At 40.2% G+C, this 71,137-nt stretch overlaps 6 protein-coding genes, 1 long non-coding RNA gene and 1 pseudogene across 10 annotated transcripts in view; 5 read left to right on the top strand and 3 right to left on the bottom strand.

The window, feature by feature from the left end:
• The window catches only part of LOC148722327 (sodium-coupled monocarboxylate transporter 1-like), a 10,328-nt pseudogene extending 5,877 nt beyond the window's left edge, over positions 1–4,451 (top strand). The window contains exons 10-15 of the transcript XR_015992667.1: positions 1,024–1,094; positions 1,883–1,969; positions 2,363–2,568; positions 2,773–2,873; positions 2,997–3,148; positions 3,649–4,451. The product of XR_015992667.1 is annotated as a sodium-coupled monocarboxylate transporter 1-like (transcript). The remainder of the gene's footprint in view (positions 1–1,023; positions 1,095–1,882; positions 1,970–2,362; positions 2,569–2,772; positions 2,874–2,996; positions 3,149–3,648) is intronic.
• Positions 4,452–7,807: 3,356 nt separating this feature from the next.
• Positions 7,808–10,506, top strand: LOC148722326 (uncharacterized). Its single transcript, XM_088736557.1, has 2 exons — positions 7,808–8,048; positions 9,124–10,506. The coding sequence occupies exons 1-2, from the start codon at positions 8,031–8,033 to the stop codon at positions 9,532–9,534; spliced, it is 429 nt and encodes a 142-aa protein (XP_088592683.1). The 5' UTR covers positions 7,808–8,030; the 3' UTR covers positions 9,535–10,506.
• Positions 10,507–26,369: 15,863 nt separating this feature from the next.
• Positions 26,370–27,611, top strand: LOC148722325 (uncharacterized). The gene is made up of 2 exons (XR_015992666.1): positions 26,370–26,503; positions 27,128–27,611. It is a non-coding gene; the product is annotated as an uncharacterized LOC148722325 (long non-coding RNA).
• A 2,100-nt stretch (positions 27,612–29,711) lies between these two features.
• Positions 29,712–39,497, top strand: LOC148722324 (sodium-coupled monocarboxylate transporter 1-like). 3 transcript variants are annotated; one of them, XM_088736321.1, is made up of 15 exons: positions 29,712–30,110; positions 31,405–31,470; positions 31,807–31,858; positions 32,255–32,322; positions 32,448–32,602; positions 33,019–33,159; positions 34,050–34,179; positions 34,636–34,724; positions 35,920–36,029; positions 37,056–37,126; positions 37,575–37,661; positions 38,057–38,262; positions 38,467–38,567; positions 38,690–38,841; positions 39,135–39,497. In XM_088736321.1, exons 1-15 carry the CDS (start codon positions 29,766–29,768, stop codon positions 39,177–39,179), a joined length of 1,818 nt encoding a protein of 605 aa, XP_088592447.1. In that variant the 5' UTR covers positions 29,712–29,765; the 3' UTR covers positions 39,180–39,497. The 3 variants fall into 3 exon arrangements, with proteins under 3 accessions (XP_088592447.1, XP_088592448.1, XP_088592449.1); XM_088736322.1 differs by lacking the exon at positions 31,405–31,470; XM_088736323.1 differs by lacking the exon at positions 33,019–33,159.
• LOC148722323 (ankyrin repeat- and BTB/POZ domain-containing protein 3-like) lies at positions 39,236–45,079 on the bottom strand. The gene is made up of 9 exons (XM_088736324.1): positions 44,996–45,079; positions 44,139–44,317; positions 43,677–43,785; positions 42,571–42,680; positions 42,140–42,226; positions 41,530–41,595; positions 41,336–41,449; positions 40,629–40,745; positions 39,236–40,119 (listed from the first exon to the last, which is right to left on the bottom strand). Exons 1-9 carry the CDS (start codon positions 45,075–45,077, stop codon positions 40,030–40,032), a joined length of 954 nt encoding a protein of 317 aa, XP_088592450.1. The 5' UTR covers positions 45,078–45,079; the 3' UTR covers positions 39,236–40,029.
• A 3,326-nt stretch (positions 45,080–48,405) lies between these two features.
• LOC148722322 (uncharacterized) lies at positions 48,406–51,179 on the bottom strand. Its single transcript, XM_088736742.1, is given in 3 exon segments — positions 48,406–49,818; positions 49,820–50,003; positions 50,869–51,179. Coding segments are annotated over 3 exon segments (633 nt in total). The 5' UTR covers positions 50,931–51,179; the 3' UTR covers positions 48,406–49,431.
• A 114-nt stretch (positions 51,180–51,293) lies between these two features.
• LOC148722321 (uncharacterized) lies at positions 51,294–56,855 on the top strand. Its single transcript, XM_088736743.1, has 3 exons — positions 51,294–51,385; positions 55,058–55,292; positions 56,372–56,855. Exons 2-3 carry the CDS (start codon positions 55,275–55,277, stop codon positions 56,780–56,782), a joined length of 429 nt encoding a protein of 142 aa, XP_088592869.1. The 5' UTR covers positions 51,294–51,385; positions 55,058–55,274; the 3' UTR covers positions 56,783–56,855.
• Positions 56,856–69,878: 13,023 nt separating this feature from the next.
• The window catches only part of LOC148722320 (ankyrin repeat and BTB/POZ domain-containing protein 2-like), a 2,282-nt gene continuing 1,023 nt past the window's right edge, over positions 69,879–71,137 (bottom strand). Inside the window, exon 3 of the mRNA XM_088736325.1 lies at positions 69,879–70,630. Within this exon, the coding sequence (XP_088592451.1) occupies positions 70,541–70,630 (90 nt within the window). The 3' untranslated portion in view covers positions 69,879–70,540. The remainder of the gene's footprint in view (positions 70,631–71,137) is intronic.

The following is a 71,137-nucleotide window of genomic DNA, read 5'->3' as shown; positions in this document are numbered from 1 at the left end:
AGGCACTTTTCTACTCAAATATTGGTTTCGTGATAAACCTTGAGTTGAATTTTCTTCGCTAACTCCTTTTATTTCCTTGAAACCTTCATACAACTCGCGTGATACTGAAGTGAATTTCAACAACAACAACAACCTACTGCTCCCTCTTATATAGTTCCTCACAAACTTTCTAGAAGATTCTACAGGTTTATAACACGACAATTTGCAGTAACACTACATCATAGAAATTTTCAGAATTTAAGGTAAACAAGTCAAGTTTCTATAAATAGACATCACGTATTCATGTCGAAACCACTGACTAGAACTTTTCTAAAGGACTAATCAAGAACGTTCTAGAAATCCTAGAATATTCCATAAATGTGCTGAATATCGTGTCTTCTGTCCAAATATGTCTACCCACATTTATCTAAGGCCCTGTTTACAAGCAAGGAGGGTAACCCTTGTGCTAGGGTTATCCTAGCAGGCGGGTCAAAGATAGCCCGGGTTTACAAGCAAAATTTCACAGGTAGGTTTACCCTACCACCCGGGACAACTTACCTATGCTTGGTAACCGCACGCATTGTTATCAATGTTCAAAGGGTCTTGAAACAAGTAAAAAGTTGTCCCGGGTAGGCGAGTTATCCCCAGTAGAGCGTTTACAAGGCAGCTAGGGTTACTCTGGCGCTAGGGTAACCCTAGCACTCAGCTAAGGTTACCCTGGCGACAAGGTAACCCTAGCGCTCAGCTAAGGTTACCCTAGTGCTAGGGTAACCCTAGCTGCCTTGTAAACACGAAGATGAAAAAAAGAAGAAATGTGGGAGCGTTAGGGTAACCCTCCTGCCGGGGTAACCCTAGCACTAGGGTTACCCTACCTGCTTATAAACAGGGCCTAACTAAGAAGCACATACAAACTTCAATGCTAAGAGTGTCTCAGTTCTTCTAGCAATTCTTCTTTAACTGTTTACTCTTCTCATAAAACCCGGCGGGGCGACCAGCGCGTTGCTTTTGAAATGTTGTTTATTTTCGCGTATTTTCCTCTCTTAGCGGTCTTCTATGGTGTAATTGTGATGGGTGGAGCTTTTGCAGTGAAATATACTGGTGCAATGGTTCTCCAGGTAAGACAGCTTTTTTCACCTGGTTTACCGGCGACATTTTTCAGGTCAGTACAGACTATCTGAGAAGACCACATCCAAGGGGGCAGTGCACTTTAAGTACACCACCCATATCGCCGTCAGCTATGATTGACTGAGTGAGTGTTAGAGAGTAGGCGCGCAAAGCATGCATGAATTTCGAGAAACCGGTTAATGCACTACCTATTTTTTAAAACAGTAATTGAATCCTGATTTTGTTCAAATCCCATCTGGAAACTCGATTATTTAAATTGTTTATTTCATCTTTACATGTTCACTTTGGAGGCTGGTTGGCTGCATGTGATGCTTTAATGCATGTGATGCTTTAATGCATGTGATGCTTTAATGCATGTGATGCTTTAATGCATGTGATGCTCTAATGCATGTGATGCTTTAATGTGACAGCGTGATGCTGTTAGTGAGCTTCTATGCGCTAGCTGATGTTTGGCTGTGTAGCCGCGTGATGCGGTTCCAGTCAATACCCACTAATTGACCCTTGCTCACCATAGAGTCTCCTGTAGCTCAGTGGTTAGAGTATCCGACTAGATCACGGAGGGTCGTGGGTTCAAATCCCATCTGGAAACTCGATTTTTTAAATAGTAATTGAATCAGTTTTTAAATCCAAACAATCTTGACCGAGTCACGCTAGTTTTTGTTCGCTTCAAGCAGCTTTCAACCCCGTGCTTGGAATCCCATCTGGAAACTCGATTTTTCTCTTATATTAAAAATTGATTATTTCATCTTTATTGCTTTTTAATTTTTATATTTTATAGCTTGCTTACAGTATCACTGGTATCGCTGGTGGAGCACTGTTTGCAGCTGTCACACTCGGAATGTTTTTTCCAAGGATGAACTCAAAGGTGAGTGCTACCGAGCAGTGGCGACGTGCATAAGGTCCTAAACTTGAAATTCTTGTTCGTAGGCGAAATCCGAATCCGATACCACTTTGGGAATAGTACTAGTTGACTTTGAGAGCTTTCTGTCCTTTCGAAGGAGAAAGCATTTTAAGAGAGAAACGAATATTTAAAGGACACTATCTTTGGAAGGGAATCTTTTTTTAAAGTTAACTCTGTTAGAAGGAACCTTTTTTTCAAGGAACTAGGGAGCATACGTTCTAGACACATTTTCCACAAAACAATTTTTCCTTGAGGGAAAGCATTTTTTTCGGTGGGAAACGCACGTGATATTGGCTTAGGTCATAGGTAACGGGACTTAAATACTAATTCTTACAGTGGCTTGGCCCTTGTTTGTAGGGTATCTACCTTGGAGTTCTAACAGGTGTTGCGTTGTCAGCATGGGTGTTCATTGGTTCTGTTTTCTACCCACCTGATACCAACCCAGGCTTACGCTCGGTTGAAGGGTGTTCATTTTACCAAGAGGCTCTGATAAACGACACACAAGGGATTCTATCCAAATACAACAACGGAACCATTAAACACCGTTTCAAACCACACACGAGGTAAGACCAGATCGCAAATGATTTATTTCTCACTTTACGCTCAGTTATTTCAAACTTGCTGGTTCTGCAAGGTACAAAAAAAATTTAAAAATTGTGATAGAAAGCTTTGTGTTCAAGTACATTACTTTCGACGTGGTTTGTTCAGCTGAAACTGTACTCATAAGTTATATCAATCCGCTTCTTTTATCTTTTTCTCATTTCCAGCACCCCGCTGGCTGATTTATACAGCTTATCTTATTTGTGGATTTCTGGTGTGTCATTTGGTGCAGCATTCATTGTTAGATTGATCGCGAGTTTTGCCCTTGGTAATTACAATTAAATTATCTTGGCTTCAAGATAACGTTCATAGATCGGTAACCAATATACAACTGTGGTGGCTAACCCTAATCACTTTGCGTTTCACTCGGAGTTCTCTTTGTTTCACTTAGAAACTGAAGCAGACAGGCGTAAGCAAGTGGATTCCAAGTTGCTATTCCCAAGAAAAGCTCGGTTGAGCGGCTTTCTGCCTGGTAACAAATTCACATGGGAAGAAGAAGAAGAAATGGTGTATCTTAGCCACGAAAAAGAGGTCCAAAAGAAGGTAAAGTTGTATTTCCTTCTCCACAGAAGTGTATGTCTTTAGTCATTGCTATTTAAATTTCAAAAACTGCAATTCAGAGGTCCAAACCAGTAACAGTTCCAATTCTGGATAAATACTTAAGTCAAAAGTTTTAGACCCTGATTACAGATCTTTGCCAACGACCTCAGGTAAGGAAGTCAAGGACACCAGTGACCAAAATCGTATCGGAGTGTAAAATTAATCTTCTGATTTACGATTTAGTTAACATTTCTTCTGTCGTGACTTTGTCTCTAACTTTGTTTGTTTCAAAATCAAGAGAACGATCTCGTGAAAAATGAGGATACTAAATTGTAGTCAGACGTGATCATATGATAGTTGCGTCAAAAGATGATCCAGTCAAGCCAGTAATATCCATATAGTTCTCGCGATATTGCATTTAGCCCATCGCAGCTGAAAAAGTGGACATTCAATGGCCATTTTGAGCAGTGGCCAAAAATGACCACTATCTTGATTTCTTTTAGAGGCTGACGGTCAAAACAACACGACAGCATTGAGGCAAGTTCCTTCGACAGAGTAAGGTCCTAAAATCAAAACGGTGCCATCGATTTAAGCTGGGTGATAAGCTTGTCATTGTAGACGAAACCACAGTAAACAGAACCACAATATGAGGACTATCTATATTAGATACGATGAATATATGAATATATTGGTAGAGCGCTGCACTAGCATCGCAGAGGTCAGTGGTTCGAATGCCGTACACGCCTGATTTTTCTTTTCAGGTCTGATTAGCGCTATTGCATAAATAGCGCTCTCTACTGCGAGGATCGTGCATCATACGTATCTATCTATATTCTTCAAGAAGCATGAAAATATATCGATTGTTTTGCCACCAGGTAATGAGGTCTCTCGATCACTGATTCACTGTTTATGTTACCTAGCATTCCTTCAAGATATTGAACAGGATGCCAAGTCCGTCCTCACAGAAGTTACTAGCGTACTAACTAGTCGGCATTGACTGAAAGTCACGCAACAGATATTTGAGGAACGCGTTCCGTCCTTGTTCGTAAGCGTGAGCAACAGTTTGACTCCAACAATGAATGTTCCATGGCACACCTGAGCAGGAAAAATAAATAAAGCAGATGGATTTAGTAAAATACATTTGTTTATAGGGATTTAGAAGTCTTGCTACAACAGGTGTGCACTTGACAATAGACTGACCAATCTGCAATTCTACACTCTGTGATTGGTCCGTAAACTCGCGGCATCCTTCTAGCCAATCAGATACAAACTAAATCGGTTTAATAAATTATATTTTCGTATTATATATATGAGACCGGGGAGGGGTATGGCGCAGCGGTGTGAGCACTCACCTCCCAACGCTGTAGCCCTAGTTCGATTCCCAGAACTGGCGTCACATACAAATTAAGTTTGATAAGAAGTAGCACACAAACTGCAGTTACAAACATGACGGTAAAACGCATGTTGGAAAATAAGATTAGTAAACTTTACTTGAGTTTGTTGTTGATTCTCGTCCTTACTCGGAGCATTTTTCTCCACGCCCTCAGGTTTTCCTCCCTCCCAAAACAACAACATTCCAAAATACAACTCGACCTGGAAACAGCAGACAAGAAAAGCCACCTCGTGGAGTTGTCGGCTGCTAAATTTCTATTCCCAACATTCCCATTATGTATCGCAACATCTCTCTGGCCTTTGAGAAAATTGTTTTAAGCTTTTACGACACCCTGACAAAATACACTTCAGAGGTAATGCATGAACATATAATTCATTCTTACCAAAAATTTTTAACTCCATTGCGATGTCAAGGAACCCATGCTCACAGCTGTGGTACACAGCCTCCTGAAAAGAGCGAAACATGCGCACTTGAACTATTTGATATAGAAAGAAGAGTTTCGCATTAAACCCTCTGATTCGCGCTTACGTAGCGAAGCGTTACTTAAATGTGAAGGTTACAGATGCACAGATAACTGTTTTATTTCTTTACTGGTTGCCAAAGGTAACATCGGCAACAGTCAAACTGCAAAGCAAATGAATGAATTGTGTTTCAAATATGTAATTACACTTGAAGGGCTGAAATATTCGCAGCGAAATATTACTTACAATTCTGTTGGGTAATACGAACATCTTTATACAGCTCTTTACATGTTCTTTTAGCGGATGTGTTTGGTTGATTGTTAGACAAGTATTTAAATTCGTTGCACCTATTTAAATATGAAAAGGCTAATTCGTCCCCAGACTCTTTGCGACTGCATTTTGGCGCCAAAACGGAACCGCTACACAAAAAGTTATTTATTTTAATTATGATTTGAAATTCTTAGTGCACTTTGCGCAAATCACCCTCTAATGACAAAGAGTGACTGGGTTCTAATTCCTCCCCACAGCCTCTCATCTACCAATCAAACATAGAGGTCATTAGAATAAACTGAAAATGATCATACACTCAACAAGCTTCTGACTATCATACAAAATTCTCCTTGTCAGAACCAAAGGAAATACAACAAGATAATTTGAATATATCAACAAAGTTGAAATGGTAAATTGGCCACCGTTACGATTATAAAAGCTGACGTTTCGAGCTTTAGCCCTTCCTTTCGCTCCGACGAGGGGCTAACGCGTCAAATTGATTTATGTACAATTACATTTCAATGGAGTACGGTAGCAACACTCGGAACCGGAAACAGAGCAAACAGGAAGTACATTCCTGTAGATACGTTTCGCAGAAACTTGTAACCATGTGTAACCTCTAGACAACTTCCAGCTCTGAGTACAAAAAGACAAAAATTTCACAAAAGATGGAACACGTTCATTTCTGATTCAGGAAATTTGATTATTATTCATAGATCTACCATTGCAACTCTTTCTTAGAATTAAATTCAATCTTCTCTGTAACGGGGCTATTTCACTATATTTGTTAATATATTTTGTTTTGTTTGTTTTTGGGGTGGAAATGGGAATTTGAAATCTCGATTGCTCTCTATCTTTTCTGTGCAAACTAGATCTACGCTCTTTCGACTAACCTAACGTCAAAGTAAAATAAAATAAAAACGCAACCCTCAATAGTTTAATATCCATTCACTGGTAAAGTGAAAGCGGAAGTCATATGTCACAAAACTACGAGGCTAACCTTGGTCCCGGTGTATAAGATTACGTCTGCAAAACACAGAACTTTTGAAAAGGGAATTTCTATCAGTTAAGATTACTCTGCAGATTCGCATGTTTAAATCAGGAAAATATCTTAAGCATTTCACTGTGGAAAGGATTTAAACAATGTACCGTGAACAACATTTCAATGGAGTAGAGAAGTAATGTATTTAAACCGGAAATCACGGAACAGACAGGAAGGACATTCCTGTAAATGCATTTCGTAGAAATGTGTAGCCTAGTCTAACCCCTGAGTAACATCCGGCTTTAAGGACAGAAAAAAGAAAAAAAAACAACTTTCAAGAAAGTTGAAACACGTTCATTTATATTTCAGAAACAGTTTAACTATTATACGTTATACTTTTTTCTTAGGAGCTAACTTATTCTTACTAGTAAATAACAATGACGTTATTTTGTTATTTTTTATTTTTTGAAATTTTTATTCATCCTAAGCTTTTTTCCGTACAAACTAGATCCACACTCTTTTCACCAGTGCAACAAAAGAATAACAAAACATTGAACCTTCAATAGCGAAATGTTCATTCACTGGTACACTGAAATGTCACAAAAATGCAAAACTAATCTTGGTCTCAGTATATCACGTTACGTCTGACGTCTGCAGAAGACAAAACTTTTGAAGCGAGAATTACCTCCGACAAAAACTACTTTTAAAGATTCATATCTATAGCTTCTCACAGTGTATGATGGGATTTGTCATTGTGAGGTTGTGAGGAGATAGAATTATCTATTATTTGTTATGTACTGGAACATACGTGAAATACACATGTACCCGGCGGCATCTAGACAATACAAATCGTTATGAAAAAACACCTTAAGCGCAGAAGTTTGTGATTAGCTATTTAATTTATGCACTTTTCACGTTCGCTTTACTCATTCTATATTTGGAAAGTCGAATATAAACGTTCAAATGTCACTTCATTTCAGACATACACGGATGTAAAGTATTTACTAAAATCTTCGTTTATTAACATTCGAAATGGCAGCAAGTTATTTCTTTCATGTCAAAGCAGCGTTTGCGTGGAAAAGTTCTCAGCATAGCATTAAAAAACGTTTAAGGTATTTTAAGGTAGCACGATTAACAAGGGCCCCCTGCCCGCAAATATTTAGACTTCAATGTTGATATCGTTTGAGCAGGGCAAAGGTGCTATGAAGTAAACAAACCTTTGGGTGTTACAGCAAAAGCGGCAAGCAACACGTGAACGAATTACGGATATTAAACTATTCCTCCCTCACGTTCTGTGTCGTGAGTCCAAAATATCTCTGCAACTAGCACTTCCTTGAAAGAGAGTGAAACATTTCAAGGGAGAACTTGCGAATGTTTTTGCTTAAAATATTATTCAGCAATACCGTAAAATGTAGTCTCAGCAACGGTGCCAAGCAAAATGATGTTTTGGTGGGCAAAGCTGACCATGTCATGAAAAGTTTGTGCACAAAGTGTGCGGTGAAGTATTTGTCTACCATGATTTCCTCCAATGCTGAACTCGTACGCATTACGTGATCTTTCAGCTACTGCAGTTCTATTTAACCGAGGGCCTCAAAGGATCTAAGCATATGAAAAGTTCAACTCTTGGTGAAAAGAACTGAACAGCCCGATCATAATTCACATTCAATAGCCTGAGAAGCCTGCTGATCCAAGGAAACAGCACAGCTGAATACAAAGTTTTCTCCGCCACTTTTGTCAGTAACAATCGTGAACCAGCCTTTCACTAAATCCGAAACTATTATGGTTAAATTAATTCAGGTATGTACGAAATGTGTCAGAAGTATGTGATGCACCCAATTTTTGACGGACTTATATATAAAGAGTTCATGATTTAATTATCTTGTCATTGTGTTTCGAAGCTAAGACATCGATAGAAGAAATGTTTAAATTTATCCCGAAAGACTCCTACATTCTCAATCCCAAACTTGTTACTTCCTTTTAAGCAATCCCAGCTGAGTACGACAAAAATAAAGATAATGATTTATTGTGCTTAAGACCAAATCAGAACCGATTTAAAATACAATTATTGTTATGTTCTTATCAAAAGCCTGGGGCGATAGAGCTTGAGCTCCAGGAATAGGCCTGGTAGCGATTAGAAAAAGAAATTTGGAAAACCCTAGAAAATAGGAACACTGAAATTGAAATTTATGGCTACATTGCCGTTACACTTACTTCAAAAGAGACGAAGTCGAGGGGATTATTCGACAATATTCACTGAACCTGAGGCGAATAATTGTTTTAGTATAATTTCAGAGTTGAACAACAGAGAAATTTCTAAAATCAGAACATTTTAGTAACATTGATTAACATTTTATTTTAACATTTTATATAAACCGCGTGGAGTGGTTTATATAGCGTCATATAAGGAACCGCTCGACCAATCAGATTGCTGGAAACTCTTCGCTCAGCACTGAAATTATACTAAATATATATATATGTCTTTTTACTAAACTTCTGCAATAAAATACCACCATTCTGCTCGCAAACAAATCAACATTACTGTTTTTGTTTTTTTGTTTTAACCAGAACCCTGATAATTTGTAGGTACCGGTAGGTTAGTTTCGATCATCCCTTCATCAGACCCTTTTTGGAAGGAATCTGTCCATACCTTTATTATAGCGCTAAGTACCTCTATACAAATAAACTAAAAGATTATTTTTTGTACGTACCAGTGGTGGAAAAAAGTCGAACATCGAGGGTCAGCCTGTCACGCTAAAAAGAGGGCTACATGGAGATGTACTTCGTCAAAACAATAAAGATACATATCATAGAAAATTCAAGAATAATTCACGTGTCCTCTCATACTTATCGTTTTTATATAAATTATTTATAGATGTTATTCGCCACTTTTATTGTCAATCATTTGGGATTGACTTTTGTTCTTGGAAGATCTCTCCTTGCCGAGAACTCTAAAAAGACCGGACCACTGCGTGACCAGAACACGCGCAGGACTTCAAGCAACCATGAAAGGATGTCACGCGATGTAGTAGCTACCATATTAGACCAGGGAAAGCTCCTAAGGCATCTGCAAAGATTTAAAAGAAACGATCACCCGTGCGTCCAATCCAAGAGGGTAGCCACTTATGGTAAAAGAAGATACGCAGTCGCTTCGTGTTATGCCAGTATTAACACTGGGTGTTTCGCTGCTGCACTGAAATATTCCACCCCTTTGTGTATGGAGATAAGAACGTACCTCGGCGATGTCGGGAAGGCAATTACGACTGGATGTACCTGTAAGATTTAGACTGAAATATTCTCAGTAGTAAATTTCTGTCCTCGAATTAGCATGGAACCATGATGTCAACAAAATTGTACATAGCAGGAAAGTGATTTCCCTTTTTTAAGTAGCCTCGGTCGAAATATCCATAGACAAGCGATCGACGGTCGCCAGAATGAGATCGATAGTTAGCCGATTGTCGACTCACAGTCGGCTAGTGCTCGAACCTGACTCTCGACCGATAGTCTACACCTCAACTAGGAGATTGATCTGAAATGTTGGTTGATTGTGAGTCCACCATCGGCCGACTAATGCTCGACTGTCGCCTGACTACGTTCTGTGTATTGTGTTAGTGAAGTTCGTACGATATTTAATGTAAGCAATGTGAATACAGCTGAACATAGTTTGCACCGGCTTACACATGATGAAAGTTTATTTAATTACTTAGTGTTAGTAGAACAGTGAGCAAATTGTACAAAACATGAAAGATATATTACGGAAGTATAATCGCGAGATTGCAAAATTAATTCTGAGCAATAATAATTACAACACCAACATAATCTTTGAATTTAAACTTTATGCGCCGGCTTAGGTCACTGTACATATGAATTGAGTAAGTAGTGAGAATGGTAGGTAGGTAAGTAGGTAACTTTATTTCAACGCGGGTTTTTGAGGCTGATCAGGCCCCTAGCAATACATGCTAATATGCCGAGCAAAGTATAAAAAAAAATAATAAAAAAAAATACAGGACATTACATAATCAATTAATAACTAACATTCTAAAAATCTTAAGATTATTAAATTACAAATATAACTGTCTTAGAGCATTTTTTAATTCCTTGAGGGTTGCCATTGAACGTAATTCATCCGGTAAAGAGTTCCACACTTTGGCACCAATAAAAGTTGTAGATTTTAAGCCGAAGTTTGTAGTTTTCTTATGTGGGACAACAAGCTTGTTGGTGCCTCTCAAGCACTTCACATTATTACGTACAACGAACAAGTCACGTAAATATCCAGGTAACATATCGTTTATAGCTTTAAAAATTAATGTGGCAATGTGTCTTTGTATCGATGTTTCCAATAATTGTAACTAAGATGTTGTAAATATCGTTCACAGTTTGTATACTTGTACAAAGAGGGATCTTAAAGTTAAAATTTTTAAAGTGTAAGTAAATGAATTAGCTAATTGTTAGAGAGTAAAATTAAACAACCGATGACGCTAAGGCTGTCTTTTACCTTTAATCTCTTGGTAGTCCCATAAAGTTTCAAAATACAATTAGCTTCGTGATGCATGCTAGTGAGTGAATCGTTTCATGCCTTCTAACTTATTTTTCACAATTAATTTGGGAACATGTTGCCTCAATTTTGGACTTAGATCCGTAATTTTTCCCAAAAACCTTACTCCGGCTAACGGGTAAAATTTCGGCTATTAACGGCTAACGGTTATTATTAAAAACTGGATCATTGGATAATGCAATTCAAGACTTTTTATTGGCTTAGCCATTATGGTATATGAGTATATGAGCCAATATACCATAATCTACAAATATGGTGAACGTGCTCGTCGGGTTAAAATTAAAAAGGAGCTAAAAAATTTAAGATTTGGTAAGATTTGTCTGATATCTTGGGGGCGTTTTTAATAAAACAGTTATTCCACTCGCGCTTGTTGGTTATGAGATGATTATAGCCAGCGAGGCGCGTAGCGCCTCGTTGGCTATCCATCATCTCATATCCAACGCGCGCTCGTGGAATAATTGTTAAATATCTTTACATTGTTGTTACCAGAAATTTTTTTTTAAGATTAACTTTTTGTTTACGACCAACAATTTTTACGCCTAACGGCTAATTTTTTTGGCCATTTCACAGCTGTCAGATAGACCAATCTTTCATAAAAAAGCTACAACACGTCCAGAATGCCGCGGCCCGCCTCGCCACACTTACAAAAAACCAAGATCACATTACGCCTGTTCTTTTCAATCTTCATTGGCTTCCCGTCAATCAACGTATTATTTTTAAGATTTTACTTATAACCTACGAGGCACTTAACAACTTGGCACCGTCGTACATTTGTGATTTGCTTACATCTTACACCCCATCGCGTCAACTACGCTCATCATCCAAGCACCTTCTGGTTTCTCCATCCTATAACCTGAAAACATATGGCGCAAGATCCTTCTCTGTAGCAACACCATCATTATAATCTGTGTCTGTTTTTAAAAGTAGATTAAAAACTTTTCTTTTTAGAAAAGCCTTTTATAATTAATATTAGCTGTCTTAAGTGTTAATGTGAAGGTGTAGTATGATCGTCCGGGTGAGTGTAGTCCTGAGAAGGACTGTTGTCGGTGGCAGTGACTGACGTTTCGACAATCTGTGCGGAAGTCATCATCAGAGTCAAGTGAATGATTGTTGTCAGTAGAATGTTCTTATTCCAGTTCGTGTGAAATGATCGGTTGGTTTTGCCGTGATGTTACTGGCTGTAAGACTCAAGTGACGTAAGTCGGTCGTGATTGGTGTGTTTCGGTCTGTCGGTAAAGCTAGGTTGTTCTTTTTCGGTCGTTTGTGATGTTTATGTCGTGAATGAGTCGTTTGTATGGGGCGGGTAGTTGTTGACATCTGTTTAGGGGAGTCTGTTCTAAGTTAGTAAACCAGCTTTCCAGAGTCAGTCGTTGAAAATAGTCAGTGCTGTAGGTTAGGCATTGCACAGAGTCCCAGTCAATGTTGTGGTTGGTAAGTCGATGGTGTCCAGCAATGTGATTGCTGACATCACCTTTCCTCGTCGCCCGTCTGTGTTCAGTCAGTCTTGTTGTGAGGTTTCTTGTTTGTGAGGTTTTTTTTTTTTTTTTAAGTGTTAATGTTAAAGTTTTCTGTAGGCGCCTTTGAACAATAGGATACTGGCGCGGTATAAATCTTTTATTATTATTATTATTATTATTATTATTATTATTATTATTATTATTATCATTATAGGTGGACTCACGGGGGAAGTCCTGGGTAGGAAACTGATATTCTTTATCTTGTTCTAGCAGCACTGTGTATACCTGTGTGTGTCTGTGTGTTTGTGTGTGTGTGTGTGTGTGTGTGTGTGTGTGTGTGTGTGTGTTATCGGGCAGACGGTTTATGAGAAGTTTTTTAAATATATACGGAAATTCAAAGCAAGGGGATACCCAAATGTCTGTAACACCTGTTTTCAGCGAGAGAGTATACCTTCATAAGTCATTAAGAGATATCCTAATAGGAGCTAAACTTTCAGGACAGAAGATTTAAAAGCGCTAACGAATGGCAGGAGTCGCTGAGGCCTATCAACACCTTTTAACGGCCGAGTGCCTTTTGCTTTCCGGTTTACCGGTGTGTCGCCTCACGAAAGGTAGAGTTAGGCCCCATTTATATGGTCTTGGGTACCCGAAACAATCATCCCCCGAGTTATCCTTCTTATCCTGGGAGAGCTGACTTTTCAATTATTTCTTTAAAAAATTAGCAGACCGTTTACGTGAGGTTGTGAACTTGTCTCGAGCTCCATAAAAACGCGAAAAAGAACGAAGTTAATCAGTCCGGCCATTTTGAACGAACAAGCTTGGTCAATACAGAAGGATATCTTATATAGCAAAAAGATTTCGCTTTACTACGAATCAAAAATAATTTGTGACGTTTTTTGTGACTCCATCGCCGACATTCTTGCGGGGAACCTAAGCGGGCAATCCCGAAAAGGCAAGATGGGGCCATCCTGAATACCAGTATTCATATTGGAACCATGCCGCTCAGTTAAAGTAATGAAGTCAAGATGCACGTCATGTAATTGCTTGCCATGTTTGTTCATTGTCGCACTTTTCATCCAGGGAACTGCATTGCGCTTTTTCTCCTAACATCTGTTGCACCAATAAGGCAAATTTCGTCAGCCAAAAACCATTGAAACTAAACTACTGGACATAACCTAAGAATGTACGTGTTCCCTCAACGGATTAATTATTAACGGACAATAGGCAAACTTTGATTGACACTTAGGAACGATTTACACTTTGAATGGTTTTAGTCTCCTGTCTAGTCATAGCACGTTCAGGAAAAATGTGAATCAGCCGTTTATCAGATACAGGAGTTCAAGTTCGCCGATTTCGGTAATTCAAGCCGCAGTTTCAGTTCAGAAGTTCACAGTTTATGGAAATCCGCCACAGAAGTAGGTTTGGCTTGAGTTTTCTACGGTAATTCTTTATTTATTTGTTAGGGATCTCAACGTAGGTGAATACCACAAATAACTGTTGCGAAATCTGTTGATTTCAAATGGAATAGTTATATCAATAAACCGTTGATTATCCGATATATGATCGTTTCCGTAAACTTTTAAAGTTGTCGACTCGTCAGTGGTCCAGTACGATTTAAAATATTTGTTCTTTTCATAGCCGTCCTATGCAAAACAAAAACGGTAACTCGCCTATGATATCGCTGAGTCCGAGAAGGGGACTCCGGATTTTCGACGGCGAATTGCTCACGTTTCTTAATTCGACCTTCCTATGTTATACTAAAGGAGAGATCTAGCACTGTTTGAAACAGCTTAATGAAAATTAACTTTCCTTAAAGCTTGAATCGCGCGGAAAGCTCACATTACGTTTAAAAAGAAGCCCAAAACATTCTTAAAGAACGCAGCGCCGTACAAAAATTGAACTCAGCGATACGACCTTTTTCCCTGTATGGTTTTCGCACAGCGCTCTCTCCCTTAAAAAGTCACATGGGCCACCCCATGCTTAACAATGTACGTGATTACCGATTCTTCCGCATTTAAATAATGTACAATAACATTTCAATAAACAACGGGACCGCAAATGGAGCGGGCAGGAAGGAAATTCCCGTGGATACGTTTCGCAGAAACTTATAGCCCCTTTTAACCCCGAGGTAACTTCCAGTTCTAAGTACAGAGAGACAAAACTTTCACAAAAGATGAAACACGTTCATTTCTGAATCAGGAAATAATGTGATTATTATTCACAGATCTACCCTTGCACGTCTGTGTTAGAATTGACTTCTATCTTTCCTGTAACGGGATCATTTCACTACATTTGTTATTTAATTTTGTTTTTCATCCTTTTTTCGGCTGGATAAGGGAATTTAAAATCTCGATTCCTCTCTAGCTTTTCTTTGACCAACCCAACTTCAAAGGAAGAGAAAATGAACACACAACCCTCAATAGTGTAATATCCATTCGCTGGTAAGGTGAAAGCTGAAGTCATATGTCACAAAACTGCAAAGCTAACCTTGGTCCCGGTGTATAAGATTACGTCTGCAAAGCACAGAACTTTTGAAGCGGGAATTTCTCCGAGATAAAATTACTCTACAGATGTATGTTTAAATTAGGCAAATATCCTAAGCTTTTTACCGTGGACAGGAGGATGTGTAAGGTTGAGAAGATAATATGAAATTTTACTTAGACTTAAAAGGCTGATATCAATTTACTGAAAGCAAGGGTTTTCTTACGGTCCCTCCCCACCCTTGAAATTCCCCTAGTCCTCCCCGCTAAAAAATTCAAGTAGTCCACCCCCTCCCTGGTTGGGAATATACGTGATCTCCAATTCTTCTGTTTTTTGTCAATTGAGCCACGATTTAACCAATATACAGCAACATTTCAACGGAGTAGGGCAGCAGAATATTTCATCCGGAAATGTAACAGGCAGGAAGGACATTCCTGTAAATACGTTTCGTAGAAACTTGCATCCTAAAGGTCTAACCCCTGGGTAACTCCCAGCTCTAAGGACAGGAGAAAAAAAAAAAGAAAAAGAAAGAATATTAAAAAAAGATGAAACACGTTTATCTATGATTCAGGAAACAATTTAAATATTATGTGTATAGATCAACTGTTGCATCTCTTTCCTACAATCTAATTTGATCTTCCTTGTAAATTGTAATGAGGTTGTTTCACTATTTGTTATTTTGTTTGGTTGTTTTTTACTGGAAAGGGAAGTGGAAAGTTTTATTTGGAATAATAAAACATGAAACCTTCAATAGTAAAATTATCATTCAGTGGTAAAGTGAAAGCAGAGGTCAAATGTCACAAAACTGTGAAAGTAATCTTCGTCCAGCTGCAGGTATATCACGTTACGTCTGCAGAAGACAGAATTTTTGAACAGAGAATTACCTACGACAAAAACTACTTTTAAAGATCTGTATCAAAGCTTCTCACAGTAAATAATGGGATATGTCATTGTGAGTTTGTTGTAATATTATAGGAAGTTGCAGGACGAGACAAATATAGATGTCAACAGAACGACGCGACAGGTCTTTTTTTAATCAAGATGGCGGATCTCTCTCCATGTGCTAGTCACGTGACATAGTACACATAATACTCAGGGATACCATGCTACAGTTGTAAGGAGATAGATTTATTTGTTATTTACTGGAACATACGTGAAATGCACAAATGTACCGGCATCTTGACGATACAAACCGTTACAATAACACTTCAAACGCGGAAGCATGATTTTAGCTGTTTTATCTATGCACTTTTCACGTTTGCTTAGCTCTTGGAAAGTCGATTGTAAACATTCGAATGTCACTTCATTTCAGACATACACAGGAGCAAGGTTTTCACTAGAATTTACGCTTCTCAAGATACGAAAGTTATTTCTTTCATGTAAAAGCAGCGTTTGCGTGGAAAAGTTCTCACCATAGCATGAAAAAACGTATAAAGTATCTTAAGACAGTACGATTAACAAGCGTCCCCTGCCCGCAAATATTTAGGGGGCAAAGGTGTTATGAATTAAACAAGCCTTAGGGTGTTACAGCAAAAACGGCAAGCAACACGTGAATGAATCAAGGAAATTAAACTATTGCTCCCTCACGTTCGGTGCTATGAGTCCAAAATATCTTTGCAACATTTCCTTGAAAGAGATTGAAACATTTCATGGGAGAATGAACTCGCGAATGTCAGTAGTCTGCTTAACATGCTAATCAGAAATACCTTAAAATGTAACTCAGCAACAGTGCCGAGCAATTAATGTTTTGGTGCAAGTGCAAAAACTGAGTATGTAATGAAACGTTTGTACACAAAGTGTGCAGTGAAGTCATTGTTTATTATATTATCAATTTCCTCCAATGCTGAACTCGTAGGCATTACGTCATCTTTGAGCTACTGCATGCAGTTCTATTTAACCGATCGAGGGCCTCAGAAGATCTAAACATATGAAAAGCCGGCAACTCCTGGTGAAAAGAACTGAACGGTTTGTCAGCCGACCATAATTTAGATTCAATACTGAGAGAAGCCTTCTGATCCAAGAAAACAGCACAGCCGAATACGGCATGTACTAAAACCAGGAACACTGGAACACTGGAACACTGGAAGACTGGAACACTGGAAGACTGGAACACTGGAACACTGGAACACTGGAACACTGGAACACTGGAACACTGGAATACCGGAACATCATGGAACACCGAACACCGGAACACTAGAACACCAGAACACCCCGGAACACCACGGAACACCGGAACACCCCCGGAACACCGAAGTTGACGGTGTGAAAAAATAAAATGTAGATGTAATTTGTTTACCTACGTAACACGAAAGAGCTTAGAAGCTAGAAGCAGGCGCTAAATATATAGTTTCTTAATGTTTCCGATCTTATTTCTTTGTGGTATAAATGAATGTTGTTGTTCCGGTGTTCCGGGGTGTTCCGGTGTTCCTGGTTTTAGTACATGCCGTTGAATACAGAGTTTTCTCCTCCACTTTTGTCGGCAACAACACTGAGCCAGCCTTTCACTAAATCCGAAACTATCATTGTTAAATTAATTCAGGTATGTTATGTACAGAATGTATAGAAAGTTTGCCATGCGGTTAATTTTTGACGGACCTAAAGAGTTCATGATTTAATTATCTTGTTATATTTGCGTTTCGAAGACCTCCCGCAGCAGAAGAAATGTTTGACTTTATTCCAAATCTACAACTCTTTCACTCTCATTGTTAAAATGATTACTTCCTTCTAAAAAAAAGTCAGCTGACTTCAACAAAAATAAAGATAATGATTTATTGTGTTTAAGACCAAATCGGAACTATTTGAAGAACAGGAGTAGCATTATGTTCAAGTCAAAACCCTCGAGCGACAGAGCTTGAGCTCAAGGAAGAGGCTTGCGTGGTAGCGATTAAAAAGAGAAATACATAGAACCCCCCAATAAACCGGGAAATTAAAATTGAAATTTACGAAAGGTTGTTATGACTACCGTCATAATTACTTCAAAAAAATACTCTAGGAAGATACAAATGAGATGGAGTACTCAGGTCTGTAAGTATGAGTGGATATGCTACCGCCCGAATCCCGAAAGTAGTCAAAGTAGGCCCTCGAGCTCGTTAACAATAATTTGTACTTTAAAGGATACCCCTCCAGTAAATTGCTTTATAGTCCGTTATGAAAGTTCGGACAATTTCAAAGCCAGTTTTTCGCTAAAAAAAAAATCTATATAAATATCATCATTGTACTCGTACAAAAATCAACAACTTTACTCTTTTTGTGTTTTTAACCAGAACCGCTGATAATTCGTAGATAGGTTAGTTCCGCGCCGATCATGATTACGGAATCCCACAATCAAAGCCTTTTTGAATGGAATGTACCCATATTCAGTCATTTTGGCACCAAACACCCCTTTAAAATAAACCAAAACTTTATATTTTTGTAACAGTGTAGAAAAAAAAAAGTCCTACATCGAGGGGCTACATGTATTTGTGCTTCATCAGAACAATACGAATACACATCACACAAAATTCAGGATAATTCTTGTGTCCTCTCAGACTTATTGTTCTTATGTAAATTATTTCTAGATATTATTCGCCATTTTTATTGTCAATCATTTGAGACTGACTTTTGTTCTTGGAAGATATCTCCTTGCCGAGAACTCTGACAAGACCGGGCCACTTCGTGACCAGAAAGACACGCACCAGACTACGAACAACCATGCAAGGATGTCACGCGATGTAGTCGCTACCATATTAGGCCAGGGAAAGCTCTCAAGGCGTCTGCAAAGGTTTAAGAAAACGATCTCCCGTGTGTTAAATCCAAGAAAGTGCGGCTACTTATGGAGGAATAAGATACGCGGTCGTTTTGTGCTATGAGTATTAACACTGGCTGTTTTGCTACTGCAATGAAATATACCACCCCATTGTGTATCTGGTTAGAAACGTATCTCAGCGATGTCGGTAAGCCTTCACATTACGCTTGGTTGCGCCTGTAGGCCTTAGAATGAAAGACTCACAATAGTGAGTTCCTGTCCTCCAATTACCATGGAACCATGTCATCAACAGCAAATGTACATAGCGAAAAAATTGGATCATTTGTGTTTTAACTAGTCTTCGTCGAAATACCTGTAGACAAGCGATCAACAGTCGCCAGAACTGATGAGATTGATGGTGAACCGGTTGCCTGACAGTCTGCATGACAGTCTGCCTGACAGTCTGCCTGACAGTCTGCCTGACAGTCTGCCTGACAGTCTGCCTGACAGTCTGCCTGACAGTCTGCCTGACAGTCTGCCTGACAGTCTGCCTGACAGTCTGCCTGACAGCCTGCCTAACAGTCTGCCTGAAAGCCTGCCTGACCGTCTGCCTGACAGTCTGCCTGACAGTCTGCCTGACAGTCTGCCTGACAGTCTGCCTGACAGTCTGCCTGACAGTCTGCCTGACAGTCTGCCTGACAGTCTGCCTGACAGTCTGCCTGACAGTCTGCCTGACAGTCTGCCTGACAGTCTGCCTGACAGTCTGCCTGACAGTCTGCATGACAGTCTGCCTGACAGTCTGTTTGACAGCCTCCCTGACAGTCTGCCTGACAGTCTGCCTGACAGTCTGCCTGACAGTCTGCCTGACAGTCTGCCTGACACCCTGCCTGAAAGTCTGCATGACAGTCTGCCTGACAGTCTGCCTGACAGTCTGCCTGACAGTCTGCCTGACTGTCTGCCTGACAGTCTGCCTGACAGTCTGCCTGACTGTCTGCCTGACAGTCTGCCTGACAGTCTGCCTGACAGCCTGCCTGACAGTCTGCCTGACAGTCTGCCTGACAGTCTGCATGACAGTCTGCCTGACAGTCTGCCTGACAGTCTGCCTGACAGTCTGCCTGACAGTCTGCCTGACAGTCTGCCTGACAGTCTGCCTGACAGTCTGCCTGACAGTCTGCCTGACAGTCTGCCTGACAGTCTGCCTGACAGTCTGCCTGACAGTCTGCCTGACAGTCTGCCTGACAGTCTGCCTGACAGTCTGCCTGACAGCCTGCCAATGGTCGAACGACACTCGACCGATAGTCAGTCTACAACTCAACCAAGAGATTGACTTAAGATGCTGGTTGGTTGGGAGTCGACCATCGGCCGACTATCGCTCAACTATGGTTAGCCAAATGTTGCAAACTTCAACAACTTGCATATTTCTATTCAACAACTAATGTTTATACTCAACAAAATATATTTTTATTCGACAGTTTACAGTTATATTCAACATTTTATATTTATGTTCAACGACACGCATTTTCTTTTCATATTCAACCAAACTTATTTTCATTCAACAACAATATTTATTTAACTTCAATAGCTATATTTACTTTACTCAACAACATTAATTGTTCAACTTCAGTCCAAACGTTTTACTCAACAAAAACAATTATTCAACTTCTACCATGCATAGTTATTTAATGACATACCTTCTATTATGACTAAGTGTTCGAAAATTCCCAGACAGACAGACAGACAGAAGGCAAGTTAAATAGACAGGAAGGCTGGAGGAGACTCTCCTGTCTATAAATGGAACGGGTCAATTCTGCCAACTGACATATCTCTTTGTAGCCGATCTGGCCCTGTCCTTGCATAGGGGCCAATCTATTGAATTAGAGTGTTCATCATTCCCGACTTCTGGTGTCGAAAACGCGTGAGAGGGAATAAATCACACGTCCATAAGGAATTTCCCTTTACTTTCTTTAGCCTGCGAGACCTGTTCTCATCAAGAGCGCAAAAAAGACACGTGTGAGAGAAAAGAAACGCTTAAGCCCGCGCGACTGACTTCTCGACCGTGCATGCAGGTCTAAATTACTCGCCCCCATTAAATCGAGCGCCTATTACACACACTCAGGTTGCATCGTCAAATACGCCAACAGCAACCATAATTTCTCTGTCTTAATTTCAGCCACTTTTTTCTTTTCTTTCATCACTGCCCTACTTTGTGATCAACAAACTGCACAACTTGAAGGGATTGCCGGGAATGTTTACTGCTTGTCTCTATGCGGGAGCTTTAAGGTGAGAAGTGGACGATAATGGAAACCATGTTGTACGTTAAAAAGCGCACGGAAATTCCTTTCGTATAAAGGATTTAAAGGATGAAGATCGAAGTATATATCCATAATTTTCTTTCTTGCTCTTTAGCACGGGATCTTCTGCGCTGAACGCCATGTCATTAGTAATTTTAGAAGATATCATCAAGAAAAGAGTGAAGGACTTAACTGACTCGGATGCTGCCAAACTTTAAAAGATTATCGGTAAGTAACCATCGCCCTTTTACTCCCAAGATCTAAATATGAATTCTCCACTCTGTCTGTCACACGTTTCTGAGGATTCTAGCTCTAAGAATTGGATTTTAAACCCATCATTATCCTCTATTTGATATATCTCTTTCTCGTCACTTATGCGCCATTCTCATCGAAAAAACGTATTTGGTTAAACATGGTTTAAATCAATAAAAATCAGACGCAGAGAACTGAACTTGAAAGCTGAATTTTCCATCAGGCTTGTATTTTTTAATGTGCTAAATTTGAAGTCGACAAACATTGGTTTAAGTAGCTTCTATGAAAAAAAAATTTAAACGGTGTTTCACAAAACAGCTTTTAAACATGTTTAAGCTTTGGTGTGAATGGAGTATTAGACTCTATTCAAGACTACATCGACATTGTAAAGAGAATTTAATCTTTGGTCACTTGTGGGAGTGCAGGAGTAAACCGCGATCCTTCTTGCCAAATTTGAAACTTCAATTTAAACCACCGCGCATTACTTTGACCTGCGCAGGAAAGCATGATCAGCCCTAAACACCGTGGAAGTTTTTATTTACAAAGTAATCACAAGCGGCCGATAAGAGCAAAGGGCATTACATTGTATCATTAGTTGCCATAGTGGTTCCTGGTGAAGAACTTTAAGGGCGGCGGGAAAACGTGAGAGACTAAATTGCGATTGGTTTTTCATCATTACATTCGATTGGTTATTGAGAGGGACGCGTGAGTCTTTTTTCCACCAATCACAGAGCGTTGTAAAAAAAAAACAAAACAGAATAATTGCTATCCAGGACTACTTTCGATGCTTAATTTTAAAGTAATCTATCTAGGGTAACGAATTTGAATGATGATCTGAATAGATAAAGATTCGAGAATATCTATCTTTTGACTTAGCAAAATCTCTCATTTTCATGGAAGAGTTTACCTTTCACTGCTTTTTATTTCATCGGCGATCAACGTAGTCTAATTTCTACCTTTCTATAATAAAGAAATGGATAGATATTCGAGTCTTATTGGATAAGGACGAATAAACCTTAGGCCCCGTCTCCTGCAGGGTTAGGGGTAAGAGACGTTAATTTCCCACGCACGAGAATATTGTGTCGTGAACGTCTTCCCCTGGGTTGGGATTGGTGGGAATTGACCCCGAAAAGCGAGTGGTCAACTAACCTGTATGTATGTATGTATGTATGTATGTATGTATGTATGTACGTATGTAATCCTTTATTTTATATATCTTTCAAGCGGTTCTGTTTGGTGTTATTGTTATCGCTGGAGCATTCATAGTCAAATACGTGGGTACTATGGTTCTACAGGTGAGTGCAGGATCTTCTCTGCATGGCCTACTCAATTTATGCTAAGGTGGGGTATTAGGGAGGGATTGTCAATCTACTGTATTCAGGGGGAGGGGAGACGTAGCTCGGGAAGGTCCTGGAATGCTGTGAACCCCGCTCTGTGAGTGGAATGTTTTTAAACTTTAAACACAAAGTGTCTTTAAGACATGTTTGCGACAACGCACAAATTCGAAGAATCTACCGGGTACAAATCTTTTCTTGGGATAAATACTCCATTTTTGGTCCTTCTCGCGGCTTGAAATAGAGCCCGAATTTTAAATTCTGGTTAGATAGTTGGACTGTAAGCTATTGAAATGAGTTACTTTTCCAGTAATTTGTAGCAATGGGTCAGTGAAAATATGAACGAGAATGGATGCGCACAACAGAAATGAGTGACCTGTAATGCGTTTTGTATTTAAACAATTCATCAGCTCACCTACAGCATCTTTGGAATCTGCGGTGGTCCACTGCTTGGTATCTTTCTGCTGGGAATGTTTGTGCGCCGATCAAATTCAAAGGTGAGAACACACACACACACGCACGCGCACACGCACGACAAAGCAGTGAGCTTCACATCAAGAAGCTGATGAGATAGGACGGAGCCACAGGGATATAGTTAGTAAGTCTGGTCATATGCTTGGTTCATATGTGGCAGGTGTCCGGTGCTTACACCCTAACATCAGCATACATATTCTCCATACTGTTCTCTATACATTTCCTTAGGTGCCGACAAAGAGAACTTGTTTAACAACCGAGAGCTTTTTCCAATTGGTGATCATTTCCTTTATTCTCCTGACCTTAATGTTTGATTCAGGAGGTGATATTGTAAGGAGAAATTAGATGCTAGTCTAGGGGTTAAAAGATTATTATTAAAAACTGGATCATTGGATAATGCAATTCAAGACTTGTTATTGGCTTAGCCATTATGATATATGAGCCAATATACCATAATCTACAAATATGGTAAGCGTACGCGTCAGTTTAAAATCAAAGGGGAACTAAAAATCCGGTTTCTTCTCACAAAATAATAATTTCTTGAGGGCGTCTTTAATAAAACAATTATTCCACTCGCGCTTGTGTGTAGCCAATCAGCGAGTGGTGTAGCCAATCAGATTGCGGCATTTATGAAAGAAAGCTTGTTGATTTAGACTGATTATTTCCAGGATCAATAACAACGTGATAAGAGTTAGAACATATATTATTTTACGCCGTTGCGCCACGTTTTGTCCACTCGAAAATTTCAAGGTTTCCATTGTATCCTCATTCTTTTAAATTCACTCTCATTTTCCTAGTGTTTATATATCTACCCTAGCAAAATGATTATTATCATTATTATTATTATTGTTTTTATTGTTATTTTTATCTTATTATATTTTTTATATTTCGATAGGTAAAGTTTTTGTAATAGACACATCAACGCCTGCACAGCATACTAACTCTTCGAATATTTTTCCACAGGGAGCCTACGCTGGTGTTTTCTCTGGGTGTGCATTAACTGCCTGGGTTTTCTTGGGGTCAGTTTTCTATCCTCCGAACAAATATCCCGGCACAACTTCAGTGCAGGAATGCCAGTTTTATAAAGACGCTGTGTTCTACACCAGCTTGGATTACAACGCTACTAGGCGACTCAACGTAACTGCGGAAATACTGAACAATTCGCGGGCAATTTTGGACCAATATGGCGACGGATATATTCAAAACCCTCATAAACCCCATGGGTAAGTTGTACTGTACACGAGATATCGTTCTCTCCTTTGGGAGTTATTTCTATCCAGGGTGCACCTCTCGTTATGATTTAATTTCATCAAGTGAGTTGACAATGTAACTTGACTACCGTAAAGAGTTCCTAAAGATGACGTTTCCAGGGGTCCGTTTCTCGATAGTCCCGGTAACTTAACTGAAGCCATGTTTTAAAATCAAAATTTAAAGGATAGAAAAGCAGGTTCTGGCACCCAAATCAGTCCATTTTGTTTCTTTTGCTGTAAGTTTTATTGTATTATTTTCAAAATTTCTGAAATCCCCATTATGAATTAAACAGAACAGCTTTGCGGGCCCATTAAGTGACCGGGACTTTTTGCGAAAAGGGCCCCTGCATTAGCCATTCGATCGTTAGAGCGAATTTGCTAACGAAGGGCTGACACTCGAAAAGTCTCTTAACGGTGGCCGATTTACATTACCAACTCAGTTGTTAAAACCAAACAATCTTGTAATATCCCCACAACTGACGTAGCACCATCCTCGGAGACCCAGGGGCTGTGGTTCGAAATTAGGGCATGAAGAGCCCCTGGGGACATTGTCTTAAAAGACTAGTTCCAAACGGTCGCAGTCGTTCTGCCATCTGATTGGCGCCAGAAAATCTTTGTGTTTTTCTGCCCAATCAGAGTGAAGTGTACTTTTAGAGTCCTTTGGTGTGTTTTAACACGGACATAGACTAATAGCTCAGTTGCTCGCTGTTTGTTTGGACCGTGTGACGGAGATTTGCTTGAGGTGAAAAGTTTCAGTCTCAGCACGCAATGTAGGAAAATCGATCAGATTGTCCGCGAAAATCTTACCGAAAATTATACTGAATACTTTTGCAGGTATCACTAGAGAACGGGTTTTAAAGTTTGCGAGGTTTGTATACAACACGATGGTTGCAGTCATTGATATGTCGCTTTAAACGTTAAATCTTTCTAGATTTTTTTCATTATTTGCTGTGACTGAAACTTTGCCAATCCCGTGAAGTTATTCCGTCGCACGGGCCCCGCAGGTATGTCGAGCAACTGGTACTGTGTGTGCGTGCCAAAATCTAATCTCATCTTCGCTTGAAAAAAAAGAAAAGCTAAGCGTGGAAACTTTTGCTTATTAGACGTGGGTAGATGACCCTGTACTATTAAGCTGACATTTGCAATAAAGCACTTCTGATACCCGATATATTCCGCAAACCCGCCCTTTTCATCCAATATTTCTTGGTCTTTGGTTTTGTTTTCCCCATTGAAAGCAGTATCGGATCGATTCCCAATGATCAAAGGTATTTAACTTGGTCTTCAACAATCGACAGAAGAGGTGAAATGACAATGACCAAGGGACTAGAAGAGAATCCGTGGCCTTCCTAGCTCAAGAATTTCAACACTCTAGGCAGCAGTTGAAAGATTAAACCATTTCCAAACCCCTTTTCAGATTTTAATTAGCTAACCGGAAACACAGCTAAGCTTTCTCTAAGCGCTTGCTGGAGGTCGTCCACGAACTTAAGCCGTATTGTGAACGACTCTACTACAAAGCGAAGATTAGATTTTGGCGCGCACAGAAGCAGAAAGCTACGTAGGCGAAAGCGCCAATTGCTCGACATACCTGCGTGGCCCGTGCGACGAAATAACTTCACGGGATTGGCAAAGTTTCAGTCACAGTAAATTATGCAAAAATCTAGAAAGATTTAAGCTTAAGTCTCGTTTAACATTTCATAAACTTGCGCTGCAGTCTATGTCCGTGTTAAAACACACGAAAGGACTTTAAAGTACACTTCACTCTGATTGGGCAGAAAAACACGAAGATTTTCTGGCACCAATCAGATGGCAGAACGACTGCGACCGCTTGGAACTAGTCTTGTAAGACAATGTCCCCAGGGGCACTTCATGCCCTAACTTGAAATCGACCCACAGCCCCTGGGTCTCCGAGGATGACGTAGCACCAGTTTCTTTGGAAATTTACCCCCTTTACACCTCACACTGATTGTTTGAATTTTCTTTTCTTTCATCAGTATTGGCATTGCGGATGATTTCTATCACATTTCTTACTTGTGGTTTAGTGGGCTTTCTGTACTAACGTCATTTGTCGTGGGTGTGCTCGTAAGCCTCGCTTTTGGTAAGTATCAATAAAAAACCAAACTAACGCTGTAGTTTAAGCATTCTCGTGAGTGCTACAATCAACCTCGTTTCCAGGGTCTCTCATCTTCCCGCTCCAATCTCGCTCCAGGCCAGAGACCCTGGGAACGAAGTTGTGGCACAGTATTGTGATGACAGAGGTCACATTCAACGATAAGTTTGCTCACCTCACTTTACAGAAACTAAAGAGGACCTCGATAGAGAGATCGACCCCAAGCTGATGTTTCCACTGAAGGAATGGCTCTACGGGTTCTTACCGGATCACTCGTTTAGCTGGGGCCTGGACGAAGATGAGGGTGTGGTGAAAGATTACGCTCACAGGGTACTTTTTAAATAATCGCCTGTAGGGAGAAATTAGATGCTAGTCACTCGTAAAGATTAAAGGGGTAACGTGACTTCCATAACATAGAGTAATAGGACTTGTCCGTCATTTATTGTTTTCTATTTTGTTACGGTACCATCCGTTACGCTACGGCACAATGCGGTACGAAATATTACGTTGGTTTATGTGTAGCAAAGGAAGGTAAAGTTTCGAGGTGTCCATGGAAGACAAATGACCCTTATTGCTTTGATTAGATTCAATTTTAGCGCAATTGGCTGTATTGTCAAAATCTGATTAGCCAATCTGTCGTTATCGACAGATTACAGACAACGCTGCTCACGTCGACGTGTCATGCAACGTGTCATGCACTGACAGAGTTATTTCATTTGACGTCGACATTGTGGTAAAAAAAAATCAATAGTGGTTTAGCGTGGTCTGTACTCTTATCGACAACGATAGTCGTCCTCGCAGGGGTCAAAATTTTTTGTGGACTCACTCGGCTGCATCTCGTGAGTCCACAACACTTTGACCACTTTAATGGCGAATACCGTTGTCGATAAGAATATAGATCACGCTAAACCAATGTTGATTTGTTAACAGCTTGTATGACTTTTCAATCTTCAGGAGATCGTCCTGGGTGAGACAGACGATCGACCATTGGAAGAAAGCGCAAAAGACGGAAACGGCGGAATGTACAAAAAACGTTACCGTGTACACAGCATTCTGGATGATGAAGTAACTGAAGATAACGAAACACAGTTCTAAGTAGCATGGAATATAATTGCTTTCGACTTGTATAGGAAATATTTTGTGCCGACGTATTAGACAATTTTTCTGAAGCTCTCTGATCGTTTTGGAAACCTTAACAAATCCGTGATCTGGGTTATGACTGTGACTGGAATGAGGTCTTTGCATGTATCAGGTTTACTTGGAGTTAAGTATAGTTCGTGCTTACTTCACCAAAAATGGCCCGATATTAAGTGATTCAATGCTGTTGTATATTAGAGATAAACGAAATTATTTGTGAAGAGTTGTCTTAGAATTTTTCACCCACTATTTGATGTTTACACTTGTTAGGAAGATTAAATAAAGTGCAATAGTGGTACCATTTCAGTTGTCTTCGATCGATAACGTAATTATGCACTAAGGTACCGAAACGTGAAAAAGTTTTGCCCATTTTACTCGATCTACAAAAAAAGATTCCCGTAGGAAAACAAAAAGCAAAAGAAAAAAGAAAAAACAGGATCGCGCCCAACAAAGGCTGCCGAAGGTTATCACCATAAAAATAGGGAGTCGGTAGAGGTTAGCTCGTTATAGGGGTAGGTTTTCTGTTTTATTAGGTTATCACTTGGCTAGTCCTTTTGGGTTGTCAGAAAGTCAAAGAAGTCTTCATGAGAGATCTGAAAGAGTTAGAGTGCGCTGTAACTCAAAAAGTAGTAAACATTTCGCCTGACACCGTATTTTACAATGTTTTTTTCTACCCCCCACTCTCTTAATCTCTTCTTGATCGTTGTGTTCTACAGTTCCGAGGTTCTTGTTTGCCAGGTTCCCAATCACAGCGGATAAAAAAGCAATCAGAGAAAACTTACTCCTTAGGAATGTGGGAAACATAATTTGCATGTTAGCATTGCAGTCTTTCTGAAACAGAAAAATTGTCACATCATGAAACATCATTACAAAGACGAGTCAGCCATTTGCCTTTGATACCTCTTGAAAGTTAGGTATGCTGCGGGCGGATTTAAAGCCTCAAGCAATTAAACTTTTCCGCATTAGCAGAGAAAAAAAAGGAAACATTAAACACTTCGGCTCTAATCGGGAAGAATTAACTGTGTTTAAACAAACTCATTAGTCAGTCAAATTACAGCGGGCGGGTTTCTTAGGAATTGTGTTACTCTTCGTAACAGCGTCACGTGCTCCCTCCGCAACGTTGCAGTTATTGTGAAACTTCCCAACAAATTATCAAATAGCTGTGACTGTAGCTGACAGACACACAATGATATCAATAGAACAACGTTTTTAACTGTGTCTTTCTATTGTTAAATTCAAGAGATCGGCAAGTTGGTTAGGGTTAGGTTCAACAATAGGTAATTAAAACGAGCTATCTGTCTGACACTGACGGGGTTGATCTGATTACCATAATACAATTTGCGCAAGATAACTACATACATACATACATACATACATACATACATATAATTTTTGTTAAGGCAGGTCGGTTTGTGGCAACCCGAAGGCTGGTGTGGACCTGCCAGGAACTAAAAAGGAACTACTTAAATATATGGACAATTCTAAGGAAAAAGTAAAGAAATTCAAGGACTTAAAAGTATAAAAAATCCGTTTGCTTTGATGTTATCACACAGGCCTCCTTTTCGAATTGAATACGATCTAATGTCCTTGAGGCCTGTTTAAGTTTTTGTTTAAAAAGCTGTAGAGAGGAAGCATCCTTGATGGCTTTAGGCAGCAAATTCCAGACAATGGGCCCTCTGTACCTTGCACTATTTCTACCAAGGTCACTGTTACACCGTACATGCGGAAAGTCATTAATACGCCTTAGATTATAATTACTATCAATGTTGCGTTTTGTGAAAAGGGCAGTAAGTTGATCAGGTAATCTATTATAATGTACTTGATACATTATAGGAGCGAGTCTACGTTTGTAAATATAGCCTAATGATTTCCATTTAACTAGGTCAAGGACGTCAGAGTCAGGAGTTTCGCTGGGCAGTTTATGGATTAGTTTGGCTGCTTTCAAGTGTAAATGTTCCAATTCATTAAATGTAGATGGTGAACAGGACCCCCAAATAGCAATGCAGTATGTGATGCTTGGGACAATCCCTTTAAAATATATTTCTTCTAGTACACCTGATGGTAGGGCTTTGAGCTTTTTAAGGAATTTTAGCTTTCCTCCAAACTTGTAGTGCAGGGCTTTAACTTGCGGTTTCCAGTTCAGTTTATAATCAATTTCAACACCCAAGCAAGTAGATTTGGTGGTGAAGTAAATGTGAGAGTTTCCGAACATTAGGGGTCTCATTGGTCCGACAAAGACTTGACTGGAAATTAACATTGCCACGGTCTTACCAGTGTGAACAGTCAGGTGATTTTTACAGCACCACACTTTGAAGTCGTTTAATATTAAATTTAACGCATCAATGATTTCTTCGACTCCTTTCCCAAGGTAATAAATTGTGGTGTCGTCTGCAAACTTCCTTAGACTTGGCTGTAATAAGGGCAGTCCTCCAAAATCGGCAATATCGACGCAGTTATGGCCGAAGATCGCTTCAGTGTAGTCGACTACGTCGTATTCTCCATCATGTTGCTTGTCTCGGCGCTAATCGGGATTTGGTATGGCTGCGGACCGGGTGGAGACAAACAAAAGACAACGGCCGAATATCTTTTGGGCGACCGCCAAATGAAGAAGTGGCCCGTCGCCATATCGCTGCTAGTGTCGTTCCTCTCGGCGATCACTCTCCTTGGATTGCCGGCAGAGATCTACACATATGGAACACAGTTCTACTTGATCCTCATAAGCTACGTGTTGATTTCTATATCTGTAAGCGCCGTCTACATTCCAATGTTTAGACGAGTCAAGATCACTTCGGTGAACGAGGTAAGCCGGCGCGAGCAAGTCAGAAAGAAATTACGACCGTTATTTAACACCTGTTGGGGCCAATTAATACTAATCGAGTCAACTTATCCCTGATTTTATCGTCAATGTTTGATCATTGATAATTTTTGCATCATTAAAAACTTTTCAAGCCCGAGTTCAGTTCGATTTCTATTCCTAAACATTAGCCAGCCTAACTGGTTGTTTTGTGTATGCGTTGAGGCGTTACAAGCGATGCCGCAAGAGTTCTGCTTGTTCCATATCGTTTACGCGGTTCCTGCCTTCGTTTTCTACGAGCGAAAAAGAGCCAGCTGCATAAGTTGGGTTGAAAGATGTTCATGAATAATGTCTTTGAATAGCAGGTATGTTTTCATTTCAACGCCCATAGCAGTTTGTGGTTAAACTTTAACCCATCTTTAAGGTTAATAACGCAGCTATTGAATCATCTGTCACCTTAAGCTTGTTCTTTAGCCTGCGAGCAAGCCGTCATTATTAGCGCTGTATGACAAGCTTATCTCCACCCCACGCGTGGCAAGATTTGAGACTAGTCGGGCATAGCTTTTCGCGATCGCGGGGTCTGACCCTCAGTCTCATTTCATATGCGTTATTGACCAAGCGTGAGATCAAGATGGCTGGATAGTGGCCGAGTTCTTTATGGACCGGGACGAAGTCGAGCTCCACAAAAACGCAAACGCAAAAAAAGAACGAGGCTAACTTCCAGTCATCTTGACCGAACAACCTTGGTCAATAAAGGATCTATTATACAGAAAAAAGATTTCGCTTCGATAAGAATCAAGAACGACCTCAGTGTTTATTTTGAGAGCCGGGAAAGAAATCCACGCCGGTGTTTGTGGTGCAATAAACCCAAGAGACTGAAGAGAGTCGTTTATTTTATTTATTTATTCATTTTATTTATTAACTTTTTTGTTTATTAACTTTTTTGTTTTGACTGTCTTCTCCCGCTTTTTGTGACTTCGTCGCCGGCATTGTCCAGAAGTTACGAAAGTTGTAAGTCCGCTCCACACACCCTTTTTCTTGTGCGGGATCAAAGCAGGCAATCCTGATCTTGCCCGCGCGGGTAGCCAATCAGAACACAGGATCGCTTCGTCTTGCCCGCGGGCGCTGCCAGCTAGATAATAAAGGGACCTTTTGCAGACCTCTAACGTGCTCGCGTTGCTTAAATCCTCATACATTCCCAAAGACCTGCTCTCAGGCTACTTATTTTTTAACTCGTTCATTAATTCACTTATACAATTATTTATTCATTATTTTTTACTGATTTTTCTACTTTCCGTAGTACCTTGAAAAGCGCTTTTCTTTTGGTGTAAGAATGCTTGGCTGTGCATTCTTCTTAATATCGGTGGTGAGTACATTTTCAATGAAATTGTCGTTCCTTTTCTTTCTTCGTAATGAGAGGTAACCTTGGAGTTGTTTGGCAACTTCTTCGAAAAACAACAACTCTTACGGGTAAAACACATTACTCGAACTACCCATTCCCCCCACCCTTCCCGTCAAGCAACCGTCCCGTTCCTTATTCAAGCAATTGTCATTAAGTTTTCTTCATCACAAACAAACGGTCAGAGAGGTGAACCAATTCTGTATGCCCTATTTTACTTTCATTCGATAGAGTTCCTCTTCGGAAGAGCTCTTCTAACGTACAGTGTGATACCATTATCAACTTTTCCTCGATCTCTCACAGACTCTGTATCTGTTCGTGGCGTTGTTTGCTCCTTCGCTGGCATTGGAAGCGGGTAAGTGAATAAACATCGATATTACCCCATACATGATCCATTCAGTGTTGGGGGTAGGGAATTCCTGTGTTCTGGTTACTTAGATAATTGTTGTGTTAGTCGAGATGGAGTGTACGTGACCTAGGTAATGGGACTTGAACTCTGAGAATGCCCCTGAGGGAAGGTATTGACATCCATTACAATTTCAACCACAACACTAAGTTTAAGAATCATCAGACGTAACAGCGGCGAGGGCCATTTCACCAAACACGCACTAAATCCCTTTCAAAGACATCCAATGGTCTCTCTTAAGGCTTTTACGCATGAGTCTGCTTGAATTGCCATTTAAAATCTTAGTCCACCTAATTTGATTGACGTTCCTTTCAGGAGAAAGACATTATCTTTTCTTAATTCCAGTTGCAGGTATTCCACTTTCGGTTTCTATCGTCGCCACTGGGGTTGTGTGTACGTTTTACACTTCTCTGGTGAGAAATATTTCGATATTCCGTAAGTCCCTTCATCTTTTTTTTAAACGAGTCCTTCATACAGCATTGATTACAATCAAGGTTGAATGCATCCGATACTAAGGTATGTGTTCATGTATTTCTAGGGCGGTCTTAAGGCAGTGGTTTGGACAGACGTATTTCAATCGGTTATCATGCTAGCAGGTCTTCTCATAGTTGCTGTCAGAGGAAGTTTAGAAGTAGGCGGACTTAGCAAAGTCTGGGAGATCAACAAAAAACACGGACGAATCAACTTCTTTGAGTATGTATTACATGCAAATATTAGTAGGTTTTATCGATCTATCGTGAAAAATTATTCCCACATTCTTATAGCCTTGCCATACTAGTCACATATATATAACACAGGCCGACCCATTATGAGACATTCCGAGTGGTCCCGACAGATGTCGAAATTATGATCGTGATTTTCCGATTGGTACATCGGATGCACTACCGTCGCTGGAACAAGGGGCACTTGCGGAAGTTATGCCGTCGAAATAGGTTTATGTGACGAATCTGTAGGATGCAAGGGAAAAGTTCTTGCATAACACTGAGTTGATGCAGAAAGAGAATGAAAAATGTTTGGAAACCTCTTCAATTTAACACAAGAAAACGAATTGGTGGGTGGGTACTACTTTTAAGCTTACACTTGGTTCTGTTGATGTAATCTTTCCTTAGTTTCAACCCAGACCCCCGGGTTCGTAACACGTTCTGGACACTTGCCATGGGCGGTACTATCGCTATCCTCCCAGTCTGGTCAACCACCCAATACTTCGTACAGCGGTACCTCGCAATAAGGACCCTCAAGGAGGCCAAAAGGTCCGTTTGGATGGTTATAATATTTTTTTTTTTGCGCCCATGTGACTGACTGCGACGACCTTGCAGAGCTAATTTACACGCATGAAGAATATGATGAAGTGAAGATCTTCCGAAATGACACGAAGCTATCCACAAACCAAATCGAATAATTTGAGGCCCACATTATCCTGAATTCGTGCTTTTACCTCGCTATAAGCTGGAGAAAAAATTTTCTCTTGATTTAAGGGTGATCCTGATCGCGTTCCACTTCAAGATAGACTTTACCCGACATGAGCTGTTAAACCTTGTATGGCTCCTCCATTAAATTTATTTTAATCTCTTAAAAAGTGGCCATAGAATTTTGCAGATTGGGCCCACCGAGCTTGTTTACGATGGAATCACGATTCACATCCTCGCATTGCCGCTGGCCTGTGGAAGCCGTCGATTTGCTGCAGGCGCGCGCTTCTCGCGCGTATGAATTATGCGCAGTAAGGTTGCACAATAGACCACTTTCATAAATGGCTGTCGTATTAATATTCTTTTGTTTAAATTTAAATTACCCCTTCTGGCCTCGTTCTCCAGTACAAAATTCAAAAGAATGCATTATCTCAAGCAAGGCCAGAAGGGCTGATTTAAATTTGAACAAAAGAATATTAATCCGGCAGCCATTTATGAAAGTGGTCTATGCAATAGAAACGAATTACTTAAAAAAAAATTTAATTCAAGATATTCAGGGCGCGTAAGAGTGCACAGCGACAAGTAAAGGAAGGAAAAAAAATGAAAAATAACCCTATATCTATTCCTAACCCCAAGGAACAGTACAAAATTATATGTAGTCATTCACCACGGGTATTAAGTTTCGCAGGAATTTTTTGTTATTTATTGCACTTGTACTTGTGTATGTTTTACAGAGCATTATGGTTGAATGTCCCAGGGCTGATTATTGTGGTAACTATTTGTACATTGGACGGAATGGTGATATTTGCAACATACGCTGATTGCGATTTGAAAGAAACCAAGAAGATCTCGAGAGGAGATCAGGTGAGGATCAGATCCAGGGACAGGATACGGGGTTCTACCTCGATTCAGTGTCTTTTTATCGTAATGTATAAACAAGTCAGGATTTTTTATTATATGAATTAATACTTTTCTTCAATTGGGGGAGTCGTATGTCTGGGATCCCACTAACTTTGTACTTGGGAGACTCGAAGACCAGACCCAACCACGGTGGATATCGAATCTAAGGTTGACTCCACCCCACCCCTCCTCCTCCCCCCCCCCCTCCATTGGTTTCCCTATGATGTTTTTTTCTGCATGTTGCAAGGCGTAACTCCTCTCCTGTTGAAAATACTTTAAGACAATTTTGCGTAAATAGTTAGACAGTTTCTCCGTTATTGCTGGGCTATTTGTATTCCGTAATACAGCAATGGCACTTCTTGAACCGAGCGTTTTCAGTTTAGTAGATTATTTTAAGTATTATCTCAAAATACTTTTCAGGTTCTTCCGTATTTCGTCGTTAACAAACTTGGACATCTAAAGGGCCTGCCAGGAATGTTCACTGCCTGTCTTTACGGCGCTGCTCTCAGGTAGCCAACTTGACATATTATTCTGTATCTTCATCAGATGTAACAGCTATTGGAACATCATTTATTGTCATATACCTTTCACTCAACAAAACGTGCACTGTGATTGTTTGACTCTTGGTCACGCGCCCCTGATCAAATTCAAATGTATCCCGACCGGGATACAATTGCGCTATCGTTGCCCGCGCGCCGAATGTATATAACAACATATTTTTGCCATATGATTGTTTAAGAGAAGTCAAAATATATAACAATTAATCAATCAATCAATTTATTTAACGTGGTCAGAACGCTTAGCTAAAAGCTAGTTTACAGGTACGCCACGAAATAAAAAGAGAAAAGGAAATTATAAAGCCTTGTGAAGGTATATAAATTTAAATAAATTAAGAATTAAGAACTAGCTAATGTTAAAACATAAGAATTTAACAATGTAGTCACCGAGTTGAATATATAAAATGTAATCATTAAAAACAGGAAATATAATTAAAGATAGATCCTCACGCGCTAGAGTCCCGTGAGATCTGATGTTTTTAAGTAAAAGTAGTAAATATTTGTATCTTTCGAGACTCGTCCGGTAAAGCGTTCCATAGTTTGATGTAGCATATCCGATGATCTTAACCCGAAAGTTGTTGATTTTACTTTTGGGAGGTCAAGTATTGTGGTGCCCCTAAGGTTATAACTGGAGCACCTAACTGTTATAAGATCACGTAAGCTTTTTGGTCCTGCATCACTGGTTAATATATTAAAGACAGTGGACAATATTTTCGCTAATCGCTGTTCACGAAGACTTAAGAGACCGATACGCTTACAAAGTTCCTCATAAGGCGAGGACTTTTCTCTAAAAACAAAACGGAGCGCACGTTTGTTCACCAACTCTAACTTCGTCCGAAGCACTTTCTCCGGGATATATCAGGACTCTCGAAAAAACAAAACTAACAAGTTTCACGAGGGACCATACATTAAGGGTATATAATCCTCCGAGAGACGCCTTTCTCTTCAAGATCACTCGCTTAATACCCCTAATAAAACCTTCTCCAGTGTCTGCTTTTGGCATATCATTATGATTTTTCAACTTATCAGGTTCCAGTTTCAACCTGATAAATAAACGGACGAAGAGTACCCTTCGGAAGTACCATTGTTGACTTCCAATTTTTATTTATTAGGTGCTTATTTATTTCTATACTTATTTTCCTACCAGCACAATATCCTCGGCTTTAAATGCTATGTCCCTTGTGACAGTTGAAGATCTCATCAAGCGAAGAATAACATTAACTGACTCTGAGGCCACCAAAATCAGTAAAGTTATGGGTAAGGCACTTTTTTACTCAAGTATTGGTTTCGTGATAAACCTTGAGTTGAATTTTCTTCGCTAACTCCTTTTATTTCCTTGAGACCTTCATACAACTCGCGTGATACTGAAGTGAACTTCAACAACAACACCAACCTACTGCTCCCTCTTATATAGTTCCTTACAATCTTTCTAGAAGATTCTACAGGTTTACAACACGACTATTTGCAGTAACACTACATCATAGAATTTTCCAGAATTTACGGTAAACAACTCAAGTTTCTATAAATAGATATCACGTATTCATGCCGAAACCACTAACTGGAACTTTTCTAAAGGACTAATCAAGAACGTTCTAGAAATCCTAGAATATTCCATAAATGTGCTGAATATCGTGTCTTCTGTCCAAATATGTCTACCCACATTTATCTAAGGCCCTGTTTACAAGCAAGGAGGGTAACCCTTGTGCTAGGGTTACCCTAGCAGGCGGGTCAAAGATAGCCCGGGTTTACAAGCAAAATTTCACAGGTAGGTTTACCCTACCACCCGGGACAACTTACCTATGCTTGGTAACCGCACGCTTTGTTATCAATGTTCAAAGGGTCTGGAAACAAGTAAAAAGTTGTCCCGGGTAGGCGAGTTATCCCCAGTAGAGCGTTTACAAGGCAGCTAGGGTTACTCTGGCGCTAGGGTAACACTAGCGCTCAGCTAAGGTTACCCTGGCGCTAGGGTAACCCTAGCGCTCAGCTAAGGTTACCCTAGTGCTAGGGTAACCCTAGCTGCCTTGTAAACACTTCGATGAAAAAAAGAAGAAATGTGGGAGCGTTAGGGTAACCTTCCTGCCAGGGTAACCCTAGCACTAGGGTTACCCTACCTGCTTATAAACAGGGCCTAACTTAGAAACACATACAAACTTGAATGCTAAGAGTGTCTCAGTTTTTCGAGCAATTCTTCTTGAACTGTTTACTCTTCTCATGAAACCCGGCGGGGCGACCTGCGTGTTGCTTTTGAAGTGTTGTTTATTTTCGCGTATTTTCCTCTCTTAGCGGTCTTCTATGGTGTAATTGTGATGGGTGGAGCTTTTGCAGTGAAATATACTGGTGCAATGGTTCTCCAGGTAAGACAGCTTTTTTCACCTGGTTTACCGGCGACATTTTTCAGGTCAGTACAGACTATCTGAGAATACCACATCCAAGGGGGCTGTGCACTTTAAGTACACCACTCATATCGCCGTCAGCTATGATTGACTGAGTGAGTGTTAGAGAGTAGGCGCGCAAAGCATGCATGAATTTCGAGAAACCGGTTAATGCACTACTTATTTTTTAAAACAGTAATTGAATCAGTTTTTAAATCCAAACAATCTTGACCGAGTCACGCTAGTTTTCGTTCGCTTCAAGCAGCTTTCAACCCCGTGCTTGGAATTATTATCGGCTCCATAAAATATAAACCATGATTGTCTTCTTTGCGTTAGTTTTGTGACACTCAAACGAGAAAGCGTTTAATCTAAGCTAAAAAAAGGACGGAAATTGTGATACTATTTGCTTTTTAATTTTTATATTTTACAGCTTGCTTACAGTATCACTGGTATCGCTGGTGGAGCACTACTTGCAGCTGTCACACTCGGAATGTTTTTTCCAAGGATGAACTCAAAGGTGAGTGCTACCGAGCAGTGGCGACGTGCATAAGGTCCGAAACTCGAATTTCTTGTTCGTAGCCGAAATCCGAATCCGATACCACTTTGGGAATATTACTAGTTGACTTTGAGAGCTTTCTGTCCTTTCGAAGGAGAAAGCATTTTCAGAGAGAAACGCATATTTAAAGGAAACTATCTTTGGAAGGGAATCTTTTTTTAAAGTTAACTCTTTGTTAGAAGGAACCTTTTTTTTAAGGAACTAGGGAGCTTACGTTCTAGACACATTTTCCACAAAACAATTTTTCCTTGAGGGAAAGCATTTTTTTCGGTGGGAAACGCACGTGATATTGGCTTAGGTCATAGGTAACGGGACTTAAATACTAATTCTTACAGTGGTTTGGTCTTTGTTTGTAGGGTATCTACCTTGGAGTTCTAACAGGTGTTGCGTTGTCAGCATGGGTGTTCATTGGTTCTGTTTTCTACCCACCTGATACCAACCCAGGCTTACGCTCGGTAGAAGGGTGTTCATTCTACCAAGAAGCTCTGATAAACGACACACAAGGGATTTTATCGAAATACAACAACGGAACCATTAAACACCGTTTCAAACCACACACAAGGTAAGACCAGATCGCAAATGCTTCATTTCTCACTTTACGCTCAGTTATTTCAAACTTGCTGTTTCTGGAAGGTACAAAAAAAATTTTAAAATTGTGATAGAAAGCTTTGTGTTCAAGTACATTACTTTCGACGTGGTTTGTTCAACTGAAACTGTACTAATAACTTATAAGCAATGCACTTCTTTTATCTTTTTTCATTTCCAGCACCCCGCTGGCTGATTTGTACAGCTTATCTTATTTTTGGATTTCTGGTGTGTCATTTGGTACAGCATTCATTGTTGGATTGATCGCGAGTTTTGCCCTTGGTAATTACAATTGAATTATTTTGCCTTAAGATAACGTTCATAGATCGGTAGCCAATATGCAACTGTGGTGGCTAACCTATATCACTTTGCGTTTCACTCAGAGTTCTCCTTGTTTCACTTAGAAACTGAAGCTGACAGGCGTAAGCAAGTGGATTCCAAGTTGCTATTCCCAACAAAAGCTTGGTTAAGCGGCTTTCTGCCTGGTAACAAATTCACATGGGAAGAAGAAGAAGAAATGGCGTATCTAAGCCATGAAAAAGAGGTCACAAAGAAGGTAAAGTTGTATTTCCTTCTCCAAAGAAGTGCATGTCTTTAGTCATTGCTATTTAAATTTCAAAAACTGCATTTCAGAGGTCCAAACCAGTAACAGTTCCAATTCTTTTTTGGATAAATACTTAAGTCAAAAGCTTTAGACCCTGATTACAGATCTTTGCCAACGGCCTCAGCTAAGGAAGTCAAAGACACCAGTGACCAAAATCGTATCGGAGTGTAAAATTAATCCTCTGATTTACGATTTAGTTAACATTTCTTCTGTTGTGACCTTGTCTCTTACTTTGTTTGTTTCAGAACCAAGAGAACGATCTCGTGAAAAATGAGGATACTAAATTGTAGTTAGACGTGATCATATGATAGTTGCGTCAAAAGATGATCCAGTCAAGACAGTAATATCCATATAGTTCTCGCGATATTGTATTTAGCCCATCGCAGCTGAAAAAGTGGACATTCAATGGCCATTTCGAGCAGTGGCAACATTAATAAAAAACCAGTAACGGAAGTTAAGTTAAAGAAACATATCGATACCTTGAAATTATTAACCCTTTTTATGCTGAAAATATCAACAAAAGCCACCAAATCGGCAGAAAGCAACCTTACGTAGTTTTTCCAGTTTCTTTTGGAAAAAATTTAAATAAAGCATGATGTATTTCTCAGGCTCGTATTAATCGAGTTGAATTGTCAGTGTACATATGGGCATGCCCATCCTTTCTTCTTAAGTAATGTACCACTGGGTAGTTTGAGATTCCTTTCATGAAATTACTTCTTCATTGAACCTTTTCAACCCCCCTCCCCCTCCTACCGCCTCCAATCCGTATCCACCCATTAACATTCTCCCTCCCAGACATTTAAAGGACAAATGAAGTTCGGTAGTGTGCGTAGAACGTTGCAATAAAAGTTCTTTTTATGACAGAGTACTTCTTCATCGAAGCTTTTCAACCGCATCCCCTTGCCCCTCCAATCCGTATCCATCCATTAACGGTCTCCTTCCCAGACATTTAGAGCACAAACGAAGTTCGGTAGTGTGCACAGGACGTTGCAATAGAAGTTCTCTATCATAGGAATGTCTCTAAAAGATGGGCGGTGGTTCCTCTGTGGTCTCTTTTAATGGCACGTCTTCAAAAGACGGGTATTGGTCAGACTGTGGGTGTGGGTATCCTATCGCAATCAGTTCACCTTCGAAAGCAACTCAAAACTTGACGGGTGACATCCCGGGTGGTTTGGCTGTACTGTTACCTTTGATTCGTTCAATCAAGCAAGACTTCAAGGCTTGTAAAAGCTATGAAAAAAAAGGCCAGATTAACGACACGCCAAAAGAGGACCCACAGACTAGTATCGAAGTGATATTGAGAAGGTTACATTGGCGGCGTGGCCGAGTGGTTAGGGTGCTGGACATGTAATCCGGTGTCCTGGGTTCAAGTCCTCCACCCTGCCACTCACTGGATTTGTTCTCGGTTGCCCCTGGTTCAACTCCTCGGCTGCGCTCTGCAAATAGCTCATTGGTCTGCCTCCTGCCAGTGGGGATTTTTAAGCATTTAGTTAATTTACATTGTGGCTGAAAAGCCCCGAAGGGGAGCTTCAATTTACGTAGTTATTATTATTATTATTTTTTTTTTTGTTACAGAACCAGAACCATTATCTTTAACAGGAAAAGTCTACACGCTCATTTGTCCTAATATTAAAAATATTATTAATAACCTGTAATTTCAAAAAGGATACACATAATAACACACAGTAACCAAGCTACTAACCAGTCCCCAGCTCTACTTCACTTCACATCACAGTTACCTCTTTGCTATTGTTGTTGAACAAAGTTTCCCTAAAATTCTTGACCTCCATCATGGCTGCAAGGTTTTTCAGGATGAACCCTTCGCAATGTCTTAACAGCTCTTTTGCCTCACACAACTGAAAATTTAAGCAAGAATTCCAATCAATCCATCAGAATTATATCATTACTAGGGCGTTGGCTATCTATGGTAATCCCTGAGAGTTCTGAACTAAATATTCCAGCTCGCGACCCTTCTTTCAGGAAGGCAATAATTCTGTTGGAAAGCTATTTTGAGTCCCTCCTGTTACCTCTCAGTCTTAATTTTGCCTTTGAACACTTTTCGACAACGCGTCGCAAAACTAAAACCAAGGTCATTACAATGGGTAATCAACACAAAGAAATATGATTGGCTAATAAGAAACCAAAGAATAAAAATAAGCAAAGGCAAACTGCATAAAGTGCGGAAAAAACCGGGTGACAAAGTCGCGTTGGATTTTAGTTTGCGTCTGTTTAGCTGAGAGGGTGGTGCGATTTCTCTGGAGACTCAACCAAAAATTGCCCTGCGTTTCAAGTGTCTAATACCATGCTATACGGATGGGGTGGGTTGGTATCTGAATTTGAGAAATGGGGCGCCCTTTGGATTATGGTTGACGCAATTGCAAGCAGAAATAAATGGATGGACGAAAAATCAAACTCTAAAGAAAAGATAGATTTACGTTATACTTACTCTTGCGAAAACGTTTGTGTCGACAACGTTTTCACAGTCAAGGTGTTTAGCGGCAAAATGCTCACAGTGACGTTTTAATGAGTCCAACATGAAGTATTGAGAAGCCTGTAACAACTATGGGCGAAACAAAGAGAAAATAACATGTTAAGAAATATCCAAACAAACAAAAAATGCGAGAAAAAAAATTTACATACCTCCAGAATTTTATTTTGATGTATAGGATCGTCCACCGCTCCGCTGTATAAAAACTGAATCACGAGCTTAAGAAAGAAAACGTTACCATTGTCACCACTGAAGTAAAATACATAAACATAAATAGGTTTTAAGCTGCTTCCTCCATGTGGTAGGCAAAACTATTAACTTTCCTCCCAGTCAGAAAAACAAAATTTAAATAATGACATCAAAACAAAAACATCCAAAAAATATTTCGTCAAGTTTATCCTTCAAAGATCACCGCTCGCTTTGGCTGGTAGGGAAGGGATGGTGAGTTAGAGTCCTACTCCAGAACGGAAAAGAATAAAGATCTTTAAGACTCGAACCCAGGACTCTTATTCCATACTCAAGCACACTGATCCGGGCCCGGTTCTTCTGAGAGAGGATAATGGCATCAACTGGATGAGTCTATATCTATCGCATAAGTGTTACCAAAGCGCACTGCGCTATCCACTAGATAGACACTCGTCCAGTGTATACGGATAGCGTTTTCCATCCTTCAAACGATAGCGACAGAAAATGTGTTATCGACTCTGGTATAAAACAAGACTCGTTCATAAATGAAAATGTTAATTCAATCATGACCCTCACCATAAATGTTTCATATTTTATGTCAGTTACTTCAATACAAGGGCTCCTCCCATCGTTCGGCTCGATAGTCTTGTTCGATAGCATCGCCTTCAAAGTGGAAGACATTTCAGTTAGAGAGACAAAAGACACGTAAATAACGATCTATGTTAACCCTACGACTACCAAGATCGGATTCATACTTCTACCTCCCATAGCTGCTTTTAATTTCCTGATAAATTAGTTAGAAGCAGTTTGTGAACAGGCTCTCTCGACGCCAAAAGAAGGAGTTAACAGGAAAGCGAGAGGAATTAGAGCAAAAAGGGGTAGCGGTGGGAGAATTTTACGTTTTATCAAGAAATTACCCTCTATAGGTGGTTAGTTTGACTATTTCTGTCAGCTCTATGTTGGATAATACACTAAAACTGTGACAAGAGAACACTCGTATAACAGACCTTAAACTTCTTAGAGGCGGTAGCCAGAATGATTTTATGAGCGTAAAACGGTCGTCCTTTAACAATAAACGTGACGTCAGACATCTCAGGGCTGTTAATGTAATCTGGACCTTGATGAGAAGTGTAAAACATATCAGTGAAACAAACCTGAAGCAATTTAAAACTAATTAAACAGTCTAGCCTTCCACGAGTATCCTGTGACTTAATGGTAGGTAGGTTAAGTCTGTTTATGAGCCAAGTGGCCCATCAGGCCGGCCCTTAACTTCGGTTTCAGTAACATAAAGCGACTAGGAGCATTTCTACTACCGGTGGGATGCAAGTCCATCGCAAGGTTACCCACCCCCCCGGCATTAAATTCGCCGATACCAAGGCTCGAACCACTCGATCCAGAGTCAAGCGCACTTACCACGAGGCCCCCGCGCCTTCCATATAGCTTGGTATCGGAAGGTCGTTGGTTCGACTCCTTCTGGGAGCAATCGGAATTCTTTTTGCCGAATATGCCTTTATTATTATTCACTGCGGGATAACATCTCTTTTCACTGATTAAACTTCTAACACAACTAAACAAATTTTAATGCTGAGGTGCTTGTGAAGCAAGTCTTAAAAGAGAGATAACAACAATCCGGGATTACATTTGGTTTATCTCCATAAGCACTATGATTGGTTCAGATATCTCGTACCACCTAATTAACCTATCAGATTCAAAAGTAAAGTCAATAGCAACTTTTCATTCGCTTTTTCCCGCGCCTAAAGCCGCCTGCGCGCGTTAGTTTGAGTTCTCACTGGTTCATTTCGTCTCGCCCTCTGTTCTGATCGGACACTGTAGTTACCCTTCGTTTCGTTTATAGGAGACTCAATCTAAAACGCGCTGGAAGCACGCCCTCATAATTAGTGCTACAAGACACCCACGGGTAGATTTGAGACGAGTGAGAGAGAGTTTGCCAGGGGTCTGGCGCTAGTAGGGCTAGAATCCTTGCTGAGTCACGCCCTCATAATTTCCCGCGGGTGAAAAAACACTGGTGCCGAAGCGCTAATAATATTAATGACGGCCTGCTCGGAAGGCAAAAACGCACTCTAAAGGCCATGTAAACGAATGTGATTCTCACCGATTCTGATGGACGTCTGTGTTATGGGAAGTATCTTGATTTCCTTTAGAGGCTGACGGCCAAAACAACACGACAGCACTGAGGCAAGTTCCTTCGACAGAGTAAGGTCCTAAAATCAAAACGGTGCCACCGATTTAAGCTGGGTGATAAGCTTGTCATTGTAGACGAAACCACAGTAAACAGAACCAGAATATGAGGACTATCTATATTAGATACGATGAATATATGAATGTATTGGTAGAGCGCTGCACTAGTATCGCAGAGGTCAGTGGTTCGAGTCCCGTACAGGCCTGATTTTTCTCTTCAGGTCTGACTAGCGCTATTGCATAAATAGCGCTCTCTACTGCGAGGATCGTACATCATACGTATCTATCTATATTCTTCAAGAAGCATGAAAATATATCGATTGTTTTGCCACCAGGTAATGAGGTCTCTCGATCACTGATTCACTGTTTATGTTACCTCGCATTCCTTGAAGATATTGAACAGGATGCCAAGTCCGTCCTCACAGAGGTTACTAGCGTACTCACTAGTCGGCATTGACTGAAAGTCACGCAACAGACATTTGAGGAACGCCTTCTGTCCTTGTTCGTAAGCGTGACCAACAGTTTGACTCCAACAATGAATGTTCCATTGCACTCCTGAGCAGGAAAAATAAATAAAGCAGATGGATTTAGTAAAATACATTTGTTCATAGTGATTTAGAAGTCTTGGTACAACAGGTGTGCACTTGTCAATAGACTGACCAATTTGCAATTCTACACTCTGTGATTGGTCCTTAAACTCGCGGTATCCTTCTAGTCAATCAGATACAAACTAAATCGGTTTAATCAATTATATTTTCGTATTATATATATGAGACCGGGGAGAGGTATAGCGCAGCGGTGTGAGAACTCACCTCCCAACGCTGTAGCCCTAGTTCGATTCCCAGAACTGGCGTCACATACAAATTGAGTTTGATAAAAAGTAGCACACAAACTGCAGTTACAAACATGACGGTAAAACGCATGTTGGAAAATAAGATTAGTAAACTTTACTTGAGTTTGTTGTTGATTCTCGTCCTTACTCGGAGCATTTTTCTCCAGGCCCTCAGGTTTTCCTCCCTCCCAAAACAACAACATTCCAAAATACAACTCGACCTGGAAACAGCAGACAAGTTAAGCCACCTCGTGGAGTTGTCAGCTGCTAAATTTCTATTCCCAACATTCCCATTATGTATCGCAACATCTCTCTGGCCTTTGAGAAAATTTTGTTATGCTTTTACGACACCGACAAAATACACTCCAGAGGTAATGCATGAACACATAATTCATTCTTACCCAAACTTCTTAACTCCATTGCGATGTCAAGGAATCCATGCTCACAGCTGTGGTAGACAGCCTCCTGAAAAGAGCGAAACATGCGCACTTGAACTATATTTGATATAGAAAGAAGGGTTTCGCATTAAACCCTCTGATTCGCGTTTACGTAGCGAAGCGTTACTTAAATGTGAAGGCTACAGATGCACAGATAACTGTTTTATTTCTGGACTGGTTGCCAAAGGTAACATCGGCAACAGTCAAACTGCAAAGCAAATGAATGAATTGTGTTTCAAATATGTAATTACACTTGAAAGGCTGAAATAATCGCAACGAAATATTACTTACAATTCTGTTGGGTAATCCGAACATCTTTATACAGCTCTTTACATGTTCTTTTAGCGGATGTGTTTGGTTGATTGTTAGACAAGTATTTAAATTCGTTGCGCCTATTTAAATATAAAAAGGCTAATTCGTCCCCAGACTCTTTGCGACTGCATTGTGGCGCCAAAACGGAACAGCTACACAAAAAGTTATTCATTTTAATTATAATTTGAAATTCTTAGTGCACTTTGCGCAAATCACCCTTTAATGACAAAGAGTGACTGGGTTCTAATTCCTCCCAACAGCCTCTCATCTACCAATCAAACATAGAGGTCATGAGAATAAACTGAAAATGATCATACACTCAACAAGCTTCTGACTATCATACAAAATTCTCCTTGTCAGAACCAAAGGAAATACAACAAGATAATTTGAATATATCAACAAAGTTGAAATGGTAAATTGGCCACTGTTACGATTATAAAAGCTGACGTTTCGAACTTTAGCCCTTCCTTTCGCTCCGACGAGGGGCTAACGCTCGAAACGTCAGCTTTTATAATCGTAACGGTGGCCAATTTACCATTTCAACTTTGTTGATATGTTCAAATTATTTCGTTACCCCCACCGACGCAGCCCCAAACAGTTTCTTTAGAAACTATCAGCCTTTATTCATTTGAAATACAACAAGAACTGTCAGTGTGTGGATGAAATGAGTCTTCATGTTAAGAGGGTTTGTAAGGATTAATGAGTTCACTTATGACATCTGCCTGGAATCCTGTGGCACCATCTTCCTTAGCACCCACCACCTTTCTTGTTTCACAATAGACATAAAGTTTTGATTTTCACCAGCAAAAGGAAAGACTACTTATTTATATCATAGGTTTCTTCAGTTTCTTCTTCTTTTTCTTTTTTTTTTGCGATGCGGGGTTTTTCGATTGTGAAGGAGTTAATGGCATCTGTTAGAGAAGATGGTTATCGAATTTCACGTTTGCTTTCACCACAGCCTTTGTTGGGTTCGCGGGTGGCTATTTTACTTAAAATAATGAAATGAATTCGACAAGACTTCTGAATTATCTTACCGCCTTACTTTAGGCTGAGTAAAGTTGCTTTTGAACAAAATTTATAGCCAAGCCACTTGAAAGTGCGATAGTAGAAGAAGTGGAAAAACTACTTTACAGCTCATACATTTCAACCCAACTGAATACAAATATTGAATTTCATATAATAACGCAGAAATTAAAATTCGGAAATAATCATTAAATGGATATTTATCAAAAGCACTTAGAAAATGTTCTTCACGCAACAAATATTTCTCTCCTGCATAACAGACCGTGATATTAAAAAAATAGTTGCTGTTGTTTTGTTTTTTCTTTTATTGTAATGAAACCTTTAAATAGTCGTTTGATGGGGCTGGCAATCATCATTAAAGTAAAACTGGATCATTTAGGCTAAGTTTTAATTTATAAAGTGACAAACAGTGCTGGAACTCATTTGATAATGCTATTGACAGAGCTTTCAGTATTCGTGGCGCGGCATTCGCTTGTATTTTAAGAGGGTGGTTTCTGACGCCTACACAAAAAAGGGAACTACTAGTGTAGCAGTTCTAATTCATATATCACCATTAAATAAAAAAAAAATTGAAAAATAAAAACTGTAACATCACTGTAAAGCAAAAATAAGGAAGAGAGTTGCAGCGACTTAATATCAATAGAACTGGTTAAACTGCCCTTAGTCGTTTACTTAGTTGTTACCCCTCCCTGACTCTGAGATAAAGCAGGAGGAAATTGTTTCAGCTCGTTTAAGTATATATTTACCAAAAATAACCACGAAGTTTAACTTTCGCCCTAATCATTTTTCTCTAGCGCATGACTCCGGTTGTTAAAGACTCTTGCAAACTTTTAAACTTTTCGAGATTTCTCAGCTATTAAACTACTCAATCTTTTAAATGATATGTCGCAAGGATCCTGTCATATTGAAGCTGTGTTTAGAGCTGACTTTGGACTTTCCTTGCCTTGCCCATGCAATGTAGTGTATAAATAGCGGCACCAAGGTAAATATTTTTACGCCTTTTTAGTTTGAGAAGGATAAAAATGGACAGTTTAAACTTCCTTAAAACTTCCCGTCTCAGGGATAAAGTTATGAGCATGCTCCGGTCAATGGGAAAATGAAAGTTGAACACAAATGAGAGTCAGAACAATATAAAAGTGGTCTGCAAGTTGGAGAGAAAACACTATAGCGTCGAGCTCTTCAAGGTCAATTACTCCAGCGTGAAGACAACTTAAATAAGACTTTCGGAATATCGAGCACGTGATGACTTAGAGGTGAGTGACACTTTTGGGACGGGCTGTTAGGAACATTTGACTAGTTTATTGTGTCAGATTCTTGTGTCGCGATGGGATATCTTACTTTTCCCCACTGAAAATATGTGTAACTGACGCAATAGAGCAGCGCGCGTATTATCTTTTATTAGAACTATCACAGAGACGTTTATTCACTTTAATTTAAGTCTTCTGTTTGTGAATTTGCTGATACGCGCGCGCTACTAGGGACCTTAAGCATCGATGACTTTGGGTGTCACGGACGTTCGATCGTTCGCAGGAGGGGGAACCTGGGAACGACGTTGTCGCCAACAGAGTTCGTGACATGACTGCGTTAAGCAAAACAATTACGCTAATTTACAGACGTTGTCGGTCGAAATGTAAACACATCCTTGGCGTGCTCTCGATCTTGACGATGTCCAGTTTAAAGGAAGCTCGAGAAATGCTTTCTCTAGCATGGAGTCATCATTTTATTTCCGAAGAAGAATTTTTGTTATTGTATGACGCTAATTTCTCCAAAAATCCATCATTTCCTCACGCCGACTACGATCGTTTTGATCTCGATTCTATGGACGAAGCAGAGTGTTTTCAGGAGTTTCGAGTAAGAAAAATGGACATTGTTAGACTTGCTGATGCCCTTGGATTACCTGCGAGTCTGTGCTGCCACCAACGAACTCAGGCCAACCGCATAGAGGGACTGTTGCTAAAAAGATTTGCATACCCATGTCGTTTGGGTGACATGATCCACAGATTTGGACGAAATGAATTGCTAATAACAGGACAGACAAATAAAAAACAAATATCAATTTGCTTTTTATGTACTTACAAGTTTTTAAAAATAACATGATAACTGTGGGGACTCTGTTTGTCTAATCACTTAATCTTCTGTACCAAAATAAAAATAAGGGCTTGTGTTATAAATGCTCATTACACTGTATGGCAAAGTTCATAGAGTTTTTAATCAAAATTTTGTTTCAAAGTACTGTGCCCAGTTTTATATTATAGCAAGTCATGTAAATTTTAAAGTTCTATACATGGCATTAATTTCTCATCAGTAATATACCTTTTGAGGATAAGTAATTACAATGTATATGCTGGTATGAATAAATTGTGTCATCAACAAATTATACAAAATGTAATACAGAAAGCATGAAGACATCACAAGCAATAAAAAATATGTTAAGCATAAAAAATATGTAAGCAGTCGATTTCATCACACTAACAGACTCCACCTGAAGTATATGGTGATTCTTTTGATCAAGAAGTTAATATGTACTGGTCTGTTGCTTTGGTTGGGGCCGATACAATCATAGTTAAAAAAAAATGTTTTAAAAGAGTAGCTCAAAAGATATCCAACAATATTACAAAAAATAAAGGCATAAAATATATGTTTCATGGTATAATATTGTAAATCTTCAAATAAGTGGTGCTCAGGGTACTTTTTCAAATTTTGAGTTAAAACAGTAGGGTGCTTATTCAAGAGGGATCCTTTTCAGTTCACTTTAAACATGTTTGCAAGCTGAATTGAAAGCAAGTATTAATGTTCAAATCTGGGCCAGGGAAGGGGGCAGGGTGCTTATTTCAAATTTTCGTGGATAGGAGAGTGCTCATATTTGAGGATTTACACTTCTTTTTCCAATTTTTCTTTTCTAATATTTCCATAAGCATCTTATACTGCTGTTGAGCCATGTAGGTTTGCATTTGTAGCAACTGCTGCTGTTGTTGTTGTTGTTGTTGTTGTTGTTGTTGTTGTTGCTGCTGCTGCTCTTGTAACAGCAGTTGCATCAGGCTGTTATGCTGCTAGTCAAGCAATTGCTACCTCTCAGTCTCTTTCTCCAACTGCACAGATCTTATTTCTATATCTCTCTCTTTTAGCCTGTTCTCCTCAGTTGCCTGCTCCCTCAAATAGGCCACCATTTCAGTTCCATTGGATTGCCTCTTTTTGGCCTTGTTTTGATTTTCCCCATCCCCATCTGAAAGTGACCATTTCTTCGTTTCACTCAATGACTCCATGGCTTTGAGCCTGATATCCTTAGCTTGCTCTTGTTCTTTCTGATATTTCTCTCTTGTGTTTTCATCCTCCTTGTCTCTTGACTGATCACAGGCCTCAGCTCTCTCTATGATTTCTTTGAGTAGTCTGTCCAGCTTGGTTGGCTCAGGACTGATGCCACTGGCTTTTAACTATTGTGAAGTCTTTTTTTTTTAATTTTTCCACCAGGACCATATAATGATCTCTTACAGACCTCTTGTTAACTTTAAACTCTGCTCTTTTGTTGAGAATGTTGGCAATTTTCTCCCATGCCTGTGCTCTGCCCACAGTCTTCTCTTTAGCCCTGTATGGCTCAGCCTGCAAGACTTCATGGCACAGGAGAATGTCTTTCTGTTCACTCCATCCATTTTACCACTGTTTTAAACAATGCATGAAATTTCAGCCTTTAAAAGATAACTTATACAAGTATCCAGTTAGCTTACATGAACATCATGCCCAGTTGATCTGATATGATTAAAAAATGCAGTGTTAAACCTCTCTGTAGCATATGTAAATATAAGTCCCCCCAATTATACATTACTTCCAGTTTTCGAGCGTACACCCTATTTTTGGTAAAAATTTATATTTTTCATTCCCAAGCTGAAAATCCTTCGTTTCCCAGCGATTTTAGGCTAATTTAAATGTTCTATACAGAGGATAGTAGTACGTCAGTAAAGTAATTAATATGAATTCTACCAGTCAGCCAACAAATGGCATGGCCAGTATATAATCACCACAGTTGCAAACTGTCTTGAATTCTCCCAACCAACTTCGTGTTTAGATGAGGCTATATAAACACGGAAAAAGTGCTCTATTACTTAAGCTTAAATAATATGCTTTACGTGTAAGGGTAAGTTTAATAGCTGCAACACACATTTTATTTTCAAACCAGTTTGGGCGGTATCACGGATACCTATATTCTTTAATTTCCGTCAATCTCAGATAGTCCTTTAGGAAAGATTACTAGAGAAAAAAGTGTGTACATTCGTATAGCTAGATGTCGCACTTTGAGCCGGGCCGGGCAAAAAAGATAAACAAAATAGGAACTGCCGACTGCTTGTTGCACAAAACTAACGGACGACTTTTGATATTTATCTGTTGTAGCGAAGTTAACTTTAACCTAAGGTTAAGAATTTTTTTTCTCAAAGTACGCATTGCGCTAAGCTACTTGCAAGACTTCAGAGATTTTCGTCCAAAAAAAATTAAGCTGCATGACAACTAACCTCGAGGATCTGCTTCGACCAGCGTAATTTCCTCCTTCACCGGGAACTTGCAAGCTTGACATGACTACAAGTACAACAGCCGAGAAAATTTAATGTGGTCATCGGAGTGAATGACATCAAATCATCTTCGAAGTACGGCAATTTTAATCTCAAATCCACCTGTACTTCTGCGTTTTCTCCAGGACGTCAAATTAAGTGATCCTGCGTTGTCGACGTGACCTTTCATCAGGGACGGACGGTGTATCCATAGCAACGGCTAACGACAGCTGAAAAATCACTTCCGGCGAACGTCCGTGATACCCAAAGTCATCGATGCTTAAGGTCCCTAATTTCGTTTCTAGAACGGTTCTACCGTATCGCAAGCGCTCACGAAAGTGCCGCGGCAGCCAGCAAGCTGTATAAAGGTTAAGTTGTTTTTCTTGTCATACCAGTTGACGCCAGATCTTTCAACTGAAAGCGAAGTTTTAGCCGCCGTGCTCAAACCCTTTTTAATTGTTCTAGTGATAGCGGCACCAAGGTAAATATTTTTACGCCTTTTTAGTTTGAGAAGGCAGTGTGGCCGAGTGGTCAGCGTGTTGGACTCGCAATCTGCCGTTCCCGGGTTCGAGTCCCGCCCTGACCACTACCTGGAATTGTTTCACGGTGGCTCCGAGTTCAAATCCTCGGCCATGCTTGTAAATAGCCGACTGGTTTGCCTTTGGCCAAATGGGATTCTTAATAAGATAAGGTTATTTTCAATTTGAATTATTTGTTTCAGTTGTTTGGTGGAAAATCTGTAAACTAGCTTTCAGCTAAGTGTTTCTCCTCCTTACTTTGATTGTGATTTCTAGTTTTGTGAAGTAAGTTATGATTTAAAATTTAGTTTAAGCAAAAGTTGCTTACGACATCGTTGTACCGTTAATTGTAAATCGTTATTTTACCTTTGTCTTGTGACCTTTGAGTCGTGTGAAATGTATTTATATCGGATTATTTACACGATCTTATTTGTAATTTGTTTGTACTTTTAATTTAGTCCTGTTAGGAACATTTGACTAGTTTATTGCGTCAGTGTCTTGTGTCGCGATGGGATATCTTACTTTTCACCACTGAAAATATGAACGGGACTGATTATCGATCTTTTCTTCTTTTTTGTAATGATTTGTTCAGGCCACTCCACAATAACGTCTTGAGCCTTTTTTGTTTCTTGGAAAACAAATTGCGTTTTGAGAAAAACCGCAAAAAGCAGTGCTATGACAAGAGGGGTGGTTTCGTAGACAAAGAGAGCGGTTTCGTGGGCAAAAAAAAACCAGAAGGTTTGCAATGGTTTGATGCTTTCACACAGGAAGTATTCAACTTGGGATTGCAGGTTTCAATAAGATAAATTAGAATAGCAGTTCAATAGAGTTTTTTAAGGAAATCGTGACGACGACGGCCGCAAAAAGAAATAATAAAAGATCTAATGATAAACTGAATTAAAGCTCTGCAAGCGCGTTTTTTAGCTTCGTACATTTCCTAGCACAGGCAGCCCAAGCTCTCTTTGAGAACCACACAAGGAACACAATTTGCATATCGATTTATAAGGATTTGTATGGGATTTTCTACAAGATAGCCATAGAGATAGTTAAAAGTGAAAATATTAAATAAAAATGGCTTACCTTATTCCATACGAGTATTGCTTGCTCCTGGTGTCGTTATTTTACCGATTTCACTTGATTTAATCGGGTCTTTTTAATCCTGGTTTTCTCTTCTTAAAGAGGAGACAAGGCCGAACACTTCTGTCCAGACAGCCTCCCGAACGAAGTAAAAAATTCCCGAGCTAAAATGCACCCACGGATACAAATCCACAGCAGAATTCAAGGGCAAAGGTTGACCTTTCATTTCGATTCTCTAGCCACACAATCTCAGCCCTGCGATCGACGCCAGGCGGCTCTTCGAGTCCTCAGTGAAACGTTAAAACGTTTGTAGACGTCCGAGTCATTTTTAAACACGACACAACGACCTTTGAAATCGGCTTGGTAACCTCGTCATGTTGGCAAACCAAGACTCGCGGGGGTACTAAACCTGAGGGGACCCCGGGTTTTACAAGAAGTTTTGTTGACAAGTTGAGGTCTAGTTCAAAATGTACGTGATCGCCGATTCTTTTCAATCGAGCGTCAAATTGAATTATGTACAATTACATTTCAATGGAGTACGGTAGCAACACTCGGAACCGGAAACAGAGCAAACAGGAAGGACATTCCTGTAGATACGTTTCGCAGAAACTTGTAACCATGTGTAACCTCTAGACAACTTCCAGCTCTGAGTACAAAAAGACAAAAATTTCACAAAAGATGGAACACGTTCATTTCTGATTCAGGAAATTTGATTATTATTCATAGATCTACCATTGCAACTCTTTCTTAGAATTAAATTCAATCTTCTCTGTAACGGGGCTATTTCACTATTTTGTTATTATATTTTGTTTTGTTTGTTTTTGGGGTGGAAATGGGAATTTGAAATCTCGATTGCTCTCTATCTTTTCTGTGCAAACTAGATCTACGCTCTTTTGACTAACCTAACGTCAAAGGAAAATAAAATAAAAACGCAACCCTCAATAGTTTGATATGCATTCACTGATAAAGTGAAAGCGGAAGTCATATGTCACAAAACTGCGAGGCTAACCTTGGTCCCGGTGTATAAGATTACGTCTGCAAAACACAGAACTTTTGAAAAGGGAATTTCTATCAGATAAGATTACTGTGCAGATGCGCATGTTTAAATCAGGAAAATATCTTAAGCATTTCACAGTGGACAGGATTTAAACAATGTACCGTGAACAACATTTCAATGGAGTAGGGCAGTAATGTATTTAAACCGGAAATCACGGAACAGACAGGAAGGACATTCCTGTAAATGCATTTCGTAGAAATGTGTAGCCTAGTCTAACCCCTGAGTAACATCCGGCTTGAAGAACAGAAAAAAAAAAAAAAAAAAAAAAAACTTTCAAGAAAGGTGAAACACGTTCATTTATATTTCAGAAACAGTTTAACTATTATACGTTATACTTTTTTCTTAGGAGCTAACTTATTCTTACTAGTAAATAACAATGAGGTTATTTTGTTATTTTTTATTTTTTGAAATTTTTATTCATCCTAAGCTTTTTTTCGTACAAACTATATCCACACTCTTTTCACCAGTGCAACAAAAGAATAACAAAACATTGAACCTTCAATAGCGAAATGTTCATTCACTGGTACACTGAAATGTCACAAAAATGCAAAACTACTCTTGGTTTCAGTATATCACGTTACGTCTGACGTCTGCAGAAGACAAAACTTTTGAAGCGAGAATTACCTCCGACAAAAACTACTTTTAAAGATTCATATCTATAGCTTCTCACAGTGTATGATGGGATTTGTCATTGTGAGGTTGTAAGGAGATAGAATTATCTATCATTTGTTATGTACTGGAACATACGTGAAATACACATGTACCCGGCGGCATCTAGACAATACAAACCGTTATGAAAAAAAACCCTTAAGTGCAGAAGTTTGTGATTAGCTATTTAATTTATGCACTTTTCACGTTCGCTTTACTCTTCTATATTTGGAAAGTCGAATATAAACGTACAAATGTCACTCCATTTCAGACATACACGGGAGTAAAGTATTTACAAAAATCTTCGTTTATTAAGATTCGAAATGGCAGCAAGTTATTTCTTTCATGTAAAAGTAGCGTTTCCGTGGAAAAGTTCTCAGCATAGCATTAAAAAACGTTTAAGGTATTTTAAGGTAGCACGATTAACAAGGGCCCCCTGCCCGCAAATATTTAGACTTCAATGTTGATATCGTTTGAGCAGGGCAAAGGTGCTATGAAGTAAACAAACCTTTGGGTGTTACAGCAAAAGCGGCAAGCAACACGTGAACGAATTACGGATATTAAACTATTCCTCCCTCACGTTCTGTGTCGTGAGTCCAAAATATCTCTGCAACTAGCACTTCCTTGAAAGAGAGTGAAACATTTCAAGGGAGAACTTGCGAATGTTTTTGCTTAAAATATCATTCAGCAATACCTTAAAATGTAATCTCAGCAACGGTGCCAAGCAAAATGATGTTTTGGTGGGCAAAGCTGACCATGTCATGAAAAGTTTGTGCACAAAGTGTGCGGTGAAGTAATTGTCTACCATGATTTCCTCCAATGCTGAACTCGTACGCATTACGTGATCTTTCAGCTACTGCAGTTCTATTTAACCGAGGGCCTCAAAGGATCTAAGCATATGAAAAGTTCAACTCTTGGTGAAAAGAACTGAACAGCCCGATCATAATTCACATTCAATAGCCTGAGAAGCCTGCTGATCCAAGGAAACAGCACAGCTGAATACAAAGTTTTCTCCGCCACTTTTGTCAGTAACAATCGTGAACCAGCCTTTCACTAAATCCGAAACTATTATGGTTAAATTAATTCAGGTATGTACGAAATGTGTCAGAAGTATGTGATGCACCCAATTTTTGAAGGACTTATATATAAAGAGTTCATGATTTAATTATCTTGTCATTGTGTTTCGAAGCTAAGACATCGATAGAAGAAATGTTTAAATTTATCCCGAAAGACTCCTACATTCTCAATCCCAAACTTATTACTTCCTTTTAAGCAATCCCAGCTGAGTACGACAAAAATAAAGATAGTGATTTATTGTGCTTAAGACCAAATCAGAACTATTTAAAATACAATTATTGTTATGTTCTTATTAAAAGCCTGGGGCGATAGAGCTTGAGCTCCAGGAAAAGGCCTGGTAGCGATTAGAAAAAGAAATTTGGAAAACCCTAGAAAATAGGAACACTGAAATTGAAATTTATGGCTACATTGCCGTTACAGTTACTTCAAAAGAGACGAAGTCGAGGGGATTATTCGACAATATTCACCGATCCTGAGGCGAATAATTGTTTTAGTATAATTTCAGAGCTGAACAACAGAGAAATTTCTAAAATCATAACATTTTAGTAACATTTATTAACATTTTATTTTAACATTTTATATAAACCGCGTGGAGTGGTTTATATAGCGTCATATAAGGAACCGCTCGACCAATCAGATTGCTGGAAACTCTTTGCTCGGCACTGAAATTATACTAAATATATATATATATATGTCTTTTTACTTAACTTCTGCAATAAAATACCACCATTCTGCTCGCAAACAAATCAACATTACTGGTTTTGTTTTTTTGTTTTAACCAGAACCCTGATAATTTGTAGGTACCGGTAGGTTAGTTTCGATAATCCCTTCATCAGACCCTTTTTGGAAGGAATCTGTCCATACCTTTATTATAGCGCTAAGTACCTCTATACAAATAAACTAAAAGATTATTTTTTGTACGTACCAGTGGTGGAAAAAAAGTCAAACATCGAGGGTCAGCCCGTCACGCTAAAAAGAGGGCTACATGGAGATGTACTTCGTCAAAACAATAAAGATACATATGATAGAAAATTCAAGAATAATTCACGTGTCCTCTCATACTTATCGTTTTTATATAAATTATTTATAGATGTTATTCGCCACTTTTATTGTCAATCAATTGGGATTGACTTTTGTTCTTGGAAGATCTCTCCTTGCCGAGAACTCTAAAAAGACCGGACCACTGCGTGACCAGAACACGCGCAGGACTTCAAGCAACCATGAAAGGATGTCACGCGATGTAGTAGCTACCATATTAGACCAGGGAAAGCTCCTAAGGCATCTGCAAAGATTTAAAAGAAACGATCACCCGTGCGTCCAATCCAAGAGGGTAGCCACTTATGGTAAAAGAAGATACGCAGTCGCTTCGTGTTATGCCAGTATTAACACTGGGTGTTTCGCTGCTGCACTGAAATATTCCACCCCTTTGTGTATGGAGATAAGAACGTACCTCGGCGATGTCGGGAAGGCAATTACGACTGGATGTACCTGTAAGATTTAGACTGAAATATTCTCAGTAGTAAATTTCTGTCCTCGAATTAGCATAGAACCATGATGTCAAAAAAATTGTACGATTCTTCAGCATTTAAATAATGTACAATAACATTTCAATAAAGAACGGGACCGGAAATGGAGCGGGCAGGAAGGAAATTCCCGTGGATACGTTTCGCAGAAACTTATAGCCCCTTTTAACCCCGAGGTAACTTCCAGTTCTAAGTACAGAGAGACAAAACTTTCACAAAAGATGAAACACGTTCATTTCTGAATCAGGAAATAATGTGATTATTATTCACAGATCTACCCTTGCACGTCTGTCTTAGAATTGACTTCTATCTTTCCTGTAACGGGATCATTTCACTACATTTGTTATTTAATTTTGTTTTTCATCCTTTTTTCGGCTGGATAAGGGAATTTAAAATCTCGATTCCTCTCTAGCTTTTCTTTGACCAACCCAACTTCAAAGGAAGAGAAAATGAATACACAACCCTCAATAGTGCAATATCCATTCACTGGTAAGGTGAAAGCGGAAGTCATATGTCACAAAACTGCAAAGCTAACCTTGGTCCCGGTGTATAAGATTACGTCTGCAAAGCACAGAACTTTTGAAGCGGGAATTTCTCCGAAATAAAATTACTCTACAGATGCATGTTTAAATTAGGCAAATATCCTAAGCTTTTTACCGTGGACAGGAGGATGTGTAAGGTTGAGAAGATAATATGAAATTTTACTTAGACTTAAAAGGCTGATATCAATTCACTGAAAGCAAGGGTTTTCTTACGTTCCCTCCCCACCCTTGGAATTCCCCTAGTCCTCCCCGCTAAAAAATTCAAGCAGTCCACCCCCTCCCTGGTTGGGAATATACGTGATCTCCAATTCTTCTGTTTTTTGTCAATTGAGCCACGATTTAACCAATATACAGTAACATTTCAACGGAGTAGGGCAGCAGAATATTTCATCCGGAAATGTAACAGGCAGGAAGGACATTCCTGTAAATACGTTTCGTAGAAACTTGCATCCTAAAGGTCTAACCCCTGGGTAACTCCCAGCTCTAAGGACAGGAAAAAAAAAAAGAAAGAATATTAAAAAAAGATGAAACACGTTTATCTATGATTCAGGAAACAATTTAAATATTATGTATATAGATCAACTGTTGCATCTCTTTCCTAGAATCTAATTTGATCTTCCTTGTAAATTGTAATGAGGTTGTTTCACTATTTGTTATTTTGTTTGGTTGTTTTTATTAGAAAGGGAATTGCAAAGTTTTATTCCTCCCAAGCTTTTCTGTACAAACTAGATCCACACTCCTTTGACTGGTGCAACGAAGGAATAATAAAACATGAAACCTGCAATAGTCTAATTATCATTCAATGGTAAAGTGAAAGCAGAGGTCAAATGTCACAAAACTGTGAAACTAATCTTCGTCCAGCTGCAGGTATATCACGTTACGTCTGCAGAAGACAAAACTTTTGAACAGAGAATTACCTACGACAAAAACTACTTTTAAAGACCTATATCAAAGCTTCTCACAGTAAATAATGGGATATGTCATTGTGAGGTTGTTGTAATATTATAGGAAGAAGCAGGACGAGACAAATATAAATGTCAACAGAACGACGCGACAGGTCTTTTTTTAATCAAGATGGCTGATCTCTCTCCATTTGCTAGTCACGTGACATAGTACACATAATACACAGGGATACCATACTACAGTTGGAACACTGGAAGACTGGAACACTGGAAGACTGGAAGACTGGAAGACTGGAAGACTGGAAGACTGGAAGACTGGAAGACTGGAAGACTGGAAGACTGGAAGACTGGAAGACTGGAAGACTGGAAGACTGAAAGACTGGAAGACTGGAAGACTGGAAGACTGGAAGACTGGAAGACTGGAAGACTGGAAGACTGGAAGACTGGAAGACTGGAAGACTGGAAGACTGGAAGACTGCAAGACTGCAAGACTGCAAGACTGGAAGACTGGAAGACTGGAAGACTGGAAGACTGGAAGACTGGAAGACTGGAAGACTGGAAGACTGGAAGACTGGAAGACTGGAAGACTGCAAGACTGCAAGACTGGAAGACTGGAAGACTGCAAGACTGGAAGACTGCAAGACTGGAAGACTGGAAGACTGGAAGACTGGAAGACTGGAAGACTGGAAGACTGGAAGACTGGAAGACTGGAAGACTGGAAGACTGGAAGACTGGAAGACTGGAAGACTGGAAGACTGGAAGACTGGAAGACTGGAAGACTGGAAGACTGGAAGACTGGAAGACTGGAAGACTGGAAGACTGGAAGACTGGAAGACTGGAAGACTGGAAGACTGGAAGACTGGAAGACTGGAAGACTGGAAGACTGGAGGACTGGAGGACTGGAGGACTGGAGGACTGGAACACTGGAGGACTGGAACACTGGAGGACTGGAACACTGGAACACTGGAACACTGGAACACTGGAACACTGGAAGACTGGAAGACTGGAAGACTGGAAGACTGGAAGACTGGAGGACTGGAAGACTGGAGGACTGGAAGACTGGAGGACTGGAGGACTGGAGGACTGGAGGACTGGAGGACTGGAGGACTGGAGGACTGGAAGACTGGAAGACTGGAGGACTGGAGGACTGGAAGACTGGAGGACTGGAGGACTGGAGGACTGGAAGACTGGAAGACTGGAACACTGGAATACTGGAAGACTGGAACACTGAAACACTGGAACACTGGAACACTGGAACACTGGAACACTGAAACATCATGGAACACTGGAACACCGGAACAGCAGAACACCCCGGAACACCACGGAACACCGGAACACCCCCGGAACACCGAAGTTGACGGTGTAAAAAAATAAAATGTAGATGTAATTTGTTTACCTACGTAACACGAAAGAGCTTAGAAGCTAGAAGCAGGCGCTAAATATATAGTTTCTTAATGTTTCCGATCTTATTTCTTTGTGGTATAAATAAATGTTGTTGTTGTTCCAGTGTTCCGGGGTGTTCCAGTGTTCCTAGTTTTAGTACATGTCGCCGAATACAGAGTTTTCTCCTCCACTTTTGTCGGAACCAACAGTGAGCCAGCCTTTCACTAAATTCGAAACTATCATTGTTAAATTAATTCAGGTATGTTATGTACAGAATGTATTGAAAGTTTGCCATGCGGTTAATTTTTGACGGACCTAAAGAGTTCATGATTTAATTATCTTGTTATATTTGCGTTTCGAAGACCTCCCGCAGAAGAAGAAATGTTTGAATTTATTCCAAATCTGCAACTCTTTCACTCTAATTGTTAAAATGATTACTTCCTTTTAAAAAAAGTCAGCTGACTTCAACAAAAATAAAGATAATGATTTATTGTGTTTAAGACCAAATCGGAACTATTTGAAGTACAGGAGTAGCATTATGTTCAAGTCAAAACCCTCGAGCGACAGAGCTTGAGCTCAAGGAAGAGGCTTGCGTGGTAGCGATTAAAAAGAGAAATACAGAGAACCCCCCAAAAAACCGGGAAATTAAAATTGAAATTTACGAAAGGTTGTTATGACTACCGTCATAATTACTTCAAAAAAATACCCTAGGAAGATACAAACGAGATGGAGTACTCAGGTCTGTAAGTATGAGTGGATATGCTACCGCCCGAATCCCGAAAGTAGTCAAAGTAGGCCCTCGAGGTCGTTAACAATAATTTGTACTTTAAAGGATACCCCTCCAGTAAATTGCTTTATAGTCCGTTATGAAAGTTCGGACAATTTCAAAGCCAGTTTTTCGCTAAAAAAAAATCTATATAAATATCACCATTGTACTCGTACAAAAATCAAAAACTTTACTCTTTTTGTGTTTTTAACCAGAACCGCTGATAATTCGTAGATAGGTTAGTTCCGCGCCGATCGTGATTACGGAATCCCACAATCAAAACCTTTTTGAATGGAATGTACCCATATTCAGTCATTTTGGCACCAAACACCCCTTTAAAATAAACCAAAACTTTATATTTTTGTAACAGTGTAGAAAAAAAAAAGTCCTACATCGAGGGGCTACATGTATTTGTGCTTCATCAGAACAATACGAATACACATCACACAAAATTCAGGATAATTATTGTGTCCTCTCAGACTTATTGTTTTTATGTAAATTATTTCTAGATATTATTCGCCATTTTTATTGTCAATCATTTGAGATTGACTTTTGTTCTTGGAAGATATCTCCTTGCCGAGAACTCTGACAAGACCGGGCCACTTCGTGACCAGAAAGACACGCACCAGACTACGAACACCCATGCAAGGATGTCACGCGATGTAGTCCCTACCATATTAGGCCAGGGAAAGCTCTCAAGGTGTCTGCAAAGGTTTAAAGAAATGATCACCCGTGTGTTAAATCCAAGAAAGTACGGTTACTTATGGAGGAAGAAGATACGCAGTCGTTTCGTGTTATGAGTATTAACACTGGCTGTTTTGCTACTGCAATGAAATATACCACCCCATTGTGTATCTGGTTAGAAACGTATCTCAGCGATGTCGGTAAGCCGTGACATTACGTTTGGTTGCGCCTGTAGGCCTTACAATGAAAGACTCACAATAGTGAGTTCCTGTCCTCCAATTAGCATGGAACCATGTCGTCAACAGCAAATGTACATAGCGAAAAAATAGGATCATTTGTGTTTTAACTAGCCTTCGTCGAAATACCTGTAGACAAGCGATCAAGAGTCGCCAGAACTGATGAGATCGATGGTGAACCGGTTGCCTGACAGTCTGCCTGACAGTCTGCCTGACAGTCTGCCTGACAGTCTGCCTGACAGTCTGCCTGACAGCCTGCCTGACAGTCTGCCTGACAGTCTGCATGACAGTCTGCCTGACAGTCTGCATGACAGTCTGCCTGACAGTCTGACTGACAGTCTGCCTGACAGTCTGCATGACAGTCTGCCTGACAGTCTGCATGACAGTCTGCCTGACAGTCTGCATGACAGTCTGCCTGACAGTCTGCATGACAGTCTGCCTGACAGTCTGTTTGACAGCCTCCCTGACAGTCTGCCTGACAGTCTGCCTCACAGTCTGCATGACAGTCTGCCTGACAGTCTGCCTGACAGTCTGCCTGACAGTCTGCATGACAGTCTGCCTGACAGTCTGCATGACAGTCTGCCTGACAGTCTGACTGACAGTCTGTTTGACAGTCTGCCTGACAGTCTGCCTGACAGTCTGCCTGACAGTCTGCATGACAGTCTGCCTGACAGTCTGTTTGACAGCCTCCCTGACAGTCTGCCTGATAGTCTGCCTGACAGTCTGCCTGACAGTCTGCCTGACAGTCTGCCTGACAGTCTGCCTGACAGTCTGCCTGACAGTCTGCCTGACAGTCTGCCTGACAGTCTGCATGACAGTCTGCCTGACAGTCTGTTTGACAGCCTCCCTGACAGTCTGCCTGATAGTCTGCCTGACAGCCTCCCTGACAGTCTGCCTGACAGTCTGCCTGACAGTCTGCATGACAGTCTGCCTGACAGTCTGTTTGACAGCCTCCCTGACAGTCTGCCTGACAGTCTGCCTGACAGTCTGCCTGACAGCCTCCCTGACAGTCTGCCTGACAGTCTGCCTGACAGTCTGTTTGACAGCCTCCCTGACAGTCTGCCTGACAGTCTGCCTGACAGTCTGCCTGACAGTCTGCCTGACAGTCTGCCTGACAGTCTGCCTGACAGTCTGCCTGACAGTCTGCATGACAGTCTGCCTGACAGTCTGCATGACAGTCTGCATGACAGTTTGCATGACAGTCTGCATGACAGTCTGCATGACAGTCTGCCTGACAGTCTGCCTGACAGTCTGCATGACAGTCTGCCTGACAGTCTGCCTGACAGTCTGCCTGACAGTCTGCCTGACAGTCTGCCTTACAGCCTCCCTGACAGTCTGCCTGACAGTCTACCTGACAGCCTCCCTGACAGTCTGCCTGACAGTCTGCCTGACAGTCTGCCTGACAGTCTGCCTGACAGTCGGCATGACAGTCTGCCTGACAGTCTGCCTGACAGTCTGCCTGACAGCCTCCCTGACAGTCTGCCTGACAGTCTGCCTGACAGTCTGTTTGACAGCCTCCCTGACAGTCTGCCTGACAGTCTGCCTGACAGCCTTCCTGACAGTCTGCCTGACAGTCTGCCTGACAGTCTGCCTGACAGTCTGCATGACAGTCTGCCTGACAGTCTGTTTGACAGCCTCCCTGACAGTCTGCCTGACAGTCTGCCTGACAGTCTCCCTGACAGTCTGCATGACAGTCTGCCTGACAGTCTGTTTGACAGCCTCCCTGACAGTCTGCCTGACAGTCTGCCTGACAGTCTGTTTGACAGCCTCCCTGACAGTCTGCCTGACAGTCTGCCTCACAGTCTGCCTCACAGTCTGCCTGACAGTCTGCCTGACAGTCTGCCTGACAGTCGGCATGACAGTCTGCCTTTACAGTCTGCCTGAAAGTCTGCCTGACAGTCTGCCTGACAGTCTGCCTCACAGTCTGCCTCACAGTCTGCCTCACAGTCTGCCTGACAGCCTGCCTGACAGTCTGCCTGACAACCTGCCTGATAAGACTGATTATTTCCAGGATCAATAACAACGTGATAAGAGTTAGAACATATATTTTTTACGCTGTTGCGTCACGTTTTTTCCACTCGAAAATTTAAAGGTTTCCATCGTATCCTCATTCTTTTAAATTCACTCTCATTTTCCTTGTGTTTATATATCTACCCTAGCAAAATTATTATTATCATTATAATTATTATTGTTTTTATTGTTATTTTTATCTTATTATTTTTTTTTATATATCGATAGGTAAAGTTTTTGTAGTAGACACATCAACGCCTGCACAGCATACTAACTCTTCGAATATTTTTCCACAGTGAGCCTACGCTGGTGTTTTCTCTGGGTGTGCATTAACTGCCTGGGTTTTCTTGGGGTCAGTTTTCTATCCTCCGAACAAATATCCCGACACAACTTCAGTGCAGGAATGCCAGTTTTATAAAGACGCTGTGTTCTACACCAGCTTGGATTACAACGCTACTAGGCGACTCAACGTAACTGCGGAAATACTGAACAATTCGCGGGCAATTTTGGACCAATATGGCGACGGATATAATCAAAACCCTCATAAATCCCATGAGTAAGTTATACTGTACACGAGATATCGTTCTCTCCTTTGAGAGTTATTTCTATCCAGGGTGCACCTCTCGCTATGATTTAATTTCATCACGTGAGTTGATAATGTAACTTGACTATCGTAAAGAGTTCCTAAAGATGACGTTTCCAGGGGTCCCGTTTCTAGATAGTCCCGGTAACTTAACTGAAGCCATGTTTTAAAATCAAAATTTAAAGGATAGAAAAGCAGGTTCTGGCACCCAAATCAGTCCATTTTGTTTCTTTTGCTGTAAGTTTTATTGTATTATTTTCAAAACTTCTGAAATCCCCATCATGAATGAAACAGAATAGCTTTGCGGGCCCATTAAATGACCGGGACTTTTTGCGAAAAGGGCCCCTGCATTAGCCATTCGATCGTTAGAGCGAATTTGCTAACGAAGGGCTGACACTCGAAAAGTCTCTTAACGGTGGCCGATTTACATTACCAACTCAGTTGTTAAAACCAAACAATCTTGTAATATCCCCACAACTGACGTAGCACCATCCTCGGAGACCCAGGAGCTGGGGGTCGAAATTAGGGCATGAAGAGCCCCTGGGGACATTGTCTTACAAGACTAGTTCCAAACGGTCGCAGTCGTTCTGCCGTCGGATTGGTGCCAGAAAATCTTTGTGTTTTTCTGCCCAATCAGAGTGAAGTGTACTTTTAGAGTCCTTTCGTGTGTTTTAACACGGACATAGACTAATAGCTCAGTTGCTCGCTGTTTGTTTGGGCCGTGTGACGGAGATTTGCTTGAGGTGAAAAGTTTCAGTCTCAGCACGCAATGTAGGAGAAATCGATCAGATTGTCGGCGAAAATCTCACCGAAAATTATACTGAATACTTTTGCAGGTATCACTAGAGAACGGGTTTTAAAGATTGCGAGGTTTGTATACAACACGATGGTTGCAGTCATTAATATGTCGCTTTAAACGTTAAACGAGATTTACGCTTAAATCTTTCTAGATTTTTTTCATTATTTGCTGTGACTGAAACTTTGCCAATCCCGTGAAGTTATTCCGTCGCACGGGCCCCGCAGGTACGTCGAGCAACTGGTACTGTGTGTGCGTGCCAAAATCTAATCTCATCTTCGCTTGAAAAAAAAAGAAAAGCTAAGCGTGGAAACTTTTGCTTATTAGACGTGGGTAGATGACCCTGTACTATTAAGCTGACATTTGCAATAAAGCACTTCTGATACCCGATATATTCCGCAAACCCGCCCTTTTCATCCAATATTTCTTGGTCTTTGGTTTTGTTTTTCCCATTGAAAGCAGTATCGGATCGATTCCCAATGATCAAAGGTATTTAACTTGGTCTTCAACAATCGACAGAAGAGGTGAAATGACAATGACCAAGGTACTAGAAGAGAATTCCGTGCCTTCCTAGCTCAAGAATTTCAACGCTCTAGGCAGCAGTTGAAAGATTAAACCATTTCCAAACCCCTTCGGTAACTGCCCGGAAATATCTCTCCTTTCCACGATGTTCTCGTTAATAAGTTTGTGTTCAGATTTTAATTAGCTAACCGGAAACACAGCTAAGCTTTCTCTAAGCGCTTGCTGGAGGTCGTCCACGAACTTAAGCCGTATTGTGAACGACTCTACTACAAAGCGAAGATTAGATTTTGGCGCGCACAGAAGCAGAAAGCTACGTAGACGAAAGCGCCAATTGCTCGACATACCTGCGTGGCCCGTGCGACGAAATAACTTCATGGGATTGGCAAAGTTTCAGTCACAGTAAATTATGCAAAAATCTAGAAAGATTTAAGCTTAAGTCTCGTTTAACATTTCATAAACTTGCACTGCAGTCTATGTCCGTGTTAAAGCACACGAAAGGACTTTAAAGTACACTTCACTCTGATTGGGCAGAAAAACACAAAGATTTTCTGGCACCAATCAGATGGAAGAGCGACCGCGGCCGTTTGGAACTAGTCTTGTAAGACGATGTCCCCAGGGGCTCTTCATGCCCTAATTTCAACCCACAGCCCCTGGGTCTCCGAGGATGGCGTAGCACCAGTTTCTTTGGAAATTTACCCCCTTTACACCTCACACTGATTGTTTGAATTTTCTTTTCTTTCATCAGTATTGGCATTGCGGATGATTTCTACCACATTTCTTACTTGTGGTTTAGTGGGCTCTCTGTACTAACGTCATTTGTCGTGGGTGTGCTCGTAAGCCTCGCTTTTGTTCACTACCAATCAAAAACCAAACTAACGCTGTAGTTTAAGCATTCTCGTGAGTGCTACAATCAACCTCGTTTCCAGGGTCTCTCATCTTCCCGCTCCAATCTCGCTCCAGGCCAGAGACCCTGGGAACGAAGTTGTGGCACAGTATTGTGATGACAGAGGTCACATTCAACAACAAGTTTGCTCACCTCACTTTACAGAAACTAAAGAGGACCGCGATAGAGAAATCGACCCCAAGCTGATGTTTCCACTGAAGGAATGGCTCTACGGGTTCTTACCGTATCACTCGTTTAGCTGGGGCCCGGACGAAGATGAGGGTGTGGTGAAAGATTACGCTCACAGGGTACTTTTTAAATAATCGCCTGTAGGGAGAAATTAGGTGCTAGTCACTCGTAAAGATTAAAGGGGTAACGTGACTTCCATAACATAGAGTAATAGGACTTGTCCGTCATTTATTGTTTTCTATTTTGTTACGGTACCATCCGTTACGCTACGACACAGTGCGGTACGGAATATTACGTTGGGTTATGTGTAGCAAAGGAAGGTGAAGTTTCGAGGTGTCCATGGAAGACAAATGACCCTTATTGCTTTGATTAGATTCAATTTTAGCGCAATTGGCTGTATTGTCAAAATCTGATTAGCCAATCTGTCGTTATCGACAGATTACAGACAACGCTGCTCGCGTCGACGTGTCATTCAATGTGTCATTCAACGTGTCATGCACTGACAGAGTTATTTCATTTGACGTCGATATTGTGGTAAAAAAAAAAAATCAATAGTGGTTTAGCGTGGTCTGTACTCTTATCGACAACGATAGTCGTCCTCGCAGTGGTCAAAATTTTTTGTGGACTCACTCGGCTGCATCTCGTGAGTCCACAACACTTTGACCACTTTAATGGCGAATACCGTTGTCGATAAGAATATAGATCACGCTAAACCAATGTTGATTTGTTAACAGCGTGTATGACTTTTCAATCTTCAGGAGATCGTCGTAGGTGAGACAGACGATCGACCATTGGAAGAAAGCGCAAAAGACGGAAACGGCGGAATGTACAAAAAACGTTACCGCCGTGGACACAGCATTCTGGATGATGAAGTAACTGAAGATAACGAAACACTGTTCTAAGTAGCATAGAATATAATTGCTTTCGACTTGTATAGGAAATATTTTGTGTCGACGTATTAGACAACTTTTCTGAAGCTCTCTGATCGTTTTGGAAACCTTAACAAATCCGTGATCTGGGTTATGACTGTGACTGGATTGAGGTCTTTGCATGTATCAGGTTTACTTGGAGTTAAGTTTAGTTCGTGCTTACTTCACCAAAAATGGCCCGATATTAAGTGATTCAATGCTGTTGTATATTAGAGATAAACGAAATTATTTGTGAAGAGTTGTCTTAGAATTTTTCACCCACTATTTGATGTTTACATTTGTGAGGAAGATGAAATAAAGTGCAATAGTGGTACCATTTCAGTTGTCTTCGATTGATAACGTAAATATGCACTAAGGTACCGAAACGTGAAAAAGTTTTGCCCATATTACTCGATCTACAAAAAAAGATTCCGGTAGGAAAACAAAAAGCAAAATAAAAAAGAAAAAACAGGATCGCGCCCAACAAAGGCTGCCGAAGGTTATCACCATAAAAATAGGGAGTCGGTAGAGGTTAGCTCGTTATAGGGGTAGGTTTTCTGTTTTATTAGGTTATCACTTGGCTAGTCCTTTTGGGTTGTCAGAAAGTCAAAGAAGTCTTCATGGATTTATTAACAATTCAGTGAGAGATCTGAAAGAGTTGGAGTGCGCTGTAACTCAAAAAGTAGTAAACATTTGGCCTGACACCGTATTTTACAATGTTTTGTTCTGCCCCCCGCTCTCTTAATCTCTTCTTGATCGTTGTGTTCTACAGTTCCGAGGTTCTTGTTTGCCAGGTTCCCAATCACAGCGGATAAAAAAGCAATCAGAGAAAACTTACTCCTTAGGAATGTGGGAAACATAATTTCCATGTTAGCATTGCAGTCTTTCTGAAACAGAAAAATTGTCACATCATGAAATATCATGACAAAGACGAGTCAGCCATTTGCCTTTGAACTCAAAGGTGAGTGCTACCGAGCAGTGGCGACGTGCATAAGGTCCTAAACTTGAACTGATTCTTGTTCGTAGGCGAAATCCGAATCCGATACCACTTTGGGAATATTACTAGTTGACTTTGAGAGCTTTCTGTCCTTTCGAAGGAGAAAGCATTTTCAGAGAGAAACGCATATTTAAAGGAAACTATCTTTGAAAGGGAATCTTTTTTAAAGTTAACTCTGTTAGAAGAAAACTTTTTTTCAAGGAACTAGGGAGCTTACGTTCTAGACACATTTTCCACAAAACAATTTTTCCTTGAGGGAAAGCATTTTTTTCGGTGGGAAACGCACGTGATACTGGCTAAGGTCATAGGTAATGGGACTTAAATACTAATTCTTACAGTGGTTTGGCCCTTGTTTGTAGGGTATCTACCTTGGAGTTCTAACAGGTGTTGCGTTGTCAGCATGGGTGTTCATTGGTTCTGTTTTCTACCCACCTGATACCAACCCAGGCTTACGCTTGGTAGAAGGGTGTTCATTCTACCAAGAAGCTCTGATAAACGACACACAAGGGATTCTATCCAAATACAACAACGGAACCATTAAACACCGTTTCAAACCACACACGAGGTAAGACCAGATCGCAAATGATTTATTTCTCACTTTACGCTCAGTTATTTCAAACTTGCTGTTTCTGCAAGGTACAAAAAAAATTTAAAAATTGTGATAGAAAGCTTTGTGTTCAAGTACATTACTTTCGACGTGGTTTGTTCGGCTGAAACTGTACTCATAACTTATATCAATGCGCTTCTTTTATGTTTTTCTCATTTCCAGCACCCCGCTGGCTGATTTATACAGCTTATCTTATTTATGGATTTCTGGTGTGTCATTTGGTGCAGCATTCATTGTTGGATTGATCGCGAGTTTTGCCCTTGGTAATTACAATTAAATTTCTTTGGCCTTAAGATATCGTTCATAGAGCGGTAACCAATATACAACTGTGGTGGCTAACCTATATCACTTTGCGTTTCACTCGGAGTTCTCTTTGTTTCACTTAGAAACTGAAGGAGACAGGCGTAAGCAAGTGGATTCCAAGTTGCTATTCCCAACAAAAGCTTGGTTGAGGGGCTTTCTGCCTGGTAACAAATTCACATGGGAAGAAGAAGAAGAAATGGCGTATCTTAGCAATGAAAAAGAGGTCCAAAAGAAGGTAAAGTTGTATTTCCTTCTTCAAAGAAGTGTATGTCTTTAGTCATTGCTATTTAAATTTCAAAAACTGCATTTCAGAGGTCCAAACCAGTAACAGTTCCAATTATTTTTTGGATAAATACTTAAGTCAAAAGCTTTAGACCCTGATTACAGATCTTTGCCAACGGCCTCAGCTAAGGAAGTCAAAGACACCAGTGACCAAAATCGTATCGGAGTGTAAAATTAATCTTCTGATTTACGATTTAGTTAACATTTCTTCTGTTGTGACCTTGTCTCTAACTTTGTTTGTTTCAGAACCAAGAGAACGATCTCGTGAAAGATGAGGATACTAAATTGTAGTTAGACGTGATCATATGATAGTTGCGTCAAAAGATGATCAGGTCAAGCCAGTAATATCCATGTAGTTCTCGCAATATTGTATTTAGCCCATCGCAGCTGAAAAAGTGGACATTCAATGGCCATTTTGAGCAGTGGCAACATTAATAGAAAACCAGTAACGGATGTTAAGTTAAAGAAACATATCGATACCTTGAAATTATTAACCCTTTTTATGCTGAGAATTTTAACAAAAGCCACCAAATCGGCAGAAAGCAACCTTACGTAGTTTTGCCAGTTTCTTTTGGAAAAAATTAAAATAAAGCATGACGTATTTTTCAGGCTCGTATTAATTGAGTTGAATTGTCAGTGTACATATGGGCATGCCCATCCTTTCTTCTTAAGTAACGTACCACTGGGTAGTTTGAGATTCCTTTCATGAAATTACTTCTTCATTAAACCTTTTCAACCCCCCCTCCCCACTCCCCACCGCCGCCAATCCGTATCCACCCATTAACTTTCTCCCTCCCAGACATTTAAAGGACAAATAAAGTTCGGTAGTGTGCGCAAAACGTTGCAATAAAATTTCTTTTTATGACAGAGTACTTCTTCATCGAAACTTTTCAACCCCATCCCCCGCCCCTCCAATCCGTATCCATCCATTAACGTTCTCCTTCCCAGACATTTAGAGGACAAACGAAGTTCGGTAGTGTGCACAGGACGTTGCAATAGAAGTTCTCTATCATAGGAATGTCTCTAAAAGATGGGCGGTGGTTCCTCTGTGGTCTCTTTTAATGGCACGTCTTCAAAAGACGGGTGTTGGTCAGTCTGTGGGTGTGGGTATCCTATCGCAATCAGTTCACCTTCGAAAGCAACTCAAAACCTGACGGGTGACATCCCGGGTGGTTTGGCTGTACTGTTACCTTTGATTCGTTCAATCAAGGAAGACTTCAAGGCTTGTAAAAGCTATGAAAAAAAAAGGCCAGATTAACGACACGCCAAAAGAGGACCCACAGACTAGTATCGAAGTGATATTGAGAAGGTTACATTGGCGGCGTGGCCGGGTGGTTAGGGTGCTGGACATGTAATCCGGTGTCCCGGTTCAAGTCCTCCACCCTAAATCCACTCACCTCCACCCAAAATCCACTCACTGGATTTGTTCTCGGTTGCCCCTGGTTCAACTCCTCGGCTGCGCTCTGCAAATAGCTCATTGGTCTGCATCCTGCCAGTGGGGATTTTTAAGCATTTAGTTAGTTTACATTGTGGCCGAAAAGCCCCCAAGGGGAGCTTCGATTTACGTAGTTATTTATTTAATTTTGTTGTTACAGAACCACAACCATTCTCTTTAACAGGAAAAGTCTACACGCTCATTTGTCCTAATATTAAAAATATTATTAATAACCTGTAATTTCAAAAAGGATACACATAATAACACACAGTAACCAAGCTACTAACCAGTCCCCAGCTCTACTT

This window comes from Stylophora pistillata, chromosome 10 (assembly GCF_964205215.1).
Source record: "Stylophora pistillata chromosome 10, jaStyPist1.2, whole genome shotgun sequence".
NCBI classification, from domain to species: Eukaryota; Metazoa; Cnidaria; class Anthozoa; order Scleractinia; family Pocilloporidae; genus Stylophora; species Stylophora pistillata.
This window is presented reverse-complemented; position numbering and strand designations above follow the sequence as displayed.

Excerpts from the sequence above, each read along its gene's own strand:
- LOC148722324 (XM_088736321.1), top strand. The coding sequence starts at position 29,766 with ATGGCCGAAGATCGCTTCAGTGTAGTCGACTACGTCGTATTCTCCATC. Across the intron at positions 32,323-32,447 it reads GTACGTTTTACACTTCTCTG|GGCGGTCTTAAGGCAGTGGT; the intron begins GTGAGAAATATT and ends ATGTATTTCTAG. Across the intron at positions 36,030-37,055 it reads CAAAATCAGTAAAGTTATGG|CGGTCTTCTATGGTGTAATT; the intron begins GTAAGGCACTTT and ends TTCCTCTCTTAG.
- LOC148722323 (XM_088736324.1), bottom strand. The coding sequence starts at position 45,077 with ATGTTTCGCTCTTTTCAGGAGGCTGTCTACCACAGCTGTGAGCATGGA. Across the intron at positions 42,681-43,676 it reads ACAGACGTCCATCAGAATCG|GTCCAGATTACATTAACAGC; the intron begins GTGAGAATCACA and ends CTTCTCATCAAG. Across the intron at positions 40,746-41,335 it reads ACACAAACGTTTTCGCAAGA|TTGTGTGAGGCAAAAGAGCT; the intron begins GTAAGTATAACG and ends TTAAATTTTCAG.